The 72,089-nt window shown below is 39.3% G+C and overlaps 1 protein-coding gene across 1 annotated transcript; it reads right to left on the bottom strand.

Annotated features, from left to right (window-relative positions):
* Positions 1-44,383: 44,383 nt before the first annotated feature.
* Positions 44,384-63,510, bottom strand: RND3 (Rho family GTPase 3). The gene is made up of 5 exons (XM_070423027.1): positions 63,068-63,510; positions 62,516-62,603; positions 51,047-51,156; positions 48,065-48,199; positions 44,384-46,402 (listed from the first exon to the last, which is right to left on the bottom strand). Exons 1-5 carry the CDS (start codon positions 63,215-63,217, stop codon positions 46,151-46,153), a joined length of 735 nt encoding a protein of 244 aa, XP_070279128.1. The 5' UTR covers positions 63,218-63,510; the 3' UTR covers positions 44,384-46,150.
* Between the last annotated feature and the right edge of the window lie 8,579 nt (positions 63,511-72,089).

Below are 72,089 nucleotides of genomic sequence, written 5' to 3'. Positions count from 1 at the left end.
GCTGAGGGGTTCTAATGAAAATTAATGTTCATTATTTTTAACCAATATATCTGAGTCACTATCTATGAATACACAATGTCACAAACTCAGTATGCAAAAGGTACAGATTTGGGTGAAATCTTACTTTTTAAAAATATAATTAACTTTTTATTAAAATTATCAGGAAGTGTGGGGCATTATTCATATATAAATTATCTTAATGTCCAGAGCTTACCTTTTAAGGGTCATATTTTTAAATATTTTACCAAAATACTCACAAAGTATATTTTTGCCTTTTCCCCCCCTCCAAGATTATTGAGATATAATTGACATATAACATTGTGTAAATTTAAAATACAATTCTACTTTGGAATAGAAGAAACAATAAGGAGTCTCCAGGAGACAAGATTTGTCATATTAAATTCATGCTGAGCAATCAATGGAGGATGCTGGGGGGAAAATGCTAAAAGTTATAAATAAAAATAATATCAACACCTTGTTGGTAAAGACTCAGCACAGTGGAAAAAAATTCTTTATTCCACCCTCCATGCAGATTTTGCTTCTGAACAATGCATATTAAAATGTGTTTAAATTTTTGTCTTTATTTTAAATATATATATATATATATATATATATATATATATATGAAAGGAACATAGACAAAGAATGTATGAAACAGTACTTCCATCTTTTTTAAAACTAAAGCTTGAAAATGATAGCTTTGTTTTTCCATTAAGCCCATTCCTGATTATCTTTTTGGTCATTGCAAATCCCTCTCCTTGGATTTATTTATTAAGTCACTGGATTTATTCCTATTGTGTATCAGCAATATTCATCTCATCTTTCCTTAGATTCTTACATTATGTAGAGCCTATCAGGCAGAAGCAGGAGAAGGAATTTAGACAGGAAGGTTTTTCTCCTACTTCTTTAACTCTGCTAACTGATTGAGTGCTCTTTAAGCAGAGCCAACTGGTATACCATTCCACATGGAATACACACAAGCTTCCCAAGATTTTGATCCTGTCAGTCCTATGGGGCAGAGAGGGATACCTGAGGATGTTTGTGTGTGTTTTGTTTTGTTTTCGGACTGAGAGAAGCCTCTTCTGTGCACCCCCAGGGATGGATAAATACAGTATTCCAGGTCTATTATATCTGAAAGAATTTGGAAAGCATTTTCCTAGAAGATTCAAACCTTGTTCTGTTTTCTTAAAAATTAAGCCACTAAAATGCACTTAACATATTTGGGATATAAAACTGAAACTTATGAACACACACAGCAGAGTGGTGGCTGCCAGAGGAAATGGGGTTGAGGGAGGAAGGGATCCTAATAAAAGGTTACAGGAGAAGATGTGACTTTGGGTGGTGGACACTTGGTGCAGTATACAGATCTTATAACATAGAAACCCATTGCTGAAGCCTATATATTCATGTTGACCAATGTTACCCCATCAATTTAATAAATACAATTTTAAAAAATTAAACCACTAAAATGTACTTAACATTCTAAATGAAAGTTGATATTTTTATAAGAATAAGCCCTATTTTACTTTAATATTTTTTTTCATTTGTAGAAATATGAATCCTTAACACATCTATACCAAAGGGTACTTTTGAGAACTGAAAATGGACCATTACTGAAAGGAAGCAACATATTGACTAAATCATAGTAGGCAAGCAAGATCAGGTTTCTATTTTCCTTCCTCCTAAATCCCAACTTAATTACTAAATGTTGACCAAAGTGTAAGTACCTTAAGGTCAGGCATCTTTTCTATTTATCTCAGTTTTTACACTGCCCAGAAAAGTACCTGACACACTAAATATTTCTTAAATGAATGACTATTCATTTCCTTTTCTGAGAACTTGTATATGCAGTTTCAAATTTTTATTCTAATTTCCTGAAAATTAGGAGACTGTAGATGACATTCTAAGTTTCATTCTCAACGCAACCTTTTGAGAAACATCATTCAATATGTTCACCCATCTCACTGCAATAATTCTCCAGTTTCTCTTGAGGGAATTGCAAAAATTGCATTCCTGCTCTGGCTCTAAATTCTTCTACTGAATATGATTTTGTTGAGTAAGCAAAACTTCAAATGTTTCCTTCTATTATGTGTGTACTTAAAATGTGCAAAGTCTCAAGTTCAAGTAACTTAAGATCTCTATAGGCATGGGGCAGACAGAGGAGGGGCAGACAGAGGAGGGGCAGACAGAGGAGGGGCAGTGGCAAACTAAACTGATGAACAAAATAGATCCAGAAACATAGAAGCATGTAACAAACTGTTAAATCTCAGAGGCAGGGGTGCATGGGTAGGTAGGAAGAGATCAACCAAAGAACTTGTATGCATATATGCATAACCCATAAACATAGACAATAGGGTGTTGAAGGCACGGGGCAGGGATGGGGGTGGGTTAGAAAGGGTCAGTGGGGGGAAATGGAGGCCATATGTAATACACTCAACAATAAAATTTAAAAAACAAAAAGACCACTATAAACCTGAAGTAAGAGCTAGTTACTTAGGAAAAAAACACAGCAGTTATTAAACTGAAAATTAGAAAAGCAAATCTGCCAAGGAGTTGTTTTGTTTGTTTGTTTTTGTTGTTTTGTCATCTTTTTTGTTTTGTTTGTTTTATATCATAAGGGAGTTGAAATAGTAGTTTCCCAGTTATCTATGAAAGCAGATTAACAAAATGATTATAGTTTTCTAGTTTTTCAATATAAAGGTACAAGTTATCTTACTTTGTTTTTTCTTTTCAATCTCCCTCTCTTTCCATATCAACATTTGTAAACTGTTTTCTAGCCATTTTGAAGGAATAACTCTTTTTTGTGTGTCAAAATCTTAGTTCAAAATTTTGTTCAAAAGCAAAGTTGTGGTCTTATACCTGCCCTTATTCTGGGAAAAGCAAAACCAAACCAAACATTCTTTGCCTTCAGTCTTGTCTTTGAAATGGTTATGTAGTTGTTGATCTCTGGTAAGACAACTCTTGCCCTGAACAAAACTTCTATTTATGTCTACATATGACCCCAAAAAAGAGGGAAGGGAAGAAGAAAATTATATGCACAGAGCTTTATTTAGTCTCTAGAATCATAACCCAAAAGTGAGCTGGTCAACCAGAAGAATGGGGAGTGGGCAGGGGTGGAGATTTTGCCGCTCTCAGCATAAAGATTGCCTGGCTTCAGTTTGTTATGCCAAGAGGTAACCCTCAATCAACTCACAGCCCTACTTAGCAGGGAGTGAACTATCAACTGCTACTGCTGTGCAGCTAGGAGAGTGTCCCAGTAGGGTCAGCACATTCCATCTGAATGGAGGAAAAGGTAGATGAAGCTGAACACACTTTGAGAGGCTTGTTCAAAAACTGAAGCCAATCAGAAGAGAGCGAACAGGCAGCATCAGGGAGTTTTCAACTCATGAAACCTGATCAGTCCCACCTTTTGTGTCTGTTCTAATAGCCTCCTGACTGCTCATCTTTCTGTCACCAGCCTCTGCCTCTCTACACTATCTCTCCAGTTACCAATGACTAAGTCACAAACTCTTTTACAATAAATGTCCCTGATAAGTACCCCCTTCACCTACATCCTGACCATCATCTCCACCCACCATTAATTATTGCTCCAGCAATATCAAGCTCCTTATTCTCCTATTGTTCTTCTACCTGAAAGCTATTATTCTCCTGTGTTCCCAGGAGTCAATCATTTTCTTCTTTGTGTTGCCTTTGCAGTTTATGCATATTTTTATTATTGTATCTACCACAGAATATCTTAAGTTATTGATTGACAAGCTTCTTCCCTACCTCAGATTGCTACCTATGGCCATACAAGTCTTTTCCTCACACAACCCCAAGAAACACTGTTCAAATGATAAAATATATGAGTTGTCACTGTGACAGCTCTACCTGCACTACTAGTATTAATCATAGCCCCTCCTACATATTGAAAAGGCCAAGAACTGCTCCTCTGTCATTGCATTTATCTGTATAACAAAATCAAAAGTGAGCACCATTCCTGCCTCCAGTTTATGAATGAGGAAACTGAAGCCTACATATCATACGTAATTTTCCCAAGGCCCCATTGTAAATTGTGAATTTATAACAAGCCCCGCGTCTAATTCTTCTATGTATCTCCAGTGCCTAGCATTGTGTCTGGATTGCGGGGACACTCAGTACATGTTTATTTAAATGAATAAATGAAGAACCTGAGGAAGAAGGTGTTACTCTCCTCAACTCCTGGAAGGGTTTCATGTAAGCCAGGACTGTATTGGTTGCACAGAAATCTGGTACATGAATAAATTTAGTCAACTGTAAAGTTATAAGCTCAAAGAATTTATATAATGTAAATGGGCCTCTGAAAGAGAACAAATTCTCTGTCAATCAGTCAACAGTTGTTTGCTGAGCAACTACTCTATGTCAGGTACTTTTGGAGTTTGGAATATGCCTCTGTGTTTGAGTAGAGGGAGGCAAATAATAAAAATAAAGATAATAAATAATTATGGTGTATAGTATGTTCAGGTGATACATGCTATGGTAAAAGTATAACTTAGAACAGAGGAAGGGTGGAGGTGGTCATTGTCAAATCTAGGTCAGCATATCCCTCACTGAAAAAAAAAACATTGAAATTTGACTAAATACTTGAAGGGGATGAGGGAGTTGATCAGGTGGATATTTGGGGGAAGGATACCTGGGCAGACAGAACATCCCAGGGACAGTCACTAAAGTAGGAGAATGTCTAGAATGTCAAGGAACAGAGAGGAGACAATATGCATGGAGTAGGGTTGCCAGGTAGCATACAGGATGACAGTTAGTTTCAATTTTGAGGTATAATTATGAAGTATTACTGCTATGGTCAGCTACCAGAGTACAGAGGTAGAGGAGTACCTATATAAAAGAGAATTATGAAATATCCCATGGTTCATGCGTACACTAAGAAAGAATTAGTTATTTATCAGGTATGCACATTTAACTGGGCATCCTGAATTTGTGTTTGCTCAATCTGGTCATCATAGTCTAGAGTAGAGCAAGAAGGGCAGAATAATCGGGCGTGTATCTCAGCCTCTCTCTGCAGGTAGCTGCTATTTTCCCTCAGAGCCGTCTGCCGCCACAGGGCAGGAAAGTTCAGAGCTCAATCCCACAAATATTGTCATCCAGGGAGTCTGATTCAAACGTTCTGTGCTTCCAAATTCAAGAATCCAGGAGAGGAATGGATGACCCAAAAGTGTTAGGGACACTGTGGTCAAGAGGTCTAGGTACTGCAACAGGCTCAGTCTGGGTCCACCAAGTTCCTTCAGTCATGTTAGATGGGGCAGCTCCCAAAGGAAGAAATAAAGATGGCTGAGGGAAGAAGTAATGATGTGGCAGTGTCTTAGTCTGTGCAGGCTGCTATAAAAACATTACCATAAACTGGGTGGCTCATAAAAAAAAAACAACACCTTTTTTTTCCCCACTGTAACTTTATAGGGCAGAAGGGCCAGGGAGCTTTCTTGAGTCTCTTCTATAAGGGCGCTAATTCCATTCATGAGGGCTTTACCCTTATGACTTAATCACTTCCCAAAAGCCCCATGACATTGGATATTAGGTTTCAACATATGAATTTGGGGGAACACAAACATTCAGACCATAGCAGGTAGGGTATGTGCAGACAAAAAGTATCCACACTTACTGGTAGATATCTTAGTAGATTCATGGCATTAAGTGCTTAATTAGATTTACTGGTAGCTAGAGCAACAGTGATAATAAAAAATTCCCCAAAGTGAATCTTCCAAATGTACCTTGAATTTGAAATGCATTGCTCGTACATTTTTGTTTGTTTTAAAGTGTTACCTTTCAAAAAAAAATTAAAGTGTTATCTTTCAAATTACTATTTCAATAATTAAGCTAGTATTGTTCTCAATTATCTTAACATATATCAAGTGGTTTTAGGGAGAGACCTTCCAGAAGCATGCTTGGTAATGAGGAATAGTGCTTTCTAGAATTCATAGTTTCTCACAATAACCCACCACCAAGATGGTCCACATTTAGCTGATTGCCACGTTTGCCTTCCTATCCTGATTTCAGTTCTGCTTGAATGGACACAGACTTCCTAGCTTAGTGTAGCAATCCCACCGGAATGACAGAAGTTGGAGTCCTATTAAAGAGGAGTGTTTGAGTGCCCGAAGGGCCTGCACACCTGCAGGATTCTCTCTCACAGAAGCTTTGGTTAGACTGGTGACAATAGTTTCGCAGAATTCAAGTGATTTATCACGGGATTTTGCAATATTCTTGCTGTAATTACATGGTGACACCACTATAGCCAGCTGTCGGGGTGCCGAGGTGGAGAACTGACTGTGATAAGAGAAATTTACAAGCAAACTTGGTTGAGAGAGTGTTTTTCTGGCAGGAGAAGAGGGTGCGTGGGTTCTGGTGTTTAGGCGGCTTGTGGGAGGCTGTTTGGTTCTACACAGCTGAATAGAAATTGTGCTCCGGGGTCACAGGCAAAACCCATCAGAAACCACACACTTTGGTTTGAAGCATCCTCTCTGTGTTCTCTGGGGAGCGAGGCTGTCTTTATTTCATACATCATTCATTCCTCCCGTGGAGGGATTTTACAAATGAGAGTCTGGGGTAGTTATCAGGCTAGCACAGCACGTAGAGGTCCTCTATTTGGGGGACCATATCTCAACCACTCAGGTCTCACACCATCCCTTCCTTTCAAGACAAACCAACGTGTTTGTTAATTTGTCTATAAAAGGAACTCTCACATTTCTCTGGAGACCTATTCCCTCGCCATATCCCGAGTCATGTTTTTATTTGGTAACGTTGCTAGAACAACACTCAAGGCAGGAGAATTGCTCTGGCTCTTTCTCTGTCAAAACATATAAACACATGCTGACAGGAGGCAAAGCAAAGAAGAAATACACTTGTTGACTTAGAATAGCTTCCCGACCACTTGTACGCACTCTGCTTAGTGACCCCACACATGCATCAAATGTTCCTCAAAGATGTGTTCATTATAAGTAATGTAAAAAATCTACTCTGAGGTTTTATGGTTGGTAGCAAGAATGGTCTGATACTCAAAATATCACCGAATATTTTAGGCCCGTAACAGAAAAAAGCACAGATGAAAATGAGTTTTCATTCCTTTTCCTTGCAAAATACCAACTTGCCTCTCAGCTCTTTCAAGAGGAAGGAGAATTCCAGTCATTCTCACAGGGCTCCGTAAGGATGGGATATGAGATTGGCTGGTAATATCCCCAATACTAGCACCCATTATTCTTTTCCGTTCAATTTCAACACCTCTTGTTGGTGGCCACGCACTGTGTAGGCGGTGGGAAAAGATAGCTTTTATAACCCCTCCTCACAGTTTTGAGAAACAAATTTTCATCCTTGTAAGGTTTTAACAAGTTCCTGTAAAGACTTTCCTCTGCCACTAGTCCATTGGCAGGGAGTCTTTTCTACCCCCGTCCCACACCCTCCCCCCCTGCCCACATGGTGAACCCATAGGGGATCAGCCCTGAACGCCTGTGTGCAGGGAAGATAACCAGAGGCAGGAGGGCCAGGACTCTTTCGCAGAGTAGGTTTGCTCTCTTTGTTCACCAGCCAAAGCACTGTGATCGAGAGAAGGTTAGTGGTTGTTCAGCTTGTTTGTCTAATCTGTCTCCTCCCCACCCTTTGTTGTTTGTCAACTCAAGCTCCTACCAGGACACATCGGGAGAAAAGCTGTCACTGTGAAAGGCTCCAGCTGCCTTGCAGAGTCCAGTCCCTCTGCCAGCTCCCCGGCCTGGGCACTGGCATTAACACTGGGCATCCATTTAGAGCAAAATGAAAGGGCAAGATGAATAGACTTAAGCCCCTTTGCATTTCCTTTTCAAGAACACCGCACCTCTAGGCACCCCCCAAATAGCCTCCTCTGGTTTCTCTTGCCTCCTTTTCTTATAAGAAGAAAAATGGCATTTAGAGTAGAAGCAGGGCTGTGAAAACTTAAAAGGCTTCAACACTGGATTTTCTATGCAAATCAAGAACGCTGTTGAACAACAAAACAGGGAAATTTCCTGCTTTCATAACAGTCATTTATGGAGTGCCTGCCCCAGTTTCCTTCCTCTGCTTGAGCTGCCTTATAGCCACTTAATCAGATGCAGTTTTCACTTTCTTACAAAGATCTTTGTGAGTTTGGAGGAACCTGACAGAGAAAGTGAACTAGTCTTCGCTGCCTTGGAGAGGTGGTGGGAAATGACCACGCCAGGACTTTCCCATGCTGAGGGTGAAGTGTGTATGGTAAGTAGGAGCTCCTAGCACTTTAGGAAGAGAGGGAGAACCATTTTCCTGTACATCTGAATACTGCAAACTCATTCTCTTTTCTTTGGCCTTTTCAGCAGGCTGCTGGTTCACCATTCATCCACCTCTTCTTCCTTTTGGAGCAAAACATGGACCCAGGGCCCAAAGCTAGCTTTTTGCTATTCAAATATTTTTAGAATAAGACACAGATCATCATTAGCCACAACTTTGTTTTTTTATTGATTGATTTGATGGAAAGAGTGGGAGGGGGAGAGAGAGATTGAGAAAGAAACATTAATTTATTATTGCACTTATTTATGCATCCATTGGTTGATTCTTGTATGTATCCTGACTGGGAACTGAGCCCGAAACCTTGGCCTATTGGGACAACATTCTAACCAACTGAGATACCTGGCCAGGATTATTAGTCACAACTTTAGACACTATTTGTGTTAAAGGGGAGGGGGGAAAAGATAAATCAATGAGGGTGGCATAAAATCGCCCACGGTTAGTGAAATGTTATTGGTCTTATGGATCACCTGCCTGGTAGGATACACCTGTACCATTGCTGCTGGCAGGTGTTTTTGTACAAATAATCCCAATCTCTTTATATTATTGCGCTGTTTCATTTCTTCTATTTCTCTAACTTACTAAGTCTATTTTATTGCTGTATTCTCACTACTGTTCTTCTAATGTACATGTTTCCAATCTTTTCTTGATAACTATCCATTGTTTATGATGAAGGGCAGTGAGGAGTCAAAGGGCATTGTTGAAAACATCCCAGTGAAACCCTCCAGGAGTTCCCATCATCCCCTCAGCCTCAATATTTACCTTTGTATGTGACACTCCTGATGACGAATGTATTTATGTACCCCTGCCTAAGCCATGAACTTAAACTTAAACTCATCCTTCAGAGCCTAGCAGTGATGCTCCTCTGTCAAACTTGGTGTGATTCTGCAGGCACACGTGTCCACTCCCTCTGCTCCCAAGCATCCTGTATGACTCTGCCATGTATTACCTTTCACATCTCCCTCCCAGTTAGACCAGCTCCTGAAGAACTAGAACCACGTCCTTCATCCTCACAGCTGGTGCCCAGCACGTAGTGGGGAGTCAGTAATTGTTTTCCAGGGTATGTTTAAAGGCACTTCTCCCCACTTCTTTGTCACTCTACTATTTTGCATGAAACTCTTCTCTTTGACCCAGAACACTTTATTTATCTTTGCCATGGCCAACTGAGATAATGATGCTAGCAGAGCCTGTTTGAGAGTTTGGAGTGATAATTATATTAAACAGATTGCATGTGAGTGTGTTGAATGTTTTTTAAAAAGCTTAGACATGTGTGGTAGCATATTTATTTTTCTGTCAATTAGGTGATCATAAGCTTTTTTCTAACTCAGAAACAGAATCCTAGAGTCTTATTGTCCTTTTGCAATGGATGTAATGAATGCTTTGGCACTCCTTTTCCTCAGCTGTGACATGCAGGGAGTGAATAAGAGTCTTGCTAACATCTCTTTTGGGGCTAGAATGCTCACTGAGGATTAGCCCTGTTGTGTTGGGCAGGTAAAGCTGGTCTGGGAAGCAGATATAGAGGCCCATGAAACCATAGAGGCTTCAAGAAGCAAAATCCCACAAAGGACTATTTTGATTAGTACTCATGGCTGCCAGCTGCGACTCCAGCCACAGCGAGGGGGGCTGAGGGGTAAATTGCCCTCCTCATTAAGAAGCTGAGTTGAGAAATGTGGTGGGGTGAAGTCAGGGACAGAATGCTCAGCAGTGACAATCTTCTTTTTCACTAGCTATAAATCGTTTCTTTCCTCCTCTTGGTGTTATCCAGTGCAATACGTAATAAAGCCCACTTTTTAAAAATTAATTTGTGGGGTTCCTTTCCATTATATAATTTTTGGCCAGATATAACAAATATGTTCTTTCTTGGTGTTAATATTTGCGGGGGGGGGGGGGGAGCAGGGGAAACCCTCCAAAAGTTACCCAACAAGAAATGAAGTAGTGGTGCCTACTCACAGCACGCTTTCATGTGTTACTGATTCAGCTATGCAGACTTTTTTTTCAATCCAGGTTTTTCAAAACATAACCCTATGCAAGAAAATGTCTTTTATAAAAGCAATAGCCTATAACATAGGCAATAAAAAGGTTATTATTAATTACATTTTAAAATAAGATTTATCCATGGGTTTTTAAGTGGACGTGTTCGAGGTCCAAAAAGAAATAATAATTTTGAATGATTTCTAGTAACATGGTACTTATAAGTAAATACATTTTGGCCCTTACTACTGGTTTTTCTGTTTGTTTCATTTTAATTTTTTTAGCGTCAGTAGGCAAGAACATTAAGCATCTGAAAGGAGATAGATTAATATAAACCATACATTTATGTCTCTGTATATAATCTTTTGCTCTTGCTATAAAATACCATTTCCAATATTTCAATTTTGCTCTGATGTTTTAATACTCTGTCCAGGAGATTTTGGTAATAGAAGTGACTAATAATTCTGCTGTTCTAAATTTTACATAACTGGCTAAGACAAACATGCAAATTTTATTTAAATATGATTGATTTTGGCAAATTCATATATATTTGTTGTGGTGGTTTTCTCTTGGTCAGATGAACCTATATCTTTTTTTTAACACTGTAAATAAAAGCTGCACTCATGCTATTTTAGACTCAGTACCAAATTTAATATCTTTCTTTCAAGTTATAATGTTTTAAATTCTAAACAGATTCTTTTAAGAATGAAAATTTATATATATATGCCATCTTTAAAAAATAAACAAATCAATCAACTTTCTACTAAAAAAGAAAATGTGGAGATTATATATTATTTTATATTGGTGACTCCTCTTCTTACTACACTCTATTGCTTTTTTATTTTTTCCACCTCTAAGCACTCTATCAATTCCTCCCCCACTTCTGTGCCCCATTCACTAGCAGCAGCTTCTGGGATGCACCCTGTGATGAAAGTGATGCAGGATGTTGACTGGCCTGTTTACACCTGGCAGGCTGGTGGCATCAGGAAGCAAACCTCACTATTTACCTAAAGCTCCATCAATAGGAGAAAATTGACTTAGGACTGATCACAAATTAAAATCATTTGTCTTTCCAAAGTAGCAAACATTTCTGTGGTTGTGTGTGTATGTATATGTGTGTGTGTGGTTGTGTGTGTATGTGTGTGTGTGTGTGTGTGTGAGTGTGTGTCTGTGACTTTTAAGTGGCTGTTGACTTAAGAATATCAAGATTAATGTTCTTTTTGTTGTTTGTGGTTTATTTTGTTTTCTTGGGGTTTTTTTTTTTTTTTTTTGAGGTTTTTTTAAGCATTGGGAACTGTATTCAGCCTTTAGGAACCTGCTAATGACTTTCCCTAATAACTGGCTTGACCCTAGAATGCTCAGTAAGAAGACAAAAGAGGCAGCACCAGGGGCGGGAGGACCAGACCAGACCAACTTAAGTGAAACTGTCAACCCTCCAGGGACGCATTAATAGTTTATTGGGTATGGAAGATGCATGGCAAAGTAAAGAAAGAGGCTAATAACCTTTAACACTGAGAAAAATAACTATTATTGTGACCAGTGTAGCATGAAGCACAAACAGAATATTCACTGGGCAACAAAAAATAATGTGTTGCCCACCAGAGCAATTAATAAAATTAAAGCACAGTTTCTTGCAGATGGATATGTAGGAGAATAATGGTGTGGGGCTGCGCTGAGCTGTCATGCATCAGATACTACATCTGTTATGGAAATCAGGGGAAGTGGGGGCCTTTTGTTCATGCGAGAGCCCTCCCAACAGGGATTTGGCTGGAGTAGATTTTCTTGTTATTAAACATGATTTCTAGCTAGTAGAGAGCAGATGCTTCTGCAGCATTTGGAACTAATAACCAACATTCAAGTGCATGCCACCCCTAAAGAGGCTGGGGCTGTTGGAGAGACCAATTTCAGCTCAAAGATAATGTGTTCAGTTCAGTTTCTACTTTGCACATGAATGACACTGATACCAGATGAGCCTTCTGCCCGAGGGTTTGCTGGAAACAGAAAAACAGTGACACTGGCCCTAAAGAAGATCAGAGGTTTTCAGGTGTATTTGGGAAGGACAACTCAGAATCATGATAGCCATGTTTCTGGGCTCCAATTAGAGAGCAGGGACTGGGAGAGAAGGGAAGTGTATGCAAACTCATATTGTATTGGACAGAGACCCCCACCCATGCCTTTGCCAGGCTCTTATAGCTGGGCTGTGACTCCTTGAATGAAAATGATTCACGGGGCTATCGGTCACCATTTAATCACTTAAAGAAGAGCACCTCTTCTTCCTCTTTTTAAAAAAATTAATTTTTTTTAATTACAGTTGATATATAATATTACTAGCTTCATATGTACAACATAGAGATTAGACATTAATATACTTTACAAAGTGACTACCCCTATAAGTTTAGTACCCATCTGACACCGTACATAGTTATTAAAATATTATTGACTATATTCCCTACGTTGTACTTTACATCCCTGTGACTATTTTTATAACTGGCAATTTATACTTCTTTATTCTTTTCTCCCCAAAGCACCTCTTCTTGATAAATCACTTAATTTCAACTGCCTATCATGTTACCCTGAAGATTTTTCTTATTTCTCTCTAAGTACAACACATTAACAACAAATTATCAAGCATTCTTTCTATCAGAACAATTGTATAGATTGTTCTTTCTAAATAACAAATATCAATATCTGAAAAATCCACATGTGAAAATTAATATCTAAAAAATTCTAAAATGCAAAGACTAGGAACATCAAATAAGTAATTTCACCTCAGAATTTTTCTTATTTCAAGAAGTAGCCTGTAACTAGAACTTACCTCCTTAGAAACAAGACAGTGATTTGGGGATGGAGTCTATGCCAACTATAGCACAGCTTGGAATGGTCGCAGGCCAGGCCAAGGGACCCTACCGGTGCATGAATCTGTGCACTGGGCCTCTAGTGTAACTAATAAATCACCTGAAGGCTGTGTGGAGAGCACCTCAGGTAGATGGAATGGAATGGAAAGGCTTGGTCAATTGATTAAATCTTCTCTTGAGAAATTTTATGGTCAACTTATAGATAAGCCTTCCATCCTATGTGTTCCAATGTTCCTACATAAATGTGCACTGCATAAACCAATCGCAAAATAGGAACAATAGTTTGCATTGGTAAGTTATTTTCATTTTATCATAGCTTTCACGTGCATTGATGGTATTCAATCTGATCCTCACAATTATGCAAAGAGGTAGGTTAAGTGGCTCACCGGATCTCACACAGCTAGAAAGTAGTGAAGCTATAACTCATTCCTGGAGCTTCTGACCAAATAAGAAATAGTTCATTTTTAAAACGTTATTTTTAATTGTTTTGTGCCACATTACTTTAAAAGTGCAATTGATTTTTTTTCCCCAAGAACATAGAATTTTTGTTTAAAAATCCAGGACAAATAAAGATACTGGAGCACTTTTGAAGCTAAGTGTCTTTCCATAGCTGCTAAATTTTCCCATGTGGTTCAGCAGGTGTTAGGGATGCTGATGTGAGAGAACTTTTTAAATGAGATGTAAGCCTGGACATCCCAGACATTGGGATCTAAAAAGCTATGGTGGGCATATATTTTTTATTGTTATTTGGCACGAACAAGAGTGTTAACCCTGTTGCCCTGGCCAGTTTCCAGAGAAAGGATTACAATTTGCCCTGCTAAAAACATTCCCTGCTGCTTTAATTAGGTCTGGTATTCCCCTCCCCTCCTCACAGTCTGCAGCGCGCTCTGTCCTGTTAGCCAGCTGCTATCGCTCACTCCAGGAGGACAAAACGATTCCTCTAACATCAAGAGACAAAGCAATAGCCACAAAGCTGGATTTTGAAACAATATATAAACTTAAATGGCTGATGGTTAATGCTGTAAAAATTAAATCATGGGATAGGAAAAAAACTTTGAAGATTATTATTATTATTATTATTATTATTGGTCAGAGAGAGCCAAGTGGACAGGAAACAGAGCACCAAATTAACCTAACCAACCCTGCTTTTAAAAATCCACCTAATTCTGCCCCAGCCCCTAAAGGAGTCAAAATATTTGTTTTTGCATGAAAGTGTGTACTTAGTTGTTTTGCTATTGTATATATGCATTGTAAGAAAGGACGTCATATTCCTATTTATTACCATGATGGTAAATAGTTTTAGACCCTCTACCAGCATCCTGAATTGGATAAGGAAGCATTCATTTAGTTAAGTGAAAACCATTTAAACTCAGAACCAAGAAAGCAAAGAAAAAGAAAAGGAATATTTCACACCTTGGTAGTGGATTTGTGAAAAAAAAAAATGAAATATTCATAATGTGTTACTGTAAAACAGTTTTCATGGGATTATGTGGGAAAGGCTATATCCCATATGGTGTTTCCAGACTGCATCCCAGAGAGCTGCCATAAGGTGAGAGCTGGCTCGACAGAGGCGGCGTCCATCTGCACTGGGGGAGGCTGCTGCTGCAGACAGAGCACATCTCCATATCTGGACCAGGCTCAAAAGCTGGACATTCCTCTTCCAGCCCACACACGACTGCCTTTTGCTTTACAACTGAGATGGCTGTGTCTGCCTCTGCCTCTCAGATAATGTAAATATCTGCCTCCCCACTGCAAAAGTAACTCCCATTTGGTTGCTTCCTCTATACATACATTTCCGTGGATCCCTTTTATTCATGCTGCTGCTGAACCTCACAATGTACATGCTTCTCCCATGTTCCCCTTTCATTTCTGATGAACCACAAAACTGGAATTTGAAAGTGGCACATACCTTTCTTCAGGTTCTTATTATACTCATTTGCTTAAATCCACAGAGTTTTGGTGGCAAAGGACACAACATGATGTTTATGGAGTAGCACATGGAGCCCATCCTGAATGCCTTGTGTTCAGAACTGTTATCTTTAAATGAGAGAAGCAGACCCAGCGTAAGGCATTATGGAGTGGTGAGGATTGTGGAAAAGGGACAACTTCTATTTAGCAACATATTTGATTTGTGAAATATAGCAACTAATTTAAGAATTTAAAAAAATTCATCAAGGTCAAGCTACATGTAAGTGTGGCCACTGGCGTATGCATTTATATTCTCGGGAGAATGGTTAGAATGTCATCCTGATATTAAATTAAGCTCCATGAAAGACCACTCTAGAGAACAGTCTAATTATTCAAAGATGGGACATTGGTTTCCTCAGTAATTCAACATAGGCAAGATTTTACGTTAGTAGAGGTCCTATGAAGGGGATTGACACAACAATGAAGGACACATCAGATTACTCCCCAGTCTAAGGTAGAATTCTAAGAAGAGGAACTTTTCCAATCGCATCACGATGCTTTCTTCCTCACTACTGTTCTTTACCCATCTCTAAAAGGCTTTTTTTCAAGTGTTTGTTTAAGCAGAAGTATGTAAAACAATAAATTCACGGAACTGCACAATAAATAACTAAGTAATACATTTTTAAAATAAAAAACAGCAATCAACAAGAACACATGTGGTTGGTAGTACCAGGGTAGCTAGTAGAAGACCTGATTCCTTGGCTTTGTACTCACCAGATCTGTGTCCTTGGGCCACCCATTTAACATTTCTTGACCTATTTCAGCTTGATAAAACAAGGCAGTTTAAACTGTATCAACCAAGTCATAGCAGTTTCAAATGAATCTGCCTTTAAAACCCACACTAACGTCTGATCTCAGAAACTATGCAGGGTCGGGCCTGGTGAGTACTTGGACGGGAGACCACCTGGGAATACTGCATACTGTAGACTTAAAATAAATAAATAAATAAATGCAATAAAACCCACTAACAGAGCAAATAAAAATGGAGCAACTTGTATGGAAAAAAATGTCAAGCCTCTGACATCTCATTGAAATTATAGAAGGGTTCCCCCAAGCACACTTTGAAACCACCGGACAAACTTTTCTCTGAGTTTCTTTCTGTTACTGAAATTCAGATTCTTGATTTATTAGAGATACATTAAATTCTGCCCAAAATGAAAATAAAATGATCTTTTTTTTCTCAACACAAACTTATTCCACAACCTGCTTCACAATCACCTTTAAGTGCCCATTGTGTGCTAAGACAAGATTTTTTTGTATTAAGTAAAAACTATAAATATAAATCATCTGATAAGAATGAGAAGTCAATTTTACAAATACTAATTGCATTATGTAACTAACATGGTTAGTCTGGTAATAAATGAGGTCAACTTTACAATCCAAATGACATTGACTCAAATTTCTAATTCCATAATATTCTCTAATTATTTTGGGGACTCCCCAAGGGTTGCTTCACTTGTGCTCACAAAAGAGTCTGCCTGCTACAGCCAGTCTTCACCTTCAGTTAATAAGTAACTGCTATGATTTTTCTCTGTGGCTACAGTCCCCCTGCTAATGTCCCTGTTCTCCTAAGTGTCCAGTAGGGCCTATTTCTTAGCCTGCTGCTGATTCTCTTCAGGAGATAGCCAGTATTGCTAATGCTCCAAAAGTCCCTCCTCTGTGAGCCAAAGCAGTTCCAGTTGCTGTGGAAATGAGGAAAGAAGTCTCCCCTACCTAACAATATGCCACATCTGTTTGACTTTCAAAGCATCGCTGCACATTTCCAGAATTCTGAAATGATGCTTAAAACTGGCACTCAGATTCTCTCCACTCTTAGTCTTCTGATATAAACTCTCAGTGAAACTGTTCAGCTCAACTATCAGTAATTTAATACCTGCATTTAAGTAAATAATGCTTTCATAGTTTCCCCCAAGTGATGAAATAAGGGATAGGCACCTACTACTTTATTTGTGGAATTAAAGATAGAGTTTGAAGATTTTCTTTAAAAAAGTATATCATTCAGGATAGCCTAAGGGGTTATTACAGGAGTAACAACACCTAAATCTTAATGGCTTAAAAATGAAAGATTACTTTCTTGTTCATGCTATCTATTAATCATGAGTTAACTACATGTTAATTATGAATTCATGGGCTCTGGCTCACCAAGGAAAGGTGATTTGGTGATTGTGGGGCAGAAGGTTCCTCTCCATGTCATCTTCTAGAACAAGATTGAAGTTGCAACCACTATCAGGTATATTGCTGTTTGCTAAGATAAAGAGAAAAATTTGGAAATCACACATTGACTCAATGCTTACAATTGTCTCAATGCTTACACTGACTCAATGCTCAAGCATCAAGTTACAATTTAAGTGACATGTGACATTTAATTTTACAATTTATTGACCAAAATGGACACATGCCCACACCTAACTTCAAGAAAGCAGAGAAGCACAGTCCCATCATAAGCACAGAAGGCAAAGAACTGGAAATATTTGACTAAAATTAATGATTACCGCACCCCAAAACAATCTTCCATAAAAGTACGTTGGAGCCTCCACGTCTAAAGATAGAAAACACTTGCAATTTTAAAGATCATATTCCCTACCCACTTCTATCTCTCAATATTTCAAAAATCTCAATAATTAGTGTTATCCAGAAACTTGACCTATGGTTATTGAAACAATTCAGAGGAAGAAGTAACCATTGACGTTGGGGAAGTTAAGGGAGTTAACAGAAAATATATGAAATACTAGAGGCCCAATGCACGAAATTCATGCAAGGAGCTTGGCCCTTGCAGCCCTGGCTGCCTAGACCCACTCAGCCCCAGCTTCGCCCAGAAGTTTGTCCAGACGGTCATTCTGCTCTTTGGCCATTCAGTAGATTTGCATATTACACTTTTATTATTATAGATGATTTGGACTTTGAAGAAAAGGATATTATATATATATATATATATATATATATATATAATTTTTTTTAATAGGGAAAATTTGGTGAAACCACATACATGGAAACACAGAGTGGGCAAGGAATGAGTCAGGAGCAGTGAGTAGAGTGGTTTGCCTCACAGGTTGTCTGGAGTGCAGTAATCAGTGACAGAAGGTAGGCTTTTCTTAATATATATTTTTATTGATTTCAGAGAGGAAGGGAGAGGGAGAGATAGAAACATCAATGATGAGAGAGAATCATCAATTGGCTGCCTCCTGCATGCCCCCTACTGGGGATCGAGCCAACAATCTGGGCATGTGCCCTGACCTGGAATCAAACTGTGACCTCTGATGCTCAACCACTGAGCCACGCTGGCTGAGCTGGAAGTAGTTGTTTGGAAACAGATTGTGGAAGGCCAAGATAAAGGACTTGGCCTTTGTTCTACCAAAAATAAGGGGCCATTAAAAGTTTGGAAGGCAGAGTGATGATTGCAATGTACGAAGATAAATCTGTGCATGGGGAAGTTGATGGATTGTAAGAGGAAAAACTGATAGAGAGAAACTAATTAGTGCACTATTGCCATCATCAAGGCCTAGACATGGATGGTGACAGCAGGATTGGTGGGGGAAAACAGCTGTGGAAAACTTGACAGAAAAAGAATTTATTACGATTGGCTGTGTGACTGAAGCAAAGGAGAAAGGGAGAGTAAGCTGGTCCATGCCTGCTTATTCCTCTAGTTAACATTGCCAGAATCCACAGCAATCACTCAATAGACTCCCGGTGTGTGTGTGTGTGTGTGAGAGAGAAAGAGAGAGAGAGAGAGAGAGAGAGAGAGAGAGAGAGAGAGAGAGAGAGAATGGGTGCCTGCGGATACTCCTATAAAACATGCTTGTTCACCTAGCTGTGTGCATTAAGTTGGCTCTAGGAAGAGATTCAGCGTCCGATAAATTGGGTAGTGTTATAATGATGAGTGCTTATGATTTTTAGGATAAATTGTAATTTTGCTTTTTAAATAGTTTGTTGCTGAACTAGTAGGTCCATTTTGTGATTTCAATGTATTACACTTCAAAAAAAATCCTTTTCTTGAAATTCAAATTGCCCTAAAACATTAAATATAGATCTGGCTCTTTAGTTATTTGGCACCAACTATCTCCCCACACAGCCCCTTGATCAGACTTCCCTTACAGAATCAGACTCTATGCCTCCAGTTTTGTCATATTTTGCTGCTAACATATTTCCAGCAATATTAGTACTCATAAATGTTTTGTTTCAGCTTATTCAATAGGTTTTGCTTGTGGCATTTTTCCAACTGATTCAGAGTATCCTCATGGCCAGCTGTAATTTTTCCAAGTAGACTCTACTTTTTGTACTCCCTCCTCTGCTGCTGGCAACTTTGGACTCTATGGATATGACTTTCGTATGGAAGTCAAAAATAATGTGTTTTATTCCTATTTCTCCTTCTTTTCTTCCAGAGCTGCCTACAGTCTTGAAGAAAAGTATAAAATACAGTGGAAGATATTTACATTTTGTACCCAAAGACTTGAGCAGAATAGCTATTTCCCAGTGGAAGTGGACAGTCACAGGTTACTTAAGATATCCTTATTTGCAACTTTATTAAAGCCACCATTGCATCTAAGTTAATTATTTGTAAGTAGATAGTTTTTAGAAAAATGGTGTTTTAAAGAATCCCTATATTTTTGTTTAAGAATAAATCATTTAATATACATCCTTTGCTGAAAGTCAACAGCAAATCAGTTTTAACCATAATCTGAATTTCAATATACTAATGATGGCATCATACTGATGTAAGAATGCTCTGATTATAAACAACATCTAGAGGAAGCAAATTTATTCTCTACAGTTTGAAGTCATATTTGGCCTGGTTCCTGTGAGTACAAGTCTAATCTCCACTCTTAGGTTCTCTTGCTTATAAGATGTCAAAGCATCATACAACTTTAATAAAACAGTGTGGTGCAGCCGTGGTAATAGATATGGAGATCACTGGAATAGAAAATAGATTCCAAAAAGACATTTATTTCTATGAGAGGATGTGGTTCGTGGCGATAGTAATGGAAAAAAATGAATTATTCAGTAAATAGGGTTAGGAAAACAGAAAACTGGGGGAAAATAAATTGTGATCTCACTTTAAGTAATATACAAAGGTAATTTTTGGATGAACTAAAAAGCTAAATAGAAAAATCAAAACTATAATAGAAATAATGTGAAATTATTAAAGTATGATTATAGTTTCATCTGTATTTTAGACAATGTTATCCAAGTATTAAAAATAAGGTTTATCTATATATGATAATATGGGAAGGCATTTACATTAAGAAAAATTAGTTTTCTAATGATCTAAATAGAAACATATATACGCATACCTTTATTATAAGCAAAGAAAAAGGTAAGCAAGAATAACCTCTGCTAACAAGAGACTGGTAAAGAAAGAGTTTGTGGCTGACTTGGATGTTATCTCTTTTTCATCTATATTTTACTCTTTTGCCTATTCTATATTATTGAATTAATAAAAATCAAGCAGAAATTTTAATTCTTTCAACATAAAATAATATTTATGCCAATATCAATAATGGTTGATATTTTCATGCTATTGAAATGAGACAAAAAGATCATCAGTTACTTCCAACAGTCCTTTCTGTATCACTAGGCGAGCTATTATCTCTCCCCTGGACTCAGGCAATAGCCTCCTAATTCATCTCCTGCCTGCATCGAACACTCATCCTTCTGATCAGTCTCCACAGAGAAGAAGGTGTAAATATCAAGTGTTCCAGCTCCATCTCTTGTTGTGTCACCTTGAATGCCGCTTCAGTAAATAGGGCAGGTCCCCCTATCTAGATTGCTGTGCTGTTTTAGAACACCCTGAGGTTTTGCATGATATCATATGGCACAACTTACATTTGAAGTTTTTGCATTTCTTTATTATCTGCTTCATTACTCTGTTGGCATCATGAAGACAGGGACCATGTCTGTTTTGTTCCATATGGAAGCCCCATAAACTAGCACAGTGCCTGGCCTGAAGTAGATAATAAGTACTGAATGAATAAACAAATGAATGAATGATGGAATTGCCTAAATAAACAAAAGTGGATAAAGTGAATGAATAAATACATTATTGAAGACAGAAAGCACCAATTATAATGTATATCCATTAAGGAGAAAATAGAAATCATAAATATTACTTAAGCATAACCAAAAGGGGATTTAAACACAGGTGCCCAGAGAAGTAGTGGGCAATAAATGAACACTATCTCCTGTTTTGTTTTGTTTTTGTTTGTTTGTTTGTTTGTTTGTTTTTGTCTTTCTGAATAAGGAGCATGCCAGGAAGTACTAAGTGATGAGGTCAGATATGTTATTTGCAAAGCTGCCTGCATTTTCCAGGTGCATTTCAGGTCAGGGCTGGCAAGATAACAGGCTACTCAGGAGAGTTCTTCTTTGATTCCGTAAATGAATGATCTAAAAGAAACATATTGATGAAAGACACAGCTCTCAGACCCTGGAAGGAGCATAATGCAGGGCTGGCCTGAGGGAGGGAGAAAATCAATAGCTTTAACTGTGAATGAGACCAGCTTCCTTACAGCTAATGTTGGCAAAGGGGGAACCCTCAGGGACACTTTCTCCATCAATTTCCTCTGGCTCTGCTTGATAGCAGATACCAGCAGGGCTTGGGGATTCAGTAGGGTTAGCCAAGCCTGGGAGGGGTAACCAGGGAAGCCCAGCTGGCTCGCAGAGATGATTTCCCCTGCTTAGTTCCCTGGGCTCAGCCATTGGAAGCCCCATGGGGCATCCACCAGGCCAGAGCCTGACCCTGGGAACATTAATTATGTTCCTGAATCAAAATTAGGCCTCCAGTCCTGAGCTTTTTCTTCATCAGCCATTGTATTCTAACCATATAATGGAAAGGAAATGAAAAGAATTTAAAACATAAGATCCTACTATGAAGCTGAATCTCTCAAAACAGAAAAAGAACTCCTAGGTCTAGTCCTTCTCAATCCAATTGGTTAATGATGGATGAAGATTTTAAACCTAAACTTTTCCCTCATCACAGTGGTCTGTGTTCTTCCCAAGAAAAATAAAATGATCTCCCATGACAGAATCCATTAATCAAAATCAATAGCCATAAAAGCTTTTTTTTTTTTTTTTTTTTTTTTGTAGTTTTGTTTTTAAGTGAAGGAAGGAGAAACCATCTGGAGAGAGAAATTTGACTCCTCTGGAAAAACACCCTCAGCCCAGCATCCAAACTAAATTATTCCTTTACCAGGAAAGCCAGGCCTTGCTTTTTCCTTTAAACAATGATATTATCTAATCCTTTAGCCTCTGGTATAGTCTTACTGTTTGGAGATTTCTGTTTATTTGCTTATTTTTTAAAATATAGGCAAATAATTAAGATTCCACGCTCTCTGTTCTAACTTTAATTATGGCATCATCTAAAATCACACAGTTGAGAATGGCTGATCTGACCCATTTCTTCTTGGTCCATCTTTTATATATAAAAAATGTTGATGACCATGCCTCTCTCATTACTCTATAACAACAATGTGGCCCCAAGTTTGAGCATAATGTGAATATAACATTTCTTGGCTTACTTATAGATTTTAGTATTTATTTAGTATATGATAGAAGCAATCTATAATTACAGAAAATTAAGTTAAAGTTTGACTATGGGTATAAAGATAATTTAGTTTGAAAAAAAATAAAGTTAGCTTGATATGAACAAGAAAATGCCCTATTTTTCCTACCTTTTAACATGTAATTGGAAATATAAGACCAAATTAGAAATCAGCATTCTCTCATTTTACTATTTATAGAGCAAAATTCTTACTGTTCATGCCACTTTCACACTGTTCTTTGCCAGCTTCTATTAGGTTATCCTATTTTTTTGCAGTTACTTGGAGAGGACCACGTGGAACCTGGGGGGAAGCAACCTGGTCCTAGTCCCAAAATCACAGACAACTGCCCCATTCAAGTTGAGAGGCCTGGAGCTGCAGTTCTGCCGGTGATCCCTGCTGATGGCAAAGAAGTTTGAGCTCTACCTGATTTTTAAAAAAAGACTTTCAAAATTACTTAATAACTTTAGCCATTACTCATTTTCTCAGGACTGGGCATACCAGCATTTCTTAAATGCAGAGCTCAAGTTCCAGTGGCCTGAGAAGAACACGGGGTAGTGCCATCCCAAAACCACTTGGGAATCAAACAGGTTTGAGTGCAAATACCAAGTTCACTGCAGGCTCCAATTTTTTTCTCTATATTTGTCCTGGACTGAGGTGGAAGCTGTGCGGTCACACCATATAACCAGCCTGTACCTCTCTCCTCTTTCTTCTCAGTGATCTCTGGGCGGTATGCTCTTTGCATATATACAGAAAGATGCTGACATGAGAATGATCTATATGGAGAAACACCGAGGTCGAATAGCAATGGTGCTCTAGTTCTTCACTCTCACAGATCTACTTGTTCAAATAATACAAATGTATTAGAAGAGTTTTGAATATTTGCATACTTTTTTTTCAGGTGATCCTTTTTCATGAATCAAAACTGGGATATATCAAGACATAGCAGATTATAATGATTTAGAGTATAGCTTTACTAGGTTTAACTGTCAATACCACTGTTTACTAGCTTTATGTAAGTCACTTAATTTATCTGTGTCTGTTTTCAACTGAAACACTGGAAAAATAATAGTAACTGAACTCATAGGTTTGTTGTGAAGATTAAATGCTTAGAAAAAGTCAAATCTTAGAACAATGCTAGCCATCGAGCAAATACCACATAATTTTTTGCCATTATCACTGTGAGTTGCAGCCTGAGGACGTTTCCCTCAATCTGACTTCTTTATAATTAAAGTCAATTATCTAAGATCTCGGGAGTGAGTCAGTCGTGTCAGTTATGGGTTTTGATGTTGTAGGTTTTTAGTTTCTTCTTTGTTTCCCCCAGTACTTTATGGATAAGGCATTAAGAAGTTTGGGACTCATCTTCAGACTTCCTTGGAATCAGCTGGATCACCAGTAAACTGTGTATCAAAGTCACAATTTCTGGACACTCTGCAGACTTACTTTCATTAAAATGGGTTTTAGAGTAATTGATTAGACTTTTTAGATTGGAAAAACTTAGTTTCTAAGAATCAACATTGCAATTTAGAATTTTGGAAATGTTTTATGAAAAAAAATATCAAGTAGGAAGTATATAGTGTATGACTGGAGGAAGAAATGCTACCAACATGAGCTTCAGTGAAACACACCTGTAGAAAATCGGGGACCTCAGTCTGGAAGCTTCAAACCCTAGCTGGCTTCTGTTTAATACTGCGCAAATGAGCCCCGAGCTTTTCAGAGGAGAAGACCAAGATTTATACTTGCTTTGGAAATACTTAAACAAGTGAGAATTCTTTTTCCCTTTTATCTCCTTCAGTTGTACAGGCTTATGCAAAATGACTGAAACATAAGGACAACAGAGGGAAAAGGGCCTCTAACTCAACTATTAATATTATCCATATTTTTATTCCAATTTTTGTATTGGAGATTCTAACATTATTTTTGCTTGTTTGAGTTACAACAATAGAAACATAATTACAAAATTAAAACTAGGAGTGATATTAAAACACAAAGGAGCTCAGTAAACAATAATTGGTCTACTAAGGAATCTACATCAATATTTGCATTTGACTTTTTGAATCCAAAGCTTCGATTTCATGCCCTTTCTACATGTACAAATTTGCAATGTAAATTCTGATTTAAATTACCTGGAATTATTAAAAATTACTATCAAAGGAACTGCTAACCTATTCAATTAATCTTTACTGCTTCAAACTAATGGCTTGTACTGTTAGTACCTTTGTGTTTTAAACACGGTTAACAATTTAAACGAGCCAGAGAATTGATTGAACATGAATTATACAGGTCAAAAATAAAAGGTAAATAAATTGTTTTATAGTTATGTTTACGTTTCATGATAATTATCTCAACTCTAAACAGGGCATAGTTACTATACTACCAAAATAAACTGGTGCTAGAAGAAATTTAGAAAGCGGCAGTGTTTGTGTTAAATCTGTCAGATGTGCTTAACATAATGAAGTGAGATTTGACCATTGTCTAGTTATTATAACCGAATTTGGAAAGCCACATTGAGAAATGTTTAAATTAGCCAGAAAATGAACAAATTTCTGCTTGATTTTGGCTGTGTAGATGAAAGCTCAGGGACAGCTCTGAACAGTGTTTTATTTTGAATGGTGGTATGCCTCAGTCCTTGCAGAGTCAGCCTCCGTAGTACACAGTGAATGTGAGTATAGGTGTGGGTGTTTTCCCTCAAGTGAGAAATATAAATGCTCTACTAAAATTATGGGAAAAAAGGGACCACACATGTGAATGAAAGGAACTTCAGAGCCTAAAATAAAACTAATTGTGTACTTAGAGCTCTTCCTGGCAACATGTGCTTTGATGGGAAGGATGGGAGAGTCGGGAACTTTCATGTGTGAGAAGCTACAAGGATAATCATGTCTTCAACAAAAGGCATGCATAAGCTATGCTACAAGTTTCACCTCCAAATGAGTGGAAGGGCAGGTTTTAGGTTCCGGAGTTTACCCATACAGGAAGCAATTGAGTTTCTGAAGATGAAAGCCTGTTCAAGGTCCTGGGAACTAGCCAAAAACAGCTCCCACCACTGACAGGAAATGATGGATGACAAAGAAAAATGTAAAGAATAGAGATACAATCTTGGAGTTACTTAATAGATCTTTTATTAAAAAAAAGATTTTAAATAAATTTGAATTCATAAAACCTTGCATATTCTAATATCTAAGAATAAATAACTCTTTTCAGTGGTATTAATTAACCAGAGACAATGTGAATTACTCAAAAATATAATTACCTTTAAAGTAATATTTTAAAATAAAAGTGACAAATTTTAGGTGTCAAACTACGATCTACTTGAGCATTTTGTGTAAAAGATGGAGTCCCATGTTGTCATTAGACTACTTTTATATCTATTTTAGTAATGGTGCTGCACAACTTTTGTAAAAACAGAAGGTCCAAATTTCTGTGTGTCATAACCTTATAAAATCTTATTTCTTTGTAGATTGAGTGAACATAAAATTTACAACTTTGTCATCATTTTACAAAATCCTATTTCTAAAATTCAGTCCCAACAATTCAAAACACAAAGTAAGGAAAGCTTATACTCTATTTTCTCTTTTCTCATGTTTCATGTGAACCTAAACCCCCCAAGTTTGCTCTAATGAGGTATTTCTTTCTGCCTTCTTCCTGTTTAAAATGTGTCACTCATCCTTCCTAGTAAAAACAACCTCAACTTTGACTAATTTCTTACCTGGTAATTACTAAACTCTGCTAGGAAACTAAGAAACTGATTCAACCTAAGTCAAATAGATGGTAATAGTTTTTATGCCACTTTTTCAGTGAGAAAAACAGCAACCCCTGACACCCAGCTCCATCTGGGTGTCAGGAGCAACCACAGCTCCATCTTGGTGTTCTCCTGTTAGACATCAACAATTTCACAAAACATCAGTATGAGACAAGGCCACTCTGGGATCATGATAGATAAAGGCATAAGTAAGATTACTCTGAACACGACAAAACATGAGCATTGTCCATGGCACCAAATACCAAACACCTCCTTGCCAAGCTAATATGAATGACTGTTGCTTATTTACCAATGACAGCTTTAGTGTCCCTCTTTTCTTTCTTTGTTCTGCTTAAATTTCATTAATGTACCTAATTACAGAATTACCTCCATTTTCTGATAGCAGTCAATGGGAGTGAATACCCTCTTCCTTGAATACTCCCCAACTCACCTAATACAAGCTCGGATCCTACAGTCATTTCTAACATCCTCTTGTTGGGATGCCTTATGGTACATTCCAATGAGAAATTAACCCAACCTTGTTTGTCTTAGGTATGTTCTTGCTGATGTTTTGTGTGAAGTATGTTGACACCAGGTAACAACCAAAGTTTAATAACTTACAAAATTCAAAATAGTGACCAAAGGTGAGGACTGTCAAAAAATACTGGATGGGCAATGCTGAAATGCTATTGGCCAGGCAAACTCCCTTCAGAACCGAGATGGAATAAAGCATTGTTTGAATTCTTTTTTTTTTTTAATTGTTGACACTATTAGAGATGTTCCTATCCACCAACTCCCGCTTTGTCCACTTCTATCCAGCCACCGCCCTCCCCATACTGTTGTCTGTGCCTATGGCTTATGCATATATTTTCTTTGGCTAATGCCTCACCTTCTTTCATCCACTCCCCACCCTCCCTTCTCCCCTTGTTTGAGTTCTTATACCATTTTCATTTATTCAATCATTTAATTATTCAATCGTAGATTCTATCATTAAACAATAAATTACTAAGTACATACATTGTGTCAGGCGTTGTGTTAGGATCAAAGTATAAGAAAAATCAAAGTTCCTGCACTCATCAAAATTACAGATGAGACCAGGCATTAGTTAGGTTATTATCTACAATGGCAAAGGATGAAGAGGATCTTTGCCTAATCCACTTGAACATGTCCTCTGTCACTATGAAATTAAAACTGCTCTAATGAGGTATGTATTACAATTTTGTGCTATTTTTTTTTCAACACATGGGGAATAAATAGATTAGTACTGGGTTAAAGAGAAAAAGTCTCTCCTTGATACTGTAACTGAAATCTTGGAATAAATATTAAACATTAATATGATTCAAGGTACAAATGTTTAAAGCATTTTTTTCTGATTTGATTATCTAACCCTAAAACTAAGAGTTTAACTCCTTTTCTCAACAGAGTAAAGCAAGATGGATCCTTTATCCATATTAACGCTACAAGATATGAAGAAGGATAAAATTAATCTAGGTTACAGCTATAACACTCTCAAAGTTTGTATCTAGTGAATCTCTAGACACACAACTAAAGAGCTATCCTATATAATAAAAGGCTAATATGCAAATCAACCAAGCAGCAGAATGACCGATTGCTATGACATGCACTAACCACCAGGGAGCAGATGCTCTACGCAGGAGCTGCCCCTGGTGGTCAGTGCACTTCCACAGGGGGAACACCGTTCAGCCAGAAGCCCTGAGCCGGGCTCACTGCTGGCAAGTGCAGTGGTGGTGGCAGGAGCCTCTCCCATGGGGAGCAGGCCTAAGTCATCAATCAACATCCACCGAGGGCTCCTGGACTGTGAGAGGGCACAGGCCAGGCTGAGGACCGCCCCCCCCCCCCCCCAAGAGTGCATGAATTTCGTGCACCAGGCCTCTAGTCTATAATAATAAAAGGGTAATATGCTAATTGATTGGATGTCTTCTGAACATCATTCCAGATGTCCTTCCTGACGAAGCCAGGGCCAGAGGAAGCCAGCCTGGCCCGGGATGCCTGTGGGCAGCCCAAGGGAAGCCAGCCCGGGTCAAGGGTGCCTGCGGCTGGCCCAAGGGAAGCCAGCCCAGGTCCGGGTGCCTGCGGGTGGCCAGTGGAGAGAAGCAGTCTGGGTCCCGGGTGTCAGAGGGAAGCCAGTGCAGGCAGCCAGGGGAAGGAAAGCTTACTCTTATATGAATTTTTGTGCATTGGCCTCTAGTTTATAATAATAGTTTTCACTTTTTAAAAAAAAATTATTTTCTTAATCCTCATAGATTAAGGAAGATGTGTTTTTAATGATTTTTCCCTTTTTTTGAATTTATCTTTATTGTTGAGGGCTTACAGATATCCCCAGGCCCTCCCAACCCCCTCCCCCAGATCTTCATTGCACTGTCATTTGTGTCCATGGGTTATGCATACATGCATATAAGTTCTTGGGAACAATGGAAGAATTTTCCTAGCCAAGGCCATGGCATCATTTAAGAGGTCAGGAATTAACCTTAGTATATGCTCTGTTATATCTCTTCATCTTTATTCATGCATATATTCATTCATTAAATTATTCATTCATCAACCTAAATTTGTTGAGCATCTACTAAGTTCCAGGAATTGGCAGGGTACTAGGGACACAGTAATCAAACAATCACATGTATAAATATAAACTTACAGCTGTGATAAGTGCTATGAAGAAGGGACACACGGTGCTATGAGATTGTCTGACGGGGAAAATGATACTGTTGGATGGGCTAAGAAAAGATTTCCTGAGATGGTTCTAATTATACTAAAATCTAAAAAAAAATTAAGATGTTCATAGCAAACCTATGTTATAGCTATTACTATACCTACCTCTTAGAAAAGATAATTGAGTCTCATATACATCTAGCAATGGAGAAGTAGGTGAATAGGTGTTGAACCTGTGTCTTGGTGATTTTTACGATTCAGTATCCAACACAATGAGTTACTGTATATTCTTTTATTAGCATGTTCTTTGTTCTGCTGGAATTGTGTGTACACATCTGTCTTTCCAATTAGACTAAGATACCCTAAGACACCTAGGGAGCAAAAACTGTAGCATGTATGAGACACATAGTTCCAGATACATAAGTGTCTCTCTCTGAAGGTTGCCTGAATGATAGATATCAACATGAAGATAAATAATCAACACATTTAATTCAATTTTGTTCATTTAAAAAAGACCTATTTTGGATAGAGGGGATTTTGGAGAATTTATACAAGTTAAAACAAAATGTCCTTGGATGTTTGATCTAATGATTCTTTCTTTCTTTCTTTCTTTCTTTCTTTTTTTTTTTTTTTTTTTTTGTTGTTGTTTCTCTCAATTGTAGAGGTATTAATTTGAAATCATTCCATTGCAACCTGGTCTGCACTTACAGCTCTATACTTTTTTAAAAATGGCCTTTGTGACCTATAGCTATTTGAAGACTTACCTCTTTGTTTATTTTTCTGGGAAACCGAAGTCACAGTTGTGGTTTACTTTAAAGCAATTACAGATCTGTGTGATACAGGTCTTGATTCCATTTATTTTCCTTTCCCCATTTTTTTCAGGTACTTACTTTATTATCTTTTGTCTATGTCTTATAAGTCACCTCTACTCCTTCTGGGAATATGACAAGATATAAATGAATGAACAAATATGATTTTAAAGACCTCTCAAAGGAATTCAGATTTAGAAAATAAACTTTCATGGATCTAATTTCATTATTCTCCTCCTTAATTTTAATCTTTAATTCTGATAAGAGCAGCTGAAGAGGATGCATGGAGATGGAGTTATAGAAACAGTTAAGTCATTTTATCTTGATGGTGGTGGTGGTGGTGGTGGTGGTGGTGGTGATAAGGAGGTTTGGGGTTGGGGCATAATTGTATGATTATATTCTACACGACCTTTGTACCGGCAGTAAACATTTCTGTCATCTGGTTCCTGATTAAATGCCAAGTGTCATAACTAAATGGGTAAATAAAGGCAATAAAAAGTGAAGGACATGCGTATTAAGACTGGTGAATGAGCAAAGTAAAATGGGGTGAAGCTGAAATCCTGGGTGACAGGGACTGGAAGAGAGAATGGGCATATCATGGAGTTGGTGTTACAGAGGACATAGCATTTATGTCTTATTTCCCTCAAATAAGATTACATTTATAGATTTGCTTTGTAATTACTTTATTTCCAAAGCAGATGACTACAGAGCAAACTTTGTGGCTAGGATTTCTAAGTCTTAAAAGTTCACCTACATTACTATCATTACATACACAGCAATCTAGTAAGAGCTCAAAACTTTTCTTCAGTACCCTCAGGCACTTTAAATCTTAAACTGGTTATCATCAATTTTCAAAACTGCATTAATTCTCAGTCTCTTAATGTAGATACATAACTAGGACTTCTGAAACTAAATGGCACCTAGAAAATAAACCTGATCTAAGAAGGTTACTTTTAAGACAGTTGCTAGATTTTGGTGAAACTCTCTTGTAACAGGAAGATTTAAAAACACTGTGCTGTTGCCTGGCCGGTATAGCTCTGTGGTTGAGCATAGACCCATGAACCAGGAGGTCATGATTCAATTCCTAGTCAGGGCACATGATGGGCTTGCTGGCTCAATCCCCAGTTTGTGGGGGCGGGGGGGGGAGATCGTGTGTGTGTGTGTGTGTGTGTGTGTGTGTGCAGGAGGCAGCTGATCAATGGTTCTCTCTCATCATTGATGTTTCTATCTCTCTCTCCCTCTCCCTTCCTCTCTGAAATAAATTTAAAAACAAAACAAAAGAAAACAAAACAAAAATAACACTGTGTTGTTAACAAAAAAAGAATTCTCTCAGAATTATCAAGCATAAGAGTGGTCCTACCAGCTAAATACAGAGACAAGAACCTGAGGTTTATGTAAATATTATATCTGGGCTAATTTCACTGTTTAGCTTTATACAAAGATCTAGACATCTGAAAAGAAGAAAAAGCAGGACTTTCTTCGGTAGCATTTTTTTATTATTAATGTGTGAGTAAACATCAACACTATGAAAGACTTAACAAGCCTATATGGAACTATTTCCCTAAAGGGGAAATGTTAACTAATAGTTTCCACCAAATCATGTTGCTCATAAAAGCAGAAGAAAGAGGAAGTAGGAGAGAAAACAGTGGGTAAATCAACTCAGTATGATTCTTCTGCATTATTGATTTTCAGACAACTAATAAACCAATATTTAGTAAACATGTGTGAAAGTTGCTGTGATGGAATACAAAGAAGAATATGACACAGTCCTTACCCATCAGGCAACGCCAATCAATGCTGTAGTCTTTAATTTTAGTAATGGCTTTAATAATTTTATAGCAATTTAAATTCCTTGTAAGTTGCTACCTAAATTGCTTATATTCTTGAGAGAGGTATGTTTTTTGCCTCCCTGTGCTACTCTTTACTTTGTTCATTATGAGGAGATAGAACTGTAAATCTTCAGAATTTCCTTCTATCTCTAAAACACTATACTATACTATTTTATACCACAATGTGATTTGATGATTCTAATTCATATAGAGTATGAGTGAGTCCATTTTTAATTCTATCCAAGTATACTACTTCATTGTTAAAATACGCATTGTATAAAGATGGCACATGTTTTCAATGTATAAAAATTTCTCGTTTAAGTTTAAGGTGTACAGCATAATAATTTGACTCATACACATTGTGAAATGAGTACCACTATAATTTTAGTTAACATTCATCATCACATATAGTTACAAGAATAAATTTTTTTTCTTGTGATGAGAACTCTTAAGATGGACTCTCTCAACAAATCTAGTGGCTTATTACAGCAGTACACATGACAAAGTTTGGAAGGCCTCAGAAAGGTATTCAGATTTAGAGAACTGCATTCTCAAGAATCTAATTAATTCTTAAGAATCTAATTAAAAAAAAAAAAACAACACCAAAAACACCACAATTTAATTTCTTTAATTTTTTAAGAAGGAGCTCATGATTTTTATTTAGCCTCAACAGTACTCTAAGGTGTTATGAAAATGTTGACAGGAGAAGTAAAACTATGGTGGATGAAACATAGTAACACGAGTACCTACATTGGGTTAAAAGAACAAGAACTGTGAGACAGTAAGAAAAGAAGCAGGGAAGATGAAAAATTATAGATAAGCTAGCCAGAAAAAAAGTCACTGCTGTGTAATTATCTGTTACTTTAAGACTGTGGTTCCTGTGGTTTTGGATAGACTTGTTTGAGGAAAGTTTGTCTGCAGGGTTGGCGAGGTTATAGGTGGGGATGGGAGAATAAGGAAAGAGAATTTTGTTGGGGAGCAAACAGAAGAAACTGCACTATGAAGTATTCTAACTCCTAAATATACCCAAATGTCTCCTGGATTAGCTTGTTGGCAGATGTAGAAGTTACATGCATTTCTGAAGAAGCAAGCCAAGACAGAAACAAACCAAAAACCTCTTGATGACATTTTCCCATGAGAACAATTGGAGAATTTTCCTAGCCAAGTACATGGCATCATCCTAGAGGCCAGACATTGAGCTAAGCATGTGTCATGCTATATCTTTTAATCTTTATTCAAGCATATATGGATACATTCAATTATTCATACATTGACCTAAATTTATTGAACATCTACTGGGTCCCAGGCACTGGGCTAGATACCAGAGACACATATTAATCAGATAATCACAAATATAAATATACTAGAGGCCTGGTGCATGGATTCATGAACCAGTGGGGTCCCTCAGCCTGGCCTGTGCCCTCTCGTAATCCAAGACCCCTTGGGGGATGTCAGACTGCCAGTTTTGGTCTGATCCCTGCAGGCCAGGCCGAGGGACCCCACTGGTGCACGAATCTGTGCACTGGGCCTCTAGTATGCATATAAGATCTTTGGTTAATCTCTTCCCACCTTTCCCCCTTCCCCCCTTCCCCTTTCCCTCTGAGATTCATCAGTCTGTTCCATGTTTCCATGCCTGTGCATTGAGCATCTGTCCCCTGGTGGTCAGTTCATCAATGCTACCAGTCAAAGGGTCAAAGAGTTGCTTACGCTTTTATACATAGAGAGGGTTACAACTGTGATAAGTGCTAAGAAGGAGGGGCATACCGTGCTTTGACAGTATCTGATGTGCAAAGTCACATTGTTGGATGGGTAAGAAGAGCTATCATGTGATGGTGCTAATCATGCTAAGATCTAAGAGAAGTTAGATAAATAAACTCTAGAGATCTGCTATACATATTGTATCTATAGTCAGCAGTACTATATTGTACACTTCAAATGTTAGGACAGATCTATGTTAACTATTCTTTCCATGGTAAAATATAAAAATAAATGAATGATGGATTAGTGAATAGATAATTAAAGTTCAGATGTTCATAGCAAACCTATGTTGTAGGTATTATCATATCCATCTCTTAGACTACAGATCTGAGTCGTGGGATATATCTAGCAATTAAGAAGCGGGTGAGTCAGGCTTTGAACCCATATCTTTATGCTTATTTACCACATTGAAGTGCACATGATGAACGCATGATTCCATAAATCATGGCACTAAGTGCTATAAGGGATTTTTCTTTGGGAAGGCTTCATCCAGCTCACCTATGGACAGGTAAAAGTTTGTTCTTGGACTTCAGTGCTTTCTTCAATGCACTTTCTGATTCTTCGTTTTTCCCATTGGCAAGTTCTTTGTTAGAGAAATTTGTATTTCAATTACATTTTCTGTTAGCCTCTATTATTTATTTCCTAAGCAAAATTGAAAAGGGTTGATTATATTCTTTCATCATTGAACAATGACAATAGACCAATAAATAGACCCATAAAGCTGAATTCCATGAGTCACTTTTGAAATGAAGTCTTGTTTTTTCATTTTCTTATCATGAAATGTCATTGATTACTTGAAAGCAGTTCTGAGGTTACTATTCATATTTAGAATTTTTTTTTCTCAAGTTTTACAATGAGGTCTGTTTTGGACCCTTTCAATTCCTCTTTTGTTTTAGAGGCCTGATTCCAGTGTCATACTTTCCATTGACTAAATCCCTCTGAAAATTTAGTGGAAGTTGAAGCCTAAGTTTCCTGAAGACTTTTTCTTTACTGTTGCTGCCCACTCAAGACTGAATATGTTTTCTTAAACACAATTGCCTACTTTTTTAATATATTCACTTGGGACATATTAACAATGTCTCAGATTATTTTTATCTTACTTATAGTTAATTATGTTCGATATTCTATTTTTTATGGTTTTCCATTCCTCTTTCCCAACTATATGTTTAACTCAGCACATGTTCTTACTGAATTTCAATCTGTTGGCTTCAGAAGAGCATGACCATGGCATGTTCTCTTTCTTTCTGCTGGAGTGGACTAGTATTGACAGAGAGAATGAAAAAGGAGCATTAGCTTTTTGTTTAAAACATATATTTATTGAAAATCTAGTGTGTGCCAGAAACCAGGCCAGATGTTTGGTTATAATGGTGAATAAGGCAGATATGGCCTTCTTATATTGTGGTACATCCTAGGATATGAAATGTCCTGTCTATCGAGATAACAGAAACATTTAACCCAACTTGTAAGGTCTGTGGGAATACACCTAGACCTGTGGTATCTGAGTTGAGATTTGAAGGATCAGAATGAGTTTGCCAGGTAACCATGGCCAACTACGGAAAGAGAGAAGAGTATTTCTGGCAGTAGGAATAGCACATGTGCAGGTCAGAGAGAACAGTGGTAGGTGCTCATGTTGTCTCTCTTTTTCTAATTTTTATGCAAACTAAGAAATGCAGAAGAGAATACAATAATAATTTCTTTAATTTTTTTAATTATTGGCTTTTTAAATCCTCACCTGAGGATTTTTAGAGAAAGAAAGAAACATCGATATAAGGAAAATTGATTGGTTGCCTTCTGTATGTACCTCAACCTGGACCGAACCCGCAACCTAGGTATGTGCCCTGATCAGGAATTGAACCCACAGTCGGGACAACACTACAACCAATGGAGCAACCCAGCCATGGCAATAATTTATTATTTTATTTGGTAGAAAAAAACTTACATCTTATATATGTATTATTATATAAATAACCTCCTTCTAGAATAATTGCCTAGGGGCTTTAGGATCAGATTATGACCAATTTGGGCTCCATTTTGAAGGGACTACTACCCATGCACTGTGGGAGTCTATGTCAGAGAATTTAAAGAAATTCCTTAAAGCTGGAGCAGGCACAGGAGGGGAAGGAACCAGTGAGTGGGAAGGGGGAGAATGTGGTAAGAGGTAAGGCTCAACTGTTGAACAAGGGGCAGAGGGGCTGGACTTTATAAATCATGCAAAGATAGTGAAACTTGAAGATAAAAGTATTGGTAACAACAGGTTAAAGCCAATTTCTGTTTTTTAACTTGGGGGAAGGGGGTGGTGGGAGATAGCAGGCATTTTATTTTTATTCTATCCACCCCTTCTTCTCTTATTACTGCCTTTACTCTCAAACTAGAAATAACAGCAATAAAATGAATTGAAATACTATTTTCTCCTATCCTAATTTTATGAGAAACTGCCCCATTAATAATTCTCTGGTGGTTTTTGATTAGAATAAAACCATATTTTAAATAAATATCATAAAAAGATTTTCTCACCATCTAATTTCAGGAAAGACTTAAGGGAGTAAGACATACAAATAAATGCAGAGATCTGGGATCAGCTGTCTTAAAGTTTGTCATTTGCTATTCTGTCTGTGGTCTCTCACCAATCGCCATCATACCTCCCCCTTTTCTCAACCTATTTTGTGTCATTAGGGAACTGGAAATCCAGCCCAATTTTTCTCTCGAGTGATGTCAAAAGATGCCAAGGAAATTGACAACATTCTATCTAGAAAGCAATTTTATTTGCACCTCAGCAGGACATCAGAGAGTGACAAAAGTAACCATGATATGAAACGGCCACCTGACAAGTTTTGGTTTCTCTTGGCTGACAGCTTCATTTCAGGGCCTTGCTTTGCCAACCACATCCAGACTTATGCAGCTTGAAGCTTTAATTCAATAAACCTAAATGACTCTTTAGAAGCAATCTCTTCCTTTTTCTCTAGACACCCATTTCTATATAATTAAGTCAACATTAAAGGGATTTTCCAGCATCTTCCATCTAAAGCTGCAGAGAGGATGACTAACTCCTGGCTAGGGTGGTTTAACTGACCTTGGGGTGAGCATTATGAAAGTCTTACACAGAAAAATAGCTTAGTAAGAGAAGGAATGATGTCATTTCCATTGTCCTTTATTCGGGAATTAAGGGTTTGGCTTTGAATTGTTGAATTCTGTTCTTTAGGAGGGCTCAGCTGTTATTGCTATTTTGCTTTTGAAGTTAATTGGTCCTACCTTATATATCAGTGTCTTCCTTTCTCCAGCAACACATGCTCACGTTATAGTGCTTACGTCTTTAATAAGAAAACATGTCGCTCCTTTTATTATTGATTATGAAAAGCAATACCCTCCTGCTTCAGTACATGTGATTAGGAGAACACCTGAGCCTTCTCTCTTTTAAACCCAAGGAAAGTATGAGTTTGCTTTTGGAAGACAAAGAAACACATTTTTTTCATCGGCAGAATTGAATTAGTCATTGTTCTCCATAGAGTTACAGAGAAAAAAAAAAATCAACCATTTGCAATCTGACCTTATGTTTTCTGTCCTCTAATTTTTCTAAGAATCTGTCTTTGAGATTTAGGACATGAGCAGGGTACATCAAACACAATAATAACAGAGAGGAGAATACATCTGTTTATACTCCCCCAATGTCACTTAACACTCTGAATTGTGATTTTATTTGTCTTTCTCACCCATTAGCGTAGCATCCATAAGGACAAGTCCAAGGCCTAACTCATCTCTCTCTATGCCCAGCACAGAACACAGTGTCTGACACATGAAAAGTACTCAAAAAGTATTTGCTGACAATGTAAATGACTGGGCCCACAAAAGCAAAAGGCATCATCCAATGATTTCCATTGTATTATTTTTCACTCTCAGAAAAGTTCTATTGCATTTGCCAGGTTGCCACCTCCAGATTTAGAAGAGAGCATGCATTCTAGCCCCATCCATCACCAGGCAAATACACAGTCACAGGCCCTCCTCATGCTCACTGGTGAAGGTCTGGGAGAATCATGACTCCTGAATCGGGAAGGCCTAGAATTACTCTCTGTCATTAGCCTACTTCTAGCAACTTGAGACAAATCCCTGAATGTAACTGGGTTTCTGTTCTCTTGTTTGTATAATAGAGAAGGTGGACACGGGGATTTCTAACCTGAAGAACCTAGATTCATGAGCAAACACCAAGGCAAGCCTGTGAGCTTCCTGAGATTGTGTGTCAGATGTCATGTGTATATGGATAGATGCATTTTTTTTAGATAAATAGTTTATAACTTTGAAGTTTTTAAAGAAAAATAACTTTGAAAAAAGTAAGAAACTCCTAAATACCTAACTTCTGTTATAAAATTTCTACATGTCTAAGAAAACTTCTAAAACTGCCAGCCACGGTATATATATATATTTTTTCTCTGATTATCCATTTGCCCCTGGTCAATCACTATCTCATGACACTTTAAATATCTATATATGCCTATGTTAAACTTCATCTGATGTATTCAAATCTGGATCTAGGTTTTTTACTTCTCCAAATGCCCACAGTAAATATTGAACAAAATCTTTGGTAGATTTCTTTTATCCCAGAACACTAATTATTTTTTTCTCAAATACTCTATGCTTCTAGGCTCAGGGATATAAATATAATCTACCCAAAAGGATCTCAGGAAATAGTAGAGGGACTGTTTGGTAAGACTGCCCACATAGAGGCCAACAGGATGAGATGGTAGTCCAGGAACTTTGGAGGACACTGTGTAAAGAGAGAGTGAAGATTTCTGACACTTATCAGGAATGAAAGATAGGTCATTCTTTTTATTTTATTTGTTAATCCTCACCTGAAGATTTTTTTTCCATTTATTTTCTAGATAAAGTGGAAGGGAGGAGGGAGTAAGAGGGGAGAGAGAGAGAGAGAGAGAGAGAAAAAAAATTCTATTGGTTGCCTCCTGCATATTCATGGACTGGGGCTAGGATTGAACCTGCAACTCAAGTACATGCCCTTGACCAGGAATCAAACCAGTGACCCTTCAGTGCATGGGCTGTGCTCTAACTACTGAGCAACAATGGCCAGGACAACTAGGCGATTCTTATAAGAAGTGGTTTGGGTCTATGGTAGCAACTCTGAGCAAAGGCCATAGCATCATAATATAAAGGAGCCAAATTTAATGGGTGAGAAAGAGGGGACGTTTTGTTTTGCATACTTGCATTCATTTCCTATTGTTCTCTTACACTTTGGGGCCACTATTAAGGACATTAAGGGTTATTTGGACACAAGCACAGCAATACTGCAACAGTCTATCTGATAACTGAGATGTCTACTAAGTGAGTAATGGGTGGGGAGCGTGATGCACTGGACAAAGGGAAGATTCATGTCTTGGGTGGGACATGATTACATCATACTACTTAGAATGGCATGCAATTAAAAACTTATGAAGTGTTTATTTCTGGAATTTTCCACTTAATGTGTTTGGACCTCAATTGATGGAGAGTAACTGAAACTGTGGAAAGCGAAACCACAGACAAGGGGGCCACTGTACCATATGTTTGCTTGCATCCATTAATTTATTATGCCACAGTTTAGTAGGAAGAGTCGTGTTCCTGGATATTATATGCAAAGAAGGAAAAAACAGGAAGGGAAATTATATATCTAAGTATATGAACAAGTGCTGAGAAAAAAGGAGAATGATGTGCCTAGAGCTGAAGAAAACCTGAAGTTTATAACAGGTACTAATTGCCTCGGGGACATAAAAAATGAAGAAGTCTCCTCTCACCAACAATTTATCACATCTCCTACTTCCACCCTTTTTATGTGACACTGGAAAACTGGGAAATTTTTCAAAGAATAACAATAGTGTACAATATATTGTAATAATATTATAATATTATATTAGTTTTGCATTATAGCAAAATGAAATGAACATGTTCTGTAATGTTCCTTTATATTGATATTTTCCTGCTGGTAGAGATGTGTGCAGTGAGGCAGGGGACAAAGTGTGGGGTGGGGGTAGAGGTGGGGTGAGTACATACCAGATGGTCACATGGACACAAGATTTCCTGTATAGTCTTGTTCGCCCCTTAGGGTAATTCCAGACCCAATGAGCATCTTGGGGGCTACTGAGACAATCCCAAGAACTCTGTGTAATCTAGAGTGTTCTAGAAGGTTCAAGTCCGGCCTTAGCCATCTAAAGAGCACCCTTTCTTTTGTTAGTTCAAGTTGACCATTAATTAATAATGATTCATTATTATTAACCACTACCTACTGTAGCAAGTTATGGGCACACATTGGTAAGAAAAGCATAGTCCCTTCCTTGTGGAACTAAGCGTCAAGAGCATTTCAAGACACCCTGGAGGTTTTGCTATCTAGGGAGAAGGAGGCCTAGATTTCCACACTCACAAACTGGGGAAAAGCTGGGCATGAAGTGACCAAGAACATCCAGGTCTTTTGAGGCCTTTTTACGATGTTAAAAAGACCATACAAGTTATATTGCCTGATTGCTTTTGTCGTTTTCTCCACGGGATATGTTTAAAGAAAGATGAACAAATGAGTAGAAAAGACTGCTTGGCCCAATGAGACAAAGAGAGGGTGGAGGGCATGGGATGAGCAGGTTGGGAACTAGACAAATAAGAGGAGCAGAACAAGTTTATTTTCCAGAAGTGTCGAATGGCACTTAAAGAGGAGGCAACCCTTACCACACAATCCTGATGACAGGTGCATGTAGCCCTTCTCTCAGCTCTGTTGACTGTTAGTTACATTACCCTGATGATGATCAGTCTAACGGAGACCAGTGAGTTATTTGAATGGAGTCAGATTTTCTCTGTCCATCCCTGTTGCCTGGGACTGTCAGCCCCTCGTAAAGGAAAGTAACCCTTGGCTACTCCTCAACACCTTTAAACAGCAATTTTCTGAGGGTATACCCTTGGGAAACTAAAAGTGAATAAAGTAACTTCCCCCTCTAACTGACGTCCTCAAAATAAGGAATCTGCAATCAGGAGAATGTGGTTAATCTAGTTGATTATGTTTCATGATCATTTATACTATCATTTATATATTTCTTATTCAGAAAAGAATTAGATGCAATAGAGTAGATACCCAGCAGTCAGAATGTCAAAGCTTTTTCTATTTTTCAGTTTCTTGATTTGAGTGCTGGCTTCTCCAGTGTCCATTGGAGGCTGAAAGATTTTAGAACTATGGCTGTGAAACCTTTCCTTGGATTGTGGAAGGCCATGGGTGACAGCCATCCATGGGTCCTGCTATGGACTAAACAGTGTCCCTCCAAATTCATGTACTGAAGCCTTCACCTCCAATGTGATTGTATCTGGAAAGAAGGCTTCTGGAGCTAATTAAGGTTAAATGAGGTCATAGTGTGGGGTCAGGGTTGGTGGCATTATGAGAGGAAGAGTTTTTCTCTCCTTGCACACACAGTGAGCAAAGGCCCTGTGAATGCAGTGAGAAGGTGGCTGTCCACAGTCCAGAAGAGCGAGCACGCCGGGAGCCTGATGGGCCAGCACCTCGATTTTGGAGTTATAACCTCCAGAACTGTGAGAAATAAATGTCTGTTGTCTACGCCACCCTGTCTGTGGTATCTTGTATTGACAGCCTGAGCAGACCAAGACAGGTTCTTCCATTGTCCCCTCAGAATGCTCTCACCACCCAAGAAGCAGGGCAAGCACGGCAATGAAGGCGGAGGGGAAAGAGGGAATAGGAATGTGTGGGAAGGACTCGTAAGGGTGCTGATTCGGGGAGGTCAGGGTAGAAGCAGCCACACTCTGGCTCAGAAAGCAGATGTGTGACCATAACACTCAGCTTTCATGCGCCTGGGACTCTATACCGTACACATGAAGTGTTCTGTACACAGTTGTGACAAGATGGCATTGTGGTGAAGAGAGCATGGGGTTGCAGAGCTAGACTGCATTGTCTGAGTTCTAATCTTGACCTTGAAGAAAATACCTAGATCCTTCTCTGTAAAATAGTAAACCTGATGGTACTTAAATTATCGAGTTTATTTGCGAAGGGGTATGAACCATTTAGGACAGTGCCTGGCACATAACCTGTGCAATTTCAGTGTTAACTCTTACTTTGACAAGGGGGTTGGTCATATAATGACCCCATTTTCATTTTTCATTGAAATGTCTTTTAAAAGTTTGTTGTATAATAGAAGCTCACCATCAGTGCCTTGGTGTTCATGGAAGATAGGCACTAATGTTTCCCTTCAAAAGAAAAAAAAAATCTGAAGAAGAAAAAAATCCCAAAGAATGAATTGGTTCTGCCAAGCTTGCAGATTTAGAGTTCATTAGAATTTGTTTCCTGTGTTCCCAGGGGGGCAGACACTAAGAGCCTTAGAATTCACTGTGAATACTTTTTAAAAGATCTTTTAGACTCCCTCTAAATATGTATTTTCAATATTAGATAAATAATGAGTTTTCCATATTCACCCAAAGTACTATATAAATACCACCATGTTTTGTAATTTCCTGAGAGTTAATTTTATTTTATAGTTTTTATTTCATTTATCTCAAACTATACTTCATTTTTACTTTTCCAATTTGTTCAACAATTGAAGATCCCACATAAAGTACAAAACTATAGCAATGCAGCAACATTTTATAACAAAAAGATTGGGGAGCGTTCATGTTCAGCTCAGAAGGAGTCTTTTCCCTTCTAACTCTGACCAGCCATAAAGATCTAGGGTTATTGCACAGACACAATAATGACTGGCCACCATACCTCACATTGCTCTTCCATAATCACCATGTGAGCCATTAGGATGCATTTAGGAATTCCACTTGCACCACTTCATTATAGCGATATAAATGTGGTGTTCCCAACTACCTATCGGAATGTTCCCACCAACCCTGCATCTGTGGCTGTTACTATGTCCATGGATATTCCATGGAGATGTCCATCATGGAGATGCCTGTAGAGATCCCACCCAGACGCGGTGCACTGTGTTGTTTGTGACCATCTTCCTCTCTACTAAACTCCCTGGGGCAGAGATGCTGTTTTATGGACCAAGCCCAGAATAGTGACAGCACATAGTAGATACTCTAAAAAATCACATAGTCAATGGAAGAATGACAAAATAAAAACTGGGATATTTAGAACAGAATGCTAATGTCAAAACAATCCATCAAAAAGAGGACACGCAGCTTTGAGAGTTTTGAGAATCTTAGAAGGTAAGGTGATTTTTTTAAAAAACTATTCCTTCAATAAAAAAAGAATTCCCTGGGTTATTTCTAAATTTGACTTACATTCCATATAAGACTAGAATCTTCTAAGCAACTATTCCTGGAGAAGATTAATGGAAGTGAGAGAGACACAATTAAAGTCTTAACTCAGAGTTTGAAAATCACCTTTTAGTATTTAAAGAGACATTAATCATGACTATTAATCAATAGAAAGGAATGTTCACAGAATGCTTAGAATAAATGTTTGCTGAAGCAAAAAGTCAGAGGGAAAAAGGAAGGCATACATGCCTAGGGCTGAAGACACATTTTTTTCTTTTGGGTTTAACAAATTAAAGCTGCTGGAAAGGAACAATTCACCGGAGGGAAATGTTACTGTACAGCCTATGAAATACCACCACGGTCAGCAGAACCTCAGCAGTTTGTGTATCCCGCCCCCCCACCCCGCCCCGCCCCGTGACCTCCCCTTGCCTGCTCCATGCCAGTCATTGTTGAGAAACACGTTTCTTGCAAGTCTGACTTAGATATTATGCCGAGAAGTTACTCAGTGCCAAGGATTAGGAAAGTACTTTCATTCCCTTTACGGCTTGCTGACAAGAATAAGTCCCAAACATTTTTGGTAATTCTCTGCTTTTAAATTTTTTTATGAGGCTGTCCCATGTCAATGCTCTTTAATTCACCCACTCATGCTGGATCCTCAGGTTTCCCCTTTGGTTTGTGCTTCCGAGAATTCTTTCCAAGCAACTATAGCTCAAATATTTCTAAAGCCATTAAAAAAAAAAAAAAAAAAAAAGCTACAGGATGCAGTTTTTATATGAAGTGACTTAGCTGTGTAGAAAAAATAGCTGAGTTTTAAAGTCCCTCTTTGAGTATCTTCAGACATTTATGTAAAATTTATGTGTAAGAGTTTTGTTTTTCTAATCTTTATTGTTGAAAGTATTACATAGGTTCTCCTTTTCCCCCCATTAAACTCTTCCAGCCCACTCCCGTCGCCTTCCCCCACCCCGACCCAACCCCACTCCAGGCCCTTACCACCCCATTCTGTGTCCACGGGTTATGCATATATGCATACAAGTTCATCGGTTGATCTCTTCCCGCCCACCAGCCTCTGCATGGGTGTTTTAGTTAAATGTAGAAGCAACTAATTGGGTTTAGGGGGATCCAGGCTTCCCTTGGTCCTAAGCTATTCCATGCTTCCTTTATATCTTCCACACACTGAGGGACCCTATATTGTGTTGTCCTATGTTATTGAGATGCTGCAACTATAAGTAAGGTCATTTTTTTGTTCTGCTTCCCTTCCCCTAATTGATCCAATAGCTGGGTCCTGGATCATCTGTTCTATGGGCCTCTGTGAACAAGGAGAACTGCAAGGTGGATGGCTGGGTTAGGGGCTCAGAGGGCAGGGATGCAGACTAGCCTCATCTCAGAAATAAATCTGTGACCCGAGACTGCACCATACTGTGTCATTACTGCTGTTCAAGGAATTTCCACATTTTCTACAAGTTAATTACAGGTGGTATCATGGCTCTTTATGTCTAAGATCCAATCACTTAGTCTAATTATGCTCCATTTTCTTTTTGTGATTTGGAATCATCATGAAAACTCTTTATAGATGCAGATTTATCTTTTTCCAAGAAACTGCTACTACTGCCCAGAATAAAAACATTCCAAAGCCTACTAGGTTTGGAAACATGAGCCAGATTCTGTAATCATCTCTGTCAAAATTAAACAGCTAAATCAGGAAGTAGACAATAAAAAACAGATCACATTTAGACAAAGACATGGTTACTTTTTTATTTGAAGGAGAAAAAAAAAGTATGTTTTAATAAATACTGCGGAAACATTGACCAAACAAACATACAAATTGACTTCAACATTTTAAAAAATGCAACAAAGGTTCTGCTTTTTAACAGTTATAACTTATTTTCTTTTTACAATATTTAAATACAGAAAGCACTTGCCAGCTATTTTGTAATACTGCCCAAAGCATAATGCTGCCTCAGTCAAAGCATATTATGTTGGTAGAAACGTCTATATTTCGTGGGAAATGACTGGAATGGTATTTCCTTGCAGAGACAAAACAAAGTGCTTGTAAAACATAGAACGAAGTTTGTAATTACCGTAATCTCCTCTCCTGCCACAGTTTAATGGGAGCGACAGCTTCAACACTTCAAAAATGAAGCTTTATCATTGGAAAGAAAGCTCGTTTTCAACAAGCGCCAACAGGTCAGATCGGGTTTATACTCTGAAAGAAGCTCTAAAAGAAACTGGTCAAAAATATCTGTAAACTATTTTAACTGCTGATTATTTTAGGTAACAACAGCAATCAAGTACTGAACAAGGGCCTTGGCAGAATCTGGCTAAGTGAGGTTTAGCAGTCACTCTAGAAATGGCTAGCATAGTGTCAGGACGGACCGTACATACTTTCCCACGAAGGAGACTCTAAAGCGTGGACAGGAGGGTCCTTCTTGTGATCGTGTTCATTTAAAGGAAGCGAACTAAACCGACCGATCATCAGATGCTGCCAACTTCAGAGCTTCATCCCCCAAAGAAGAGGCCTTTTGCTTTGTACTTTCAGTAATGATTCCAGACAGCTTCACTCACAAACTGTGCTTTCTGCTACTATTCCTTCATTATTTCTTCCTGTGAAGATAGTACCTACATTTTCCCCCCTTAGATCATTCATCCTATGACGTCAAACCAAGACACCTTTTATTTGACTTTGCATTTTCATTAACGATGGCAAAAAAAAAAAAAATTAAAAAAATTAAAAAATCACACACCCTCTCTTCTACACAGCGCACAAAAATATTACCTTGAGCAATTTACCACTTTTTAATGACAATCACAATGATGAACAGAACCATCAGACTGAATAAAAATCGACACTTTTTTCTACTTGATCGTCTGCATATCTTGCAAGACTGCAAAAGCCTTTCTTTAGAGCCCTCTCGCTCAGCTATTGTCAGGAAGGCAAGATTTCAAAGCCTCGCCAACTTTTCCTCTGGATATCCCAAGGGTCCTGATACAATTTCCATTTTAATGATGAGCTAGAAGGAAATTAGATCTCATCCTCTAGAAAACTAAATGCTAAGGTCACAGTGCCAGTTCCCCAGTGAGGACGGTATATTAATATATACTTTTTTGTAAAGGAGATTAAAACATTGAAAAATTAAATCAAAGTAGAGATCCATGACTAGATTATAACAAAGAAAACAATAACGCAAGCACCACTCCGAGCGGGATATTTCTTCTTGGAGGTACTCGCATTCCTTCTCATCTACCTCTAGCCCATCTGAATCTCTCTCTTTTTGGCATATTTCTCAAGTCACGCTTCAGAACTCTTCAATGGATTCACTTCCCACCATGTGTACAAGCCGAACCTAAGGACAGGATTCCAAAAAGATGAGCATCCTCTCAAATACCCCCTAAGCCTCCGGAATATGTGACTTCGGCTGCGCACTTCATTCAGACTTCACCTTTTTGTTTTGTTGGTGGTGTTTTTTTACACGAAAGTTCCTTGTCCTCATCAAAGGTAACGGGAGATTCACATCACAGTGCAACTCTTCGCTTTGTCCTTTCGTAAGTCCGTAGCAACTGCCGAGAGCTCTGGTCTGCTGGGCATGTGTGAAATCCGCTTGGTGGCCCTCTGTGATTTGTTCCGCTTAACGTTTTTATTTGTTTTGTTTACACACGCCAAGGTGGCAACGTGAAAAATGTCTCTGACGCTATTTTCTGACTGTAGTGCTGAGCATTCAATATAAGTGGCTGCTCCGATCTGTTTGGCCATATTTGCCCCCTGAGAAGTAAAAGAAGGGACTGTATTTAGCAATATGTCTTTGGGAAAAGTTATAAGTGTCTTCTAAATAATAATGCATCGCAAAGCATTTCTAATGTTAACTGAATTTTCCAAGTGTTGCTGCAAAAAAAAATGCCAGTTTTTAAATCTGTATTGCCTTCTTTACCATTTCATAAATATTTGCAGTCAAGAACCAGTCCTAAGATGCACAATTTTCATCACTCAATAGATGCTGTTTGACATCCTAGAGGCTGTCACGGGGTCATCACTAAATGAGGCCCAGCGCATCAGTTAGTATGATTCAAAGAAGCAGGAGAGAAGCTAAGGAGGTGATTCATCTTCACTATCAACTGTAACCAAGAGTAACTAGAATCTCTGGTCTTCCAGGTCACAGCAAAGTATAGAATTACTCAGAGGATACTACTATTGGAAAAAGGCAGCTGAAGATCATGAATATAAATGATGCATTTTCCACATGCTTCTAGCAGGGGTGATTCGGCCCCTAGCTTGTTCCAGCACCTCATGGGGGACTCAATTTTCTTGAGTGTATGTAACAATCAAGATTAGTCAATAGGCTGTACCAAAAAACAGGGATAAAGAATAGAATACAGAATCAATTTTGAGATGTATGGAATTAAGTCTTAGGGCCAAAATAAATTGATGAAAGAAATAGTACTGTTATTCCATCTCGTTAGTAAACACGAAATATGTAATTTCTAAACATGGGCCATACACCCCAGTGAACAGAACAATAAGGAAGTGTGCATCAAAACAGTTTACTAAATAACAAATTTTTTGTTAATTAGAAATGCAAGACAAAGACTACAGCATTTAAAATAATGAATACTAAAAAAATATACATAGCTCTTTCAACATGAACTCTTTTTAGAATCTGTAAGCTTTGAGAGAATAAATTTCTAAAACCAAGTTTCCTCTTTTCTAAATGCTTAGAAAAAACACCTGAAAAAGTGATGAATCTGTAAAAGACAGTTTTATGGAGTGTTCTACTTTACTGTCAAAGCCTTTCTCTTTTTGTTGTATTCTATTGTGCTGCTGAGTGTAAAATAAGATGAACTCTCTTAAAGAGTACTACCGATGTTGACCCCATTCTCTCTTAAATCCAGTGGGAGCTACAGATATATACAAGGAAGCATATGACCCACTGTTCATATACTCAGTAATCAAAGATGTCATTGCTCTACTAAATGCCAGAACATTCATATTTTAAAAGATTTTTTCCCAAACTTGTCTTATTATGCATATACACACATGAATCCTTTATACAATAAACCACTGAAACAATTTTGGAAAGCTTTTTGGGAGGGTTCAGAGCCAAAGTATCACATTTTCAGCCAAACTTTGCCCCCAATCACTTTGTGGCCTTTGACACTGATCTGAGCTACGGGCTGCCCCCAAGGAGCTTAGATGCTTCCTGTGAAGGCACAGGCCCCAAAGCACCAGCCCCTTCATCTGTGTTTACAGATGGTGCCAATCTGGACACATAGTGCTCATTCTGCATCTTAGAAAAGAGTCTTGCACTTGGACTTGACCACTGGTTGAGCCTTAAGAAAAGTGGCAGCTGTTAATTTTATTTATTATGAGTGATGTTCTATTTCTGTCCTTTTTAAAACCCACACTGGTACACTGACAACATATACATACCTGGTCATAGGACACTGGTGTCTGTCTGTGGTTGGAGAGCTCCACTAATGTGCTGACATCGGTTCGAAGATCAGATTTGCAGCCCACCATGAGCATTTTGGTGTTGGGACAAAACTCCTGGATTTCACCTTTCCACTGTTGAGGGAAAAGATGAAACATTAGCAAAGCACTGACACCCACAGAATAGAAACAATTTCTCCACTGGAAGACATTGGGAATGGGACTCATAAAGGACATTTAAAAGGAACCGTCACTTCAGATGATGAAGCAAACTTGCATTTATCTCCTAAGTAATACTAAGTTTTACTACATCCTCAAGTGGATCCATTGGGGAAGACTTATGCATATTATTATTTATTCTCTGTTTTTGTGACTCAGTATCTGTCCCTACTGCAAGAGACTTGTTGGGTGTTGTCAGAAGGTAACTTCAGTAATATCTTAATTATTGGGGTATCTCTGAAAGATAAAAGTGCCTTACGCATAATTATATATTCTAACAACTGATTACATCCTTGGATGTGTTGAGCTGACACGTCCCAGCATGGACGGCTGGGAATAAGAAGGAACCAACATAAGAACAGGTATGCGTTCACTGATCCCATCAAGAAAGATGGAGCAGCTACCATGTGATGGAATCTGTATTGAGATTTCAAGAACTGAAGATAAAGTCAATAAACAGAATGTTCTGCCTCTAAGAAGTTTCCATTCAAGTGGCCAAATCAACCAAGACTATGGCCTTGCAGAGTCCCACCTTTTGGGCTCTCAGAGAGGCATCTGGTTCTCCGGCTCAATATGCCCTGGAGTCAGTTTTAAGTTACATAGTTGCTAAATGTTTCAATTTAGTGCAATCTGGGGCTAGTTGTTCTGTGACCTAACAGGAATTATTAGAATCTCCAGAAAAGTCTGCCAGGGGATTCCTCCCTTTAAAGAGCAAATGGATATCTTTTTGTGGTTTCACTTCCTCACACTTGAGATAACCATCAGGATGGGAGTCAGGAGTTCAGAGTGTTCACAGGAAAGTTCTGGCTCTTGGGGAAGAGGGATTAGAGGGGCTGAGATCAGGAATCCACGCCTCCAGACTCTCCCCTCCCACAGGCACACATATGTATTTAAGTGCTATACTACATATTGTGGTGGTTACAAAGATGATTAAGACATAACTGTGCCTCCAAAAAAGGAATTCACAGAAGAGTGCGGATGATGAAGTCATGAATATAATCCTGGATAAGAGGGATATCCTGCAGGAGTAGTTTAGAAGACTATCAGAGAGACATTTCCAGAGCTAGAGGTGTGCTGTGGGCAAAGAACTCTACTCCCAAGTACACCAGTGGGTGAAGAGAGCAATGTACTTTCCATAAGAGCCCAATGTATCCACCAATTCCTCTCTCCCTTTTTCCCTCCCTTCATTCCTCCTCTCCCTTCCAGAATTACTTAGGAACACTACCATGTGCTGAATGGCACTGGAGTTAAGAACTGGAAGGTGAATTTAAAAAAAAAGAATACAATCTATCCTGCTTTAAGCTACTCTAACCTCTTTGATATTCAAGGACTTAAAGGATTCAATTAATCAAGACAAACCATAACAGGGGTTATCAGGAGCCTTAAACCTCACACGAATGTAAAACATACTCATTAATATCTTTAAGGCCAATGTCACTATTCATTTTGTCTCAGAGGACGAAAACAAAATAAAACAGGAGCGCGGCTTTTCATTATAAATTATGCATAACCCGATGCTACATCAAGTAAAAACTCCAGTAAATAAGCAATCTCTTTTACCTACAGACAAGCACTAGGCATGCTGTTATGTGGCTCTTCAGCTGTGTAATGACTTTGGCCTCCCTCTGCATGTCTAGCACTGAAGACAGAAAAGGTGTATTCATGCCTAAGTCTGACAAACATTAGCATTATTTGTGATACATAGATAAGGTAAAAAGTAGAAAAGCACATTTCATTGAGGTAACTGTGTTTGCCATGTTTAGTAAAGAGATGAGTGATGATTCACCTTCAAACTCTAATTTTATATGACACAAAAGATAAACAGTCAAACATGATAAAGGGGTATAAATTAATAAAAACACACAAAATGTTATAATGACACTGCCTTGTCCTCAACCACATCCTCTGTGTAAGCCTTGGTGCATGGAGAAGAGAGGGTGCTCCACAGAAGGGTCTGATTCTGAAACCCCACAGCGCTCAGGGCCAGGACTGAGAACACAGGCTGATCCATAGTGAAGCACATGGCTTTGGTAATTGCCCAGAGGCTGAGTACAAGACTGGTGGAGGCCCAGGACAGCTCCTCCCTCCCGCTGGCCTTCTCAGTACCTGGGACCCCCTTGCAATAGGTTCCCTTCCTCTTGACCTCCCCCTGGTTCTGTCCAGGGCTTCCTTGGGTCCTTTCACCTCCAGAAACCAGGTGTGCTATCATCAGAACATGTTTACAACTACTGTTCTTGTTAGCATCTGACATCTTCCTAATTACAAGTCACCTTGTCTAATGTCTGGAAACACGCCCATGTTCCTCCTATATTAGTTCTATTTCTGTTTCTAATAACTAACATCGTTACCTTAACATAGCCTCTTTCTTAAAACAGCTACTATTGCATTCTTTTCACTATCTGAGTTGAGGTCAAACATAAACCTATAAACTAAGACACAATCTATAGGGTAAATAAAGGAAGGAAAGAAGGAAGACATGCTTGACAGTAATCAAATATAATTTCTGCCCAAAGAATGAACTCAGAGGCTCTTAAAGGGATGTTTTGTTTCTGAAAATGAAATACAATTTTAAGCAAGCTCATCATCAAAACTGGTGACACATATGGAAACCCTAACATAGTGTAAAAGTGTCCTTTACAGTGTTCTAACTCCAAAATACACAGCCGAGTATTAACTAGGGTGTTGGGGCTCCCCAGCCCACTTCATGTTCCTATGTTATATGTGGGCCGGTACTGAACCGTGCCATCATTCTCCAGCACTTGCCTTTTTTAGGACACTGTCCAGAGTCTCTGGTCTACTGATGTCAAAGCAAATCAGCACAGCATCTGAGTCTGGGTAAGAGAGGGGCCGGACGTTGTCATAATAAGGAGAACCTGGAAGAGACAAAGAACACCAGTTTTTAGATGAAAATTTCTTGTCTGTCATGCATTAATCCTGCCCTTTTGAATTAAATCCCTTGAATATCACATGGGGGTGGGGTCCCATTCCCACTTCCTCTAATTTTTGGTTATTAAGGCAAAAACAAAACAAAACACACAAAGGCTGAGTAGTAATATATGCAGCACTGCCAGAAGAGGAATGAAGCCTCCCTTGTATCTGGTGGGACTCCAAAGGGAAGAGCCGGGATCTAACATCTGCACGGTTCAGAGTGAAGATTGGGCATCAGGGTGAAATACAGAGGCTGTTGGAGCCAGATGGCCCAGAATGCAAACCCACCCACCGCCACCACTGAAGGAGGGGCAGGGTTGCTTTAGGATTCTGCGTCAGATTCTTCATTCATAAATGAGGATGACGTTACCTACCTGGGATTAAATAGACCCATTTAGTAAGGGCTCAGTAAGTATTAACTATGGTTATGGTTGTGTCAGTGCTATTAAAAGCTGAGTGGTAGCCAGCACCATAAATGGAGCTACTTCTTGGGAAAAAGACCAAAACTCAAAAGCACTCTGACAATCCGATAAGGGTGAGTCAGGGAGGGAGGAAAAGGTAGGTTCAGCTCTTCAAAGAGAACCACAGTCAACCACATTGCACCTGTGTACCCTACCTCAAAGTTACAAGTTTGGATAAGCCATCAACCTGTGAGCTTGCTTACTTAAACTCACCCCCAAACTCTACACAGTTTCTCTTCCTGTTATAACCAAACCCTGTAATAAATGCCACATTGGATCACGTCACTTTTTTCCACAGTTCCATCTCTGAGAGTGACACGGAGGCATGATCCAAGGATCTTGGCCTGGGTTAAATCCAGGGCACCCAAAAGGTTTAAGTTACCAGCCAATTAATTTAACCACAGAACCCTCTAGCCATTTAGAAAATTTCTCCCTTTCCTTTAGGAATCCCAAAGGATGGGCAATTACATGAGGCCAATTATTATAAAATAGTGTGACTATACAATCAAATGCAGCTTGTCAATGCTTTTTATTTTTTTAATCATTTTCCGTATACTGACATTTCACAGGCATAATATGAAAATCATTTTATTAGGGGATATATATAAATATGTGTGTGTGTGTGTGTGTGTGTAAGTATGTATGTGTATTTGGCTCCAGAGTAGAGAGTCAAATCTAAACCACCAAAGCCTTTTTGAAAATCAATTCCATTTTGACATAGCCTTCCGTTTCTAGCAGAAAAACATGACATGCTGTCTCATGATAAATCAAAACCTTGATAGTCAAAGTCAGGAGGAGAGAAATACTAAAGAAGCCTTTAAAATAATCTAGCAAAACGAAATGTGAGGCTATTCTTGAGTTCTAGAAGTCATTGCACTTAGGGTGCACCAGCCTCTGTTCACAGTATAGTCTGGTCCCTAGCGGTCACCACGGAACCCAGAGACACTGTGGCCTTTACACTGAGCTGTTTTACAGGTGGACAGTGACAATTCAAGCCAGGTGTGTCTACCAATCAAGGAAGAAGGAAATGTTCTAGGAATCAGGAAGAAAGTGTATGAATAAGTACAAACAATCGGAGCCAGAATTTTTCATGAGCTGCACCAGCTCCCTACCCACACCTAGAAGCAGGCTGACAACTGAAAGACATTTTCCAAATGCTTAAAGGTTTCAGTTTCTTTCAAAATCAAGTCATTTTAAATAATGAGGCGTATTAGAATGAGGATGACTCTGAAAATGATAAGCTGTAGCTCCTGCCTTTTCAGCCATTTAGAATAACACACATAATTCATTAAACATTACTGAGAGGCATCAGAAATTAGGTGGCTTATGGCTCTGTGTGGGTATATTTGTTCTGTGAGGTGCTGACTTTCTGAATTGCAACCTTTCTTGTTTGTGTCCAAAGTCCAACTTTGACAGAGCTGCAGCTGTAAACATTAAGGAATTGCTTTCCAAATACGGAGTCAGAAAGTTCTGGATCACAGAGTGGAAATCCAAATACCAGCCATGAACCTCAGGATTTCCTCTGCTCTTCAGAGTTAGCAGGAGATGAGCGGACCCCAGATCCATAAAAGCAGAGCTTTCCAACAGTGAGGACTGTCAGAAACCTAGCCAGGCTTTCAGAGATCTCCTTTCTTGGAAACCACTCACTTCCCAGCCTCAATCCGACCTGAACTTGGGAGGAGAAGCACCTGCAGGTGCCTTATTCCTTCAGAACATGAGGTGAGAGTGCTCACTGCCAATCTCAGACCCACAACTGCTCTGCACAACAATGGGGACCATCTTCCAAATAACTACAAAATTTAGGAAAGACAGTCAGAGAATTAGAAAGGTGTTAAAATAGAGTAATGTAAATCGGGACTACCAAGAAAGTGGTTTCATAATTTAGTTCACCACATGGCTGCAGAGAATACTTCTCCGGCCCTGCCGGGCCCTTTCTGTGCTGGGTCTCCCTCCCCCCACGCATTATCAGCCACAAAGGGGGTCTGGCACTGTGTTCTGCCCTCTGCCCTGTCCCACCTGGAGACTACGGCTTCCTAGAACCAAGCCATGTGCTCTGTGTGCTTAGTGAGTCAGCCCACATAGCTGCAACTGTAGAAACTGTCCCGACTTAAGGTGAAACAGAGCTGTGACTGACACCACATTCTTACGGAGGTTTGTTTCTGTTCATGTTTTCATTTGGTTTAATGTTTTGAATGAAAATAAGTATGTATGTGAAGGTTCATGAGACATAAACCACCTTGCTTTACATTTTAGAGAGGCAATTTTTAAAAAATAAATCTATTGGGGTAACATGGGTTAATAGGATCAGACAGGTTTCAATCATACACTTCTATGATACAAGATGTATCTGTATGTTGCACTGGGTGCCCACCACCCACAAAGAGGCACTTTTAAAAAGCTTTCACGAGACCTGATTAGGAGCGATCCTGTCCTCTCACTTCTGTTAGATCAACAGGAGTGTCCAAAGTGGCAATAAAACTGATCCCCATATTTATTAGTTATAAGCATAATTTGTATAACCACTAACTACAAGAGTAATGTGTCATTAAAAATAACAAGACCACAAGACCACTTACTCATTATATTTTGGGGTGGGGTAAAATATTCCTATCCCAAAAGATCTTTCCTATCTTTTGGGATAGAAAGTCTATTGCCTCTACTTTTTCATAGTAAAAAAAAAAAAAAAAAAAAAAATCTAACAATTCAGCTAAGCAGAACCTTCAGGGAAAAAAAAAAGATCCTGTGTAACCTAACCGTGTTTACTCTGCTTAAGCACTTCGGATTCTTCCTCATTCTCTTCTGTAAAGCCCATGCTGCTGCACAAAGGAAAGCAAAGCTGGAGAGTGCACGCTGTAATCACAGGCATGTGTGGTACAACTCACAGGCCAAGAAAAAGGGAAGAGGAATTCCAGGAATGCCCTGTGAAGTGAGAACCAATATGGGAGGCAGAAGTGACACCAAAGTAAGGGCTGAAAGTAAGCCCATGAAATGGGAAAAATGCGTGCCCTTACCTCCTACATCTCTCCCGGAAAGTCTTAAAACAGTCTGTTAAGCCAAACAGCAACACATTAACTTCTATATATATATTTTTAAAGATGCAGGTGCAAAGCTTCCAGGGTAACTGTAGAACTAAACACAAGAGTGCTGCACATTTTTCACTATGTAGGAGCATACTGAACTCTAACTGCAGTACACAGCAGGTACTGATGTATGTACCCCAAGAATGTACCTCAGCTAAATGCTTGTCTAGGTACTGAGCTGAGCTTTCTCAAATAAAACTCTTTCTCAGCATGTGCAATAGGCTTCATGCATATGGAAATCTCAGCTGCAGCATTTCTTATTATGCCAGACGAAACTTGAAACACACAGCACTATTCCCAAGTCCTTTCTAATGAACTGATCAGACCATAAAGAGAAAACTTCAGGAAAACTCTGTATTATAAAGAAACAACTACGCCACATATGCACCCCACCTCCACCAAAAAAAAAAACCAAGAAAAAAAATCTCTTTGCTTGGGTGTAGATTAGAATAAGTGCACATTTATGGTGCTCTGAGTTCCTCAAGTTTGGCAAACATCGGCCAAGTTCTAAAAGGCTTTTGAAACATCAGGTCTACCCATTTTTGTCTTCAAGATCATTAACTTTGCGTGAGAGCAGCATTTCCAGCCCAAGAAGAGTCACAAAGTGCCTCACCCAGAAACTAATTTTGCAGACATACCTGCCTGTTTACGTCATCCTTTCACAAAGATAGAACATACCATATATGTACATCATTAAATGTATATGTGAGAAGATTCATGCCCAAAGGCAGGCTTTATGGAACCTTTTGCAAAACCAGTTCAAATGTTCTGAGTCTCTATAGGAGTCTGAGAACTGAAAACTCTTCTAATTGAGTATTTCCTAAATATAATTTCTTTTATTTGAACCTTAAATTTAAAAACTTTCCATTCCCCCTTAAGAAATCTCTAACAAGAACAATAAAATTAGGAATACTGCATTTTTTTTTTTTTTGGCAAAGAAAATAGATTTAACTTTTGGTATTTTCAGTGGCCACCAACAGAATCTCTGTGCCAACAGCAGCAAACACACGAGACTATGATCTGCCCAGCTATCAGCAGATTCCACTTCTTCATGCCATCTAGAGAGTGAAAGCTCCAAATTAGCAACAATCTCAACCATGTGAATCAAGTCTGAGCAGGACTTTTCTGTCTGGCGCAGTAGGGGACTCTGAACTCTTTTCCCCAGTAGTGTGCCTCACAAATGCCATGCCCGCAAACATGCAACCAACATTCCCAGGAAGAGTATTTGGTTTCTTTTACAGGTTCAGATTCACTGGAATTATGAACAGATTTTATGAAAACGTGGACAGGGGCCCTTCTGTGTTGCTATAAAGATAGAATCAATATTTTTTATTTCTTGGGGCAATGCAGATGCATAGTTGGAAAGTCAATGAGGTAGAAATAAGGTCGCTATTTTGGGGCTGTAAATAAAGTGGTTGTCCTAAACTACTGGTCTTACTTAGACTTTTAAAAAGTATTAGAATCCAAACATTCTACTTAAAGTGGAACTATGGTAAGTCACAGAGCTTTAGGGATAAGGGTAGATATGAACAAAAGTTTTTAATGGCATTATTCTTCAGTAACAGATTAAAGACTTTGTGTTCCATATAATACTTGATTCCTCAGAGAAGAGCTCCACAGGTGAATTCGCCTTGCCATATCCTACATCATCAGGCTCACTTTTCAAAACCAGTTTACACAACACCTGGTCAAACTTCTGCAAATTCCCAGTTGCATTCGGTGTCAATAGGAATTTGCTTTGGTGTCTCTGAGTCAAGTTGCCAATATATAGTAACCGAGAAGACATTTACAGGGCATCTGAAAATGGCTGAGGTACAACTAATTCATTTAGCACAGCCCACCAGATACCATGAGCTTATTGGAGAAACTATTGATCCCTGGTGTCATATCTACATGCAAAAGAACTGGATTAATAAGGAAACATCTGGATATTTCAGGTGCCATCAAAATGACCAATATGGACGCCTCACTGAAATGTACAACTTAGCAAGAAACTAGATTGGAGAAAACTTAGCACTAACTGAGGATCTAGAGGCCAATGTAGACTTAGAAAGGGAATTTATACCTTACTTTTTAAAAATCTATAGTTTAAGCTGAAATCATTGCATGGTGGACAAATCTCCAAATGTAGTTTATTGCTTATTGAAAATCACCATCCAAACTTAAGAGCTCTGTTTTGCCTTAATCCACATGTCTTACAGAGTTTCAGGATAAAAGCCTAATAGTTGAACCTAGTTTTGAAACTCTAAGCTCCTAGGGATCATGACTACCTTATGATCGAACTGGTTTTCTGCAATTTTGCCCTTGGTAGTCACATCACCCAAGAGTATTTGGCTTCTTTGTAAATGCTTGTTCTCTGTCTTTCTCTAACAAGGGTAAGTTAGACTTCAGCTTTCAGAATCTTGGTTTCCTTGAATCATTAAATAAATGTAAGCTGTTTCCAAGTGGGAGGGATGTTAAAGACTGGGTCAACTTATGGAGATAAGGAAGGCATTGGATCAGGGGCTTGGGCTGGCCCTGTAGCCTTCAATTCTTTGAATCTTCGTGATAGGTGAAACCAGCTTTAGAACCTTAGACTCACCCTCCTATAAACAAGTATTAAAGAACCAAAGATAAGACTCGTAGCGCCTTGAGGGCTCAGCTTTGCTCTGCTGTCCCCACCCTGTTCCCACAGCATTCATCAGAGTTCATGAGCACACAATGCCCTAAAAAAAACTAACAACAACAACAAAACTGCTTACTGGCTTTATACTTCTTTCTATTCTATATGTCTTGCCTTGATGTGTTAATTTACATGGTAAATCACAAAAGAGGGGCCAGTGATCTCTTTTGAAGCTGCTTTTCTGAATTAATTATACACTAATCTCCAACACAGCTGAACATTTCCATTCCTGTTAAGAAATATTTCAATAGAATGCTTGTCACAGAGACTATTCTTTAAACTTATGTATAAGCTATATATATAACAATATAAATGACTTCTATTTGTAAAGTTTGTCCTTAAAGTCAGACCATGAATTGAGATTTTTTTTCTTCCCTTTTCCTTTAAGTATCAAATTTAAAGACAACTATATTCTCTGCTAATAATGTTAAAAACTAATAAGGAAGTACTAACTTTAGCACATAGGGTCTAAAAGAAGCTTATATCATGACAAGATTCAAAAGAGTATTCATGAGGAAACAGCATCGTTATTGTGGGGGAATTTTAGCAGCTGAACTGAGTATTTTAAAACTAATAATATGCCTGAAATAAAATGTGCATTAACTTGCCTTGGTTAAAAGCTGGCATGAATGACTATTATTCCCTAAATCACATGCGTTGAAATTACACTGCAATCAAATCACTTAGGAAAGATATGGTGATCCTTAAATGACTAAGCTTCTATTATTAGCTCCATGCTACAAATTGCTTCCATGCTTGGCAAATGTGGCAGACTCTGAAGCACATGATAGATAGTAGAACTACTTTGATCTCAACTCATCACCTCAAAATGCTGATACCATGTCCCATGGTTTTGCAGAAACTCATGGAGTAAATTTGAAAATTATTTGGGGCATTTCTGCAACTATTAATAAACATGTTCATCTTCTTAATGAAAAGGGAATACTTCTCATTAAAATCAAGAAATTATGGATCTGTATCCAAAGGCTATCTTTAGCCCCTCTCCCTCTCTGCACCCCCTTCGCCCCCCCCCCCCCACCACCACTTTTTAGAGGATTCATGGTGGCTTTAGTTCAAAGAAGGTTTTGTTTACTTTCAGAGGGGCTGGAGTGACTTTAAGTAACCATCAGACATCAACTAGCCATTTGCCACTGTGGTGACTTTAACTGGTGTGTGCACTGGCGGCGGGAGGGTCTATCAGCACTAGGGATGCCTGACGATGGAAATACACTGTAACCAGGTAGAACAGGGCACTTGGTGCAAGAACCTCATCATAAGTTGGATATGAGCTACACTAAATGGGGAGAGTTTCCATCTCCCCACTCCCCACCTGAATTAAATGATTCTTAGGGGCAGGGCCTTTTTAAAACTAACACTGCATCGCTAAGACCTCACCCAGGGCCTGCACATAATAGGTGCAGAAAAAGAGAAGGGAGCTAGAGAAGAGAATGGAAGGCGCTATTAAGTTTCTGTGCCTTAAAAAGTGGGGAATGAATTATCTTTTCTCTTGGTGCAAAAAGACCCTACATAGCCTGCTTGCACTTGATGTTCTTTCCTACACCCAAATTGGCAGAGCTTTGCCTGTGCATATCGTATGACTGCTGGGGGAAAAGGAGACCCCTGTATGAAAAGCCTTCCAAGTATGGAAGCCAGATAAGGCAAGAATTGCTTCTGGTTCCTGAATGTTTACCCCTCTGCTAGGAGGCTAAACACGAGGTGCATGCCATTCAAAGGACAAAGTTTATGCAATCTTTCTCCCTATGTACTAGTAAGTGAAGTGAGGAACATCTAATTTTTCCTAAATAAATCTCTAACTTTCACAATGTTTTAGAAAGGAAAAATAAAATTGACACTTAGGACTTTACAAACTTGGTTTAGATCTTATCTCCAAAGTTAAATTGATAGCAATTGGGAAAAAATAAATGTATCAAGAGGCATAAGGCACATGCAATGATTTTCACAACCTGAACTAAACAAATATCTTAGTGGGCAAAGAAAATGTCAAACATTCATCAAAAATTAATCCTGTTTAGAAATTTGCCATGAAAAGCTCGAGTTGCAATGGAAAAATGTTAAGACACTTGAAATGATTAGCTGCTGATGCAGTGGTTCTTGCTAGATGTATTTTGCTCATGAATGACAAACCATTTTTGGTGGAAACAGTCTATTTTAGAATTTAAGCAGTGCTTGGTAACTGTGCTTAATTAACTAATATTTTGCCTCACAGACAACATAATGGAATTCTAACTATGCCTTTTTTCCGTTTGTATAAACCTCAACTGGAGCAAAGATTTCATTATGGAATAATTTTGCCGTGATATTTTCTTAATCACAGTTTTTCCAAACCTTTATATTTTAAACATCCATCCATTTTGTTTCATTAAGTAAAAATACAAGTGATTATCTCACTACAGACTTCATTTCAGGTGATTAGCTTTAATTTGATGAAAGGCAATGTTTATAAAGTTGACGTTCTTTGTGAACAGATAATTCAGTGGTAATGTCAGGGAATCTGATCTCCTTGGAAACTATGCATATTCATTTGTTCATGCAACATATTTTATTGGGTGACTACCATGTGTGAGACATGATGCTATGTATGCAGAAAGTTTGAATTAAATACTTGAAAATATCTGAAGTGATTGATATTTACTGCACATGTGAAACATAGCCTCCACATTTTGTTTATTTTCTAGCCTTTGAAAAACAATGTGTCATTTTTTTTCTGCTAAAAAAAAAGTCAATTTAGCCCTTTGGAGGCCTAATCGAAATCTCCGTTGGTGGTCCTGTGACTCTTGAAGCCTGAGACAGGGCATGTATAACCCAGCATTCCTTCCTCTGAGCCCACCCGTGCCCCTCCCCTACCTAAATGAGTCTCCTCCCTAAATCCCCCAGGAAGCAGTGGCTCTGTCCAGAACCTGGCTGGCTTTGTGGGTGGTGAAAACCCCAGCACTGGAATGCCAGATCCACTGGGACTGAGAGCAGAAGCCAACCAACATCCTGGGAAACAAAAAGACTTGCTTGTCCGGTGTCCTAAAGCCAAGAAGCAAAGGGCTGGGAGAGATCCTGCACATTATCTAGCTCTCTGTTCTCTTTTTTCAGACAATGAAATGAGACTCAGGGAGGTAGGGGATTTGTACACAGAAATCGGTGGTAACCAGTAGCTAAGATCTAAGCACAGCTTCGTATCAACGACTGGATCAGACTCAGACCCCACACCTAACTGCCTAAATACTTCTTACCTTGCATTAGGTCCAAACCTGTGTGTGTGTGTGTGTGTGTCGTGGGGGGGGGGGGGGGGGGGGTAGGGAACGGATTACTGGTGCTAATTATTGGTTCCAAACCAGCTGTCCTGCCCATCAGGTATCACAAATACCTTGGTATGTCTGGGAATTAGATCCCATTAAGTACTGGGGGCTCTGTAACAACGCTGATGATAGGAACTACCGAGGTATAAGAAAACACTAGCATTCTAGCAACACCTTCCCTGCAGCTGCGAGGCTGTGTGCAATCCCCCATACAAAACATGCTGAGGTCCTGGTTCTGCTGCCCTTGGCAAGGCTCCAGGAAGAGCCTGGCTCTCCAGGGAGAGACAAAATCGGCGCTTCTCACTGCACAACTCAGAGCACCAGGCAGTGACCACCAGAGGCGCTCGTGCGAGACTTCCCGCGGGTCTTTGTGCCTGGACTGCCTCAGGCGACCCTGCCAGGCCGGTTCCTTCCCGGTGCTCTCCAATCCCCGAGTCCCTCCAGGGCTGCAGAGGTTAAAGCCCAAGGTTGTGGGGAGCTCGCACAGCCCAGAAGCACCTCCAGGAGGCTACTCCCAGCTTGACAGCTAAACCTGCGTGTTGGCACTTGCGCGCTGGTTTCACCCGGGATTGGGCAGGTTTCACCGGCGGCAGCCCAGCTGCTCGCGGAGCTGCACACGGCAGCGCGGGGGCTCTGACCCAGCCTGCGCGCTGGCTCCTCCTCCTCCAGAGGCAATGCCCTTGGTGAGAACCTCAATCCTTCGCTCCCGGGAGCCGCACACACGAGCGGCGGGTGCCTGGATCCCAGACCGAGATTCCGGGGCAGGGGGTGGGGGTGCCCTTACCGCATTAGACCCAGCCGGAACCCCTAAAAGCCGTGTGCTGGAATCCTGCCCCCAACCACCACCGCGCACCAGGTGGATGGGTGGGCGCGTGGGAAGGCGATAACCCGGTCTTGACCCCCAGATCCTTGAAACGAATTCACCACCACGTCAATAATTCAACTGGACGGGAAGGTCAAAGGCCAATAGTGCGGCCCGCGGCCTCGTCGGCGGGCGGGGGCGATGCAATAGGGGTCAGGAGGGAATGGCAAGGGCGGGGGCGGGGGCCAGCGTGACCAAGAGGAGCGGGGCGTTGGGGAAGGCGAGGGAGCTCGGATCTGCAGGTCGGCACCGGGGCGGCGGCTGGGAGAGGAGGCCGGGACCAGCGGGCCGCGTGCTGCCCCGCCGCCAGCGCATTCCTGGCTGTAGGCGTCACGAGCGCCGCGGCGGCCCGGGCAAGGGTTCCCCGCCCCTCCCACCTCCCCCCCCCACCTCCCCCCCCCCCCCCAGGGGCGGGATCCGAACGTAACCGCGTCGCTTCGGGGATTTTTTCCCACCTCCCACTTTCCACCACCCCCGCCGCGCTCCCCGCCTCCCAGAAAATCAGCAGGTTAGATCCTGGAGGGGTGCCCGCCGGGAGCCAGGTGGTTCCGAGGCGGCGCACGCGTCACCCCAACACCGAGCCCCCTTGGCAGCTGCGAGGCGACTCGGGCAGAGAGACCCGGGAGCCAACCGCTCTCCGGCCACCCGGCTACAGGCGGTCCCCGCCGCGGGGTCACCCTGCGGGCACACAGCGCTCTTTTCTCCCCAGTGCCATCCGCTCACCCCACCCAGAAGGGACAAAGTTATCACCCAGGAGGGACCTCGGGAATCCCTCGGAAAAGGTCGCGTTAACCGAGGGGCGGCCGAGCGCTGGTGGCGCGCAGGGTGGCGGGTGCGGAGAGCCGCCAGGCGCGAGGTCCCAGACCCGCCACGCACCCGGGAGCGCGGCTGGAAACCCGCCCCAGGCACCACGCGGTCCGCTGACTCTTACCCGAAGTGTCCCACAGGCTCAATTCTATTCTTTGTGTGTCGATTTCAAAACTGGCCGTGTAATTCTCAAACACTGTAGGGACGTAATTCTGGACGAACAAAATGGACAGAAGAGTGCAAAGAGGTTATCTTAAAAGGCACGCCGCCGCAAGTACCCCCTCTGAAAAACTGCCTCCTCGATTAAAAAAAAATACCCGACACATCAGGTCACACGCCAAACAGGCAGGCCTTTTCCTAAACCCCTGCCTCCCCGCTCGCCCCACCCGGCTCCCCAAGACGTGAGGATCCAAATCTCCCAACCCCGGGTTCTGCACACATGACCGGACAAGTTTCTGAGCTCACAGCAGAATGTGCAGGCGCGTCCCAACCCCTAAACGCTTCCTGCCCACTTTCCCTCTCCAGGCAGTCTAACCGGTGGGAGTAATAAGGGGTGGAAAAGACAGCTTTAAAAAAAAAATAGGGGAACAGGGAAAAGCAAAAAGGAAAACCCACCTGGAGACGGGGTACCCCGCGGGCCGCCCCCCTCCTCTAAGCCCCGGCCGGCCACACTCACCTCGGGGAAGCAGTCTTTGGCGAAGACGTGCAGCAGCGCGGTTTTCCCACACTGGCTGTCTCCCACCACTACTATCTTGCATTTCACGTTCTGATTAGGATCCATGATAGATTTGCTGGATAATTTCTGGCTGGCTCTTCTCTCCTTCATTGATCTTGTCTTATTTTCTCTTAGAACAGGAATTTTCTCTTAAGAGGAAAATATATATATATGTATTTCTCTCTATATAAAAAAGCAGATATAAAAATAAATCGCAAGGCTGGTGGGAATCCCTGAAGCGCGGCGCAGACAAGGAGAGCTGGAGGAGCAGGCTCGTTACTCCCCTCCAACAAGTTTTATGCTTGACTCCACACCGCGCTTCCCAAGTCCAATTCCGATCCGACTGCTTTGTTTCACGCTCTCTGCGCGGCTTTATATGCTCGGCCTTCCAATCCTCTTCTTTCTCAATGAGAGAAGGAAACTGATCCGCCTCCTCCCCTTTTATGGAGCCAGGGAGCGAGCGCTGTCTGGTTACTTGCGGACAACGTAAGCAGTGCGCCCTCTAGGGGTGACCCTGCGGGATCTATTTCCAGACCGAGGCTCTGGGAGGAGTTGAAGATTCCTAGGACGCTTTGCTGATGGATGGGACTGTGCAAATCCAGGAGGAAATGGAAAACTGAATCTGTGTGCATAGTGATTTTTACTAGAATTTTTAAAAAAGGATTTTAATAAGGACTGATCTACAGAAGATGCATGAAAGCAAAAGCATTTGTCTCCTAAATTAAGACATCCATATAAAATATAGGAAGCAAGTCTTGGGTGGGGAAAGGTTAAGTGGTTGTTTTTGTAGAGAAATGGTTTGTCATAGGTATATAGGCCATAAAACAGTAGCTAAGCCAGGTTATTCCAGATGTGGGAACTGGCTTGCCTAGGTCACAGTAATAGACTGGCTTCTGAAACATGTCAGTTTCCGTCAATCAGGAGTAGTGCAAAGGGGAGGTGGGAGCAGAGAGAAAGAAAATGGAGGATTGCTCATAAATGAGTGACAAAAGCCACTGGAAACACAACCCTACGGCACTGGGGACCCAAACATACAAAGTCAGCCATTGTCCACGTTGGGGTGAGGAGACTGGATAGGAGGGATTCAGATCCTGCCCTTTAACCCCTTTATCAATACTTATCCCCATCCCTGGAATTGAAGCACCCTAGGCTGGACCCAGAAAACACATTATGCATAGCTGAAAAATGCAGGTACAAACTTCCACCTCCCCTCATCCCTCCTCCACATCCATCGCTCTAATCACCTACTTCAAAAGTCTCAGAGAGGACTAAAATTGGCCCATGAATTTGTTTTCTTTTTCTTATAAGTTATTTTTTTCCTCATCTTCATCTTCTGTGCTCCAAATTGTCGGAAGGTTTCAACTATTAAGTCATAAGGACATTGGCCAAAAGCAACTTAACAGTTCCCTATGAAGACTTCTAGGCTTGTAAATGAAAACAAGATGAAGTGAAAAACCAGAAAGCTTAGTATGAGGAGTGAAAAGGCACAATGGAAGGTGGTTAAAGCATGAATGTAAGTATTAGACGCTATGACCATGAAGTCTCAGAGGTCCAAGGACGGTCTCCTCTTCCTTTCAGAGCTGAGAAAACTGGAGCCCCACAGAGGAAAACCCCGATGTGGACTCTCCGTCCACATTGTGGAGGGCTGACCCGCAGAGAAGAGGACGGCTGACCATGCTCAGGTTCCTGAAGCAGCATCCGCCAGAGTTTGCTCTGCCGAACTTTAGTACTCCTCACCCCCAACAACAAAAAACAAATAAATGAACAAAAAAAAAGGGTACCAGGGCCCAATTAATGATGGAGACACTGTGCTCATATCACTCCTTGAAGATGTACCAAGTACTTTGACCTGTTGCAGACAGAAAAAGTCTTGTAGAAAAGTAGCCCACTTAGCATTATTTACTTAACCCATCATCCTCAAATCTACTTAAGTACAGGAATCTTTTATTGACTTATTTACTTGTTTGTTTGAGAAGCAATGGGCATAGTGGTTGGGGGCAATAGATCACAAAGAGGTGTGTTTAGTTCCTAAACTTCATATTTTCTATTTGTGTAACCTTGGGTGAGTTATTTAACGTCTCTAAGCCTCAACTTCATCATCTGTAAAATAGGAGTTATAATGATAACTATGAGGAAATATAAAATAGCAATTATGAGGAAATGTAAATAAAGTTCTCAGATTAGTTTCTAGCACAATAAAGAATCATCAACCTATTTTATATTTGGCACCTAACTCTTATTTGCACTTCTCAGAACTACTGAACGTATCTCAGGAAATTCTGGCCTCATTAGTGGCCTAATTGGAACTGGAGAAAATTAGACCCACCCTATTTTTCCCTCAACTTTTTACTTAGAAATTCACCCCTTTCTAGAGATATGATTTGACTTTCCATATTCTTGAATTGATGTAGTCTATATGGTTAAACCACTCTAACTAGCAATAATTATCAATTATCAGTAATTGGCTGACAAGGAATAAAATAACTGTGTAGTTTATCATATAAGCTGGGACAATTTTGAGAGAAAAATGATTACATCAGAACAACAATGGTAAACAGGGTCTGTCCCAGGCAAACTGAGAGACATGATCACTTTACCCATGAATAATCTGGAATCAGAGTGGATGGCTATTTTTGGAAATCAGGTTACCTGAATCTCCAGGAATCTGCAAGTTGCTGAGTGAAATTTAATGGCTGTGTAATAGAGTAGAAAATCAACTGCCTGAAGTCACTAAACTTTGAGTCTCTTAGGGTAAGAATTCTTTCCTTTTCTCCTTTGAATCTCTAATGCTCCATGTGGATGGATATTCAACCTATATAAATCTTTAAAAATTAATTTAGCATTTAGTTCAACAAGTACATATTAAGCATCTGCTATATACCAGGCACTGTGTCCTAGGAACTGTGAATGTAACAGTAAACAAGCCAGGCCTGTTTGCTATGCTCACAGAGTGCACATTCCAGACAAGAGATGCACAATAAATAAGGAAGCAACTGCACAAATAAGAATGACAGTGCTGAGCTCTATGAAGAAAAAACAGGATGGCATGGTAAAGCATAGCAGGTGGTATTAGACACAGTGGCCTGGCAGGGCCTCTGTAAGGAAGTTGAGTTTTCAATGATGAAAACAATTCAGCCGTGAGAAGGTCTAGTGGAAAGCAAGGAAACAGATAGTGAAAGGTTGTATGGAGGGAGAGAGTTTGTCAGGTTTAAGGAACAGAATTCAGAAGGCCTGAGTGACTGGGGCCTACTAAGGGAAGGAGAAAATAGGTAGGGAAGCAGAAGAAAGCAGGTAGGGATGAAATAATCGGCCAATGGAGATATGGTGATAGAGTTTGGATTTCATTCTAGGGAAACATCTAGTTAGACATAGGAAGGCTTGAACCAGAGTAGTGACATGATTACTTAAATGAATGAATGAATTGAGGAATTAAAGAAAGAATGAATGAATGCCCCCAGTTCTAGGTCTGCAACTGTCACTCTGATAACCGAATCGTTGATGAAACTGCTCATCTTTAATGAAATTTTCAGATCTAAATGATACCCAAAGTCCTAGAAAAGACTGAAAGTTTAGGCTGCAATGGGACGTTTTTCCTTAGAAAAACATTCATTTGGAAGATGTGAAGCCCATCTAGGGGATCATACAGGGGTGGGAAAAAGTAGTTAACCATTGTAAATGCACAAAACAGAATTTATTCTTACATTATTTACCAATTATTGTCCTATTTATTATATTTATTAATCTACTTTTGCCCACCCCTGTATATTAACCTACCCCCGGTATATTAACCCTTTACTATTGCTCCTCTTTATCTTCTTTGTCTTCCTATTACCCTCTCCTTCTCTAATTTACCCCTAACTTCAAAAGAAGAAGAAAAAAAGCAAACATTTCAACATAGATTGGTGAACAAACCGTGTGTATTCAGCATTCAATTGTCTGAAGAGGTTTGAGCTAAAAAAAAAAAAAAAATCTTTCCTTTGTCATTAACCCTTTACTTATTAGGGGGAAGTCCCAATTTCCATAGAAACTGCATCACATCTGACACAAAAAGGGTTGAGAGGGCGAATTGAGAGAGAATCAGCTTTTAGGGATGGCATAGGACTGATAAGCAATAGCTCTGTTCTCCCTGTGAGCACTGGACTACAAGTCTGAAAATTTGAATTTTGGTCCAGACTCAACACTAAGGCACTGTCTGACCTCGGGCAAACACTGGCTGAATTATCTTCCTTAGTTTCATCCTTGCAAGAGAATGATAATATCTGCCTCCTTTAACTTGCACAATAAGGCCTGCCCTATACTTTAGAACAGGGTCCTCAAACTACGGCCCGCGGGCCACATGCAAATACAAATATTGTATTTGTTCCCGTTTTGTTTTTTTACTTCAAAATAAGATATGTGCAGTGTGCATAAGAATTTGTTCATAGTTTTTTTTAAAACTATAGTCCGGCCCTCCAATGGTCTGAGGGACAGTGAACTGGCCCCCTGTTTAAAACGTTTGAGGACCCCTGTTTTAGAACATTCTTCTTTAGAAACACACTACAGACAACCCCCTTCTCAGGTGAAGGGTATGTATGGAGATCTCAGCTCGCAGTGGAAAACTGCAAGGCATAATCCTAATTGTTTATTCACGGTGCCTGCCTCTCTTCACACTCCAGCCAAAGTATTTGAGGGAGCAGGTGCATCGTGAGGAGAAAGCACAGGTCTCTTACAGGCATCATCAACGAAGCAAAGAGATGACATAAAAACAAGAAAGCATGCAGAATGCCTTCGTAGACGTTATGTCAGAAAAGATGGCTATGAGTCATAGTCATTCTCTCTGAGAATTTAATAAGATGATGCATGTGGCATAGCTTCAAATACAGGAAGTGCAATATAAAGATAAGAGCAGGGTGTGAACTTGTAACTAGGGTGACACTTTCAGAATTGTCTCTTCATTGGGATGGTCACTCAGCTGGCCTCATGTAACATCAAAAAAGTAGTAGGCTTTTTTTTTTGAGAAAGAGGAATTGAGGAAAGGATGGTTCATAAAATTGAATGGATTGAACCTGTTATTTGGGAAGAATTTGTTCCCTTGGAAGATAATCTATCTTTTCCTTAATTTTCACGTAGAATTATGGCTCTTTGCCTTGTCAAGGACATTCAGATAAACTGTGTAGGCTGTTTACACAGATAAGCTGTGTAGAGTTGTGTGTGCTCTAGTCTGGGTTACAGAATTTGGTCTTGTTTTTCCTCATTAATATTGACTGCTAATATGATTGACTGCTGATGTATGGACTTGGTCCTCATTCTTTAGCCAACAGGAAATGACACAGCTGGGTGAATGTTAAATAATAACTCATTGCCGAATTGATTATCCTTTTCTTTGTTTACAGAACATTTGACAAAGAATTTGTTACATTCTTCAGTGACTCAGACCATATAATTCTGGTTCTGTACAGTATAGGGCACACACAGTCCTTTCCAAATGCCCTTTCCAAACTTCATTGTCTTTGATTCTGGAAGACATTTCTTTACATTCCAGTATTTCTCAGAAAAAGAAAACAAAAGAATTATAAGGCTCATTGATTACTTAGTCTGCTAACTATCCAAATAGAATTTATATCAATTGGTTAGTGCAATATGATACATATTTAAGAAACTTTCCTCAGAAAAAATTAAAGAATGCATTCTTTATAAGTTGTTCTCTTTAAAAAGCCTGTTGTATATTTAAAAGATACACTTTTTTTAAGAGTTTTGGGAGTAATCAAATAAAACCAAAGATTATTACTATGCACAAATCAGGACAATTTTTAGAGACCACCAAAGCTTCATTGTCAATCTGATGAGACATACAAAGCTGAGTGACTTAAGTTATGTGGCTGGTCAAGTAGCATTCAATATTTTAATCTGAGACTTGAAAAATTGAATCAGAGATGTCCTATCAAGTTTCTGGAAAAATCCTTTGAAAAAGAAGAAGAAAGGAAGGAAGGAAGGAAGGAAGGAAGGAAGGAAGGAAGGAAGGAAGGCAGGCAGAAGAAAGAAAGAAAGAAAGAAAGAAAGAAAGAAAGAAAGAAAGAAAGAAAGAAAGAAAGAAAGAAAGAAAGAAAGGAAGAAAGAAAGAAAGAAGAGAGAAGAAAGAAAGAAAGAGAGAAAGAAAGAGAGAAAGAAAGAAAGGAAAAATTAAATTGAGGTTAGTGTTTGTTTAATGAAAAGGCAAAAGGCAGTAATTGTTAGATCAAACCTATAAACAAAAACACCCCAGTAACCACTATTTTATTATCCCTGAACTCAGAATGAGAAAAGAGAAAATAATTTGGCTAGGATAACTTGAAAGGAGTCATTAGCTTAGGCAAAATAGACAATCTATTTGAAAATATTTAATCTCATTTTTCAGATATTGCTCTTTAGACCAGCAGCTCTCAACTTCCGTTTGGGCAAAGAGCTAATACTTTGGTAAATAAAACTAATAACCAACAAAGAAAAAAGTCCACAGATGTTCCTAGGAAGACTGCACCCTGAATTTAGAGGTCAAGTTGCAATGATTTTGATGACAAACCTCTAAAGAAATGTCTAGGTCTCATTTTCTGTCTATGATATTTATTTGAAAGTTGAATGCCTTACATGGGGTTATATTAGGACCTGGATCATGTGTGATCCATGAACAAGGCCTATAATGGATAACCAATGATTCCAGACCAGATTCTGAGATTCACTGTTGTAGACCAGTTTTTAGCGGGAAAAATGTTTCCTTTTGGAACAACTAATTTAACCTTAGCAGAGCAGATTCAGTACTTTAGATCATATTCTCTGCTGGACAGGAAGCACTTATCAAAGAGTTTGTGACTTACCTGTTAAAGAATATAGAAAACATGGCAATACCCCCTTTTTCCCCTTCCTTTTTGTTGCAGAAATGGGAGGAAAATTATTTTATTTGCTTTTATTAATTATTCAAAATATTTTATGTTTTTATTCTAAAAGATCCTTCCAGTGAAATTTTCCTTATGCCCAAGCTGTACATTAAAACCCAAAATATTATTCTTTATTTTGAAGGACACTTATTTGCGGGGAAAGGGGCATCCTGTAAAATATACCCCAGATGCTCAAAATCTTGCAACCGTTACTTTTTCAAACCTATATGAGAGAGAAGAAAAATACTTTTTTTATGGCAGCCAACAAGAATTTTGCCTTCTGTAAACATCTTGTAGTCTGAGGGGTTCTCTAGGCCCTCCTTCTTCACTCCAACCTCCAAAAGGCACTGCTTTGTACAGTGTATGCTATTATTACTCATTGAGTGCTGTAGAATGTGATTATGAACTGAATGTTATGGCCTTAAAACTGGCCACATAAGTAGAGGTCAAATGACTCACCACAATATGATCCTGGCCCTTATCCAACAGTTTTCTGTAGGTCACATCATTGTCACTAACCCACTAGAGATCAGCCATAGGTTAAAGGAATATGTAAGCATTATGATGCAATGTCTGGTAGCTAGCAAGAAGTGTAGGTTACAAGAAGAAGAAAAAAAAACTTGTCCTATACTTTAAAAGCAAAGAAAAGGTCCTACTACATCAATAATATAATTCATCTTAATTTTAACTCAGAGCCAAAATCTACCATCAGCACATTGCATGTAGCCATTGATCTTAATAAATATTTACTGAGGATTGATGCCAGTACACTTGTTCTGGCTTATATCCTCCATGCTGCCTCTGAAAATGCCCCCTGGTGCTTCCACATTGTCCCAGAAATGCTATGACATCAATCAATGACTGCTCTCAGGAGTACCCCATGTCACCAAGTCCGACATGTAGAAGCCTAGGTTAATGTTACAGGAGGTCACTAAAGGCTCTTAACACATTGGCACCAGGGCATTTACAGTGGTTCATATACAATTAAAACAGACATTTGAAACCAAATTTTGTGTACATAAGAATTTTTGGCATGGTGAGAAAATTTAAAAAATGGGAAAAATATGAATGTATTTATTTATATTGAAAGCCATGAACTAGAAAGAAAGGCTAATATTAACATCCTTAAGAGAGGCTTATTTATTTTAATGTACAATGGAAGGCATTCAACTTTGATTCATTTTCCAAAAAAGCTGACTAGCTGTTGACCAATTAGTATATCTTGGAAACTTTCCCAAAATGATGCTTTCTATATATATGAATTTATAGTTTTATTTCCCCCTAGAGTTCTCAGTTGGTATTTTTAAGAGTCTTGTTGAGTGCTACCTGGCCTACACTACTCAGTCAGAGGCCCTAGAAAGTTAGGTCACAAAAATTGCAGAGAAGAGAACCAGAAGATTTTGCCCTTCTCTGGAAATCATCTACTGAGGCAGTCCATAGACTTACAGACATCTTGAGACCTCCCAAACTGACCGATGCTGACAGAATATATCACAGGGTTCTTAAACACTCTCAGGTGAATGAGTAGAGAGATTCTGGGAATGGCAATTCTAACCATGAAAACCTCTTTGAGTAATAATCCTAAATGTCTCAGAAAGTCCTTCAGAGAGCAAATCATTTGAGTAATTCCAGATCCCTAATATCTACTGTTCCCTGCCCCCCCACCCCCACCCCACACACACACAAGCCCACCAAGTTCTTCACTACTAGGAGGAAAACCAATTTGCATTAAAATATTAACAGAGCATTAGGCTGCAAGATCAATTTCCAAAGAAAATTGTGATACAAGCAATAGCCTTAGATTTCCTAAAATTACACACAGGTAAAAACAATGAGGTTGAACAAAACTTGAGAAAGAGAAATTTTGCTTACATCTTAAAAATATAAATAATCCTTAAATTAAAAAAAAACAACACACAAAATTACTATGTCAAAACTAAATGCAAATTAATCGTTATGTTTACTTCATGGAACAGGAATGGGTGTAATTCAATGATGCATTTCATTCCCCTCTCTGATCTTAAAGCCTCAGTGGAGAAGTTGCTATAAGAAATTGAAAAACACAATTATCTTGCAATGAAACTGCCTCTGCCATG

The sequence above is a fragment of the Myotis yumanensis genome, unplaced genomic scaffold (genome assembly GCF_028538775.1).
Source record: "Myotis yumanensis isolate MYYU_CA2020_CCGP unplaced genomic scaffold, mMyoYum1.0.hap1 SCAF_8, whole genome shotgun sequence".
Classification (NCBI taxonomy): Eukaryota; Metazoa; Chordata; class Mammalia; order Chiroptera; family Vespertilionidae; genus Myotis; species Myotis yumanensis.
This window is presented reverse-complemented; position numbering and strand designations above follow the sequence as displayed.

Excerpts from the sequence above, each read along its gene's own strand:
- RND3 (XM_070423027.1), bottom strand. The coding sequence starts at position 63,217 with ATGAAGGAGAGAAGAGCCAGCCAGAAATTATCCAGCAAATCTATCATG. Across the intron at positions 62,604-63,067 it reads CCAAAGACTGCTTCCCCGAG|AATTACGTCCCTACAGTGTT; the intron begins GTGAGTGTGGCC and ends TTGTTCGTCCAG. Across the intron at positions 51,157-62,515 it reads GAGCCTGTGGGACACTTCGG|GTTCTCCTTATTATGACAAC; the intron begins GTAAGAGTCAGC and ends TGTCTCTTCCAG.